The sequence below is a fragment of the Elaeis guineensis genome, chromosome 6 (assembly GCF_000442705.2).
Source record: "Elaeis guineensis isolate ETL-2024a chromosome 6, EG11, whole genome shotgun sequence".
Taxonomy (NCBI): domain Eukaryota; kingdom Viridiplantae; phylum Streptophyta; class Magnoliopsida; order Arecales; family Arecaceae; genus Elaeis; species Elaeis guineensis.
In genome coordinates, this window is record NC_025998.2 from 44,139,107 (window position 1) to 44,211,195 (window position 72,089).

The following is a 72,089-nucleotide window of genomic DNA, read 5'->3' on the forward strand; positions in this document are numbered from 1 at the left end:
TAAGCCAGTAGTTGATATTCCTCTACCACCTCATAGATCTAGCAGGATCTCCCGACCTCCTGAAAGGTACATGGGTATGCTTACGAAGGAAGTAAAGAAAATATTTCTTATAAGAGATAAGGATCATGATGATGATTCTAATATCTTTGATGAGATGATGTCTGACATTGATTTCGAGAAATGATTAGATGCAATGAAGTCAGAGATTGACTCGATGCACTCAAACCAAGTATGGACCTTAGTAGATCCACCCGAGTGTATAGTACCCATTGGATGTAAATAGATCTATAAAAAAAAATAGATGTCGATGGTAAGATAGAGACCTATAAAGCTAGGCTCATGGCAAAAAGTTATAGTCAGTACGAAGACATTGACTATCAAAAAATCTTTTCATTCATAGCCATACTAAAATCCATCCACACTCTGCTTGTTGTTGCAGCTTATTATGATTATGAAATCTGACAGATGGATGTGAAAACTACTTTCCTAAATGGATATCTTGAGAAAGAAATCTATATGAAACAACCTTTAGGTTTCACATCTGGTGATGGTGATCACTGAGTCTGCAAGAGCTGTAAAGGTCCATATACGAATTAAAGCAAGCTTCTCAGAGTTGGAATCTTCATTTGGATGATGTGATCAAATTGTTTGGTTTCATCAAGAATGAAGAGGAATCTTGTGTATATAAAAGGATCAATGGGAGTGCAATTACATTCTTTGTATTGTATGTGGATAATATTCTCCTCATTGAGAATGATATTCCCATACTGATCTCGATCAAAAGATGGTTGTACAAGAAACTCTCCATGAATGATCTAGAGGAAGCATCTTATAGTCTTGGAATAAAGGTCTATAGGGATAGATCTAAAAGGATGCTAGGTCTGTCACAAAAGCTGTACATAGAAAAAATACTGAAGAGGTTCAGCATGAAAAACTCTAAAAGAAGATTTTTATCTCTTAGATATAGTATTCATCTTTTCAAGATGATATGTTCGACCATATCTGAGGAAGTTTAGCACATGAGTAGGATTTCTTATACCTCGATCATAGGGAGCCTCATGTATGTCATGCTATGTACTCAACCTGATATTATCCTACTATAAGTATCATGAGCAGGTATCAGTCAAATCCAGATGAGGAGCATTGGATAGCTGTGAAGAACATCCTCAAGCACTTGAGAAGAACTAAAAATTTATTCTTGATCTTTGGAGGAGCTTCTGAGTTACGAGTCGGGGAAAATATTGATTCAGACTTCATGTCTATCCTGATGATAGAAAGTCTACATTAGGATATGTATTCGCATGCAATGGTGGTGCAGTTAGTTGGAAGAGTTTCAAGCAACCCATTATAGCAGATTCGACCATAGAAGTTGAATATGTCGCTGCTTCAGATGCTATAAAGGAAGACTTCTGGTTCAAGAAGTTCATCGCAGAGCTTAGGATAATAACATCGGATGCCATACCACTTTATTGCGACAATAATGGAGCCATAGTACTTACTAAGGAGCCGAGGTCTCCTCAGAAATCAAAGTATATCAAGTAGTGGTTTCATATCATACGCGACTACCTCGAAAAGAAATATATCGAGGTACGAAGAGTAAACTCTAGGATAACATGGTAGACCCACTGACAAAGCAATTAAGCCAGCCAAAGATGAAAGTCTACTTTGAGAAGATAGGACTTAGATTAGTGGCTAATTGATTTTAGTCCAAATGGGAGATTGTTAGATGTATGTCCTAGAAGCCAATATGGCTGACATATTGTAATAAATCTAGGATATAATTTTGTACTTAATACATTGATTTGATCAATAAAAAAATAAGTTTAATTTTTATTCAAGTATGATGTGTCCTTGAATCATCCATAGAATATTTCAATGCATATTCTCAAGGTGTTAAGAATTAGAGACTTGTATAAAATTTCTTAATGCTTTCGATCAAAGTATCATCATGAGAACGGTGATCGATCTAGATAGACTAGCATATAGATCGATTCCTTCAGGATAGATGAGTCTCTGATCTACAGTGTAGAGACACTGAACGACGAGTGCAGATAGTTATTAGAGAATAACTAGTACTGAGCTTGACCATACGAGAGATCACTTAAATATTTAATCAATCATCAGTGATTGTCTCGATGCTGTAGTTGTGTAAATGATCTTTTGATCTGCAATGGTGCGACTGCTCACAGTGAGACTGCTGAAGTTTGACTGACACATAAACATGATCTTATTGAGATCTTGTAGTGGATATTGATGACAGTTGGTCCACTATAGGAGTAGGATGTGCATCTAGATGGAATCTATTGATCTTGATAAAGAGGAGTAGTCCTATGAGATTTAAGAGGCTAAATTCGAGAGTCTGTGGCTATAGCAGTGTGATTGATAGAAAAGAGTTTCTATGAAGATCATATTTGAACTTGAGCTAGTTAAATCTATCATATGACTGATGATGAGGTTTGACGATTTATCTATTACTTGCCATCTAGTCGGGACTCATGATAGAGGGATTGTATTACATCTGAACTACACCTTAAGATTTTTTTTTGATTCTACTGGATTGCCATTACATACTGTTAGATGTCACTGGTGGATTGTGAGAGCTCACTAGGGTTGCTCAAGATCGACAATCCTTGATGAGTTAGAGTGGAATCATTTCGATTCATTAAAAAGAGTTTCAATGATACTATGATAGAGACTATTGTATATCTCACTACTAGATAGAATTAAATCTATGGGGTCATACAACAAAAAAATTAGATCTGTAATAAGCAATTGGACTTATGAATTCTCAATTGGATTTAGAGAAATCCTATTGAATTCGGGGTAATCTTGCTAGTACATAGTTGGACCTAATTTTCTCTTTGCATTTGAATTACTTATTTGATAAGATTAATTCAAGTTTAATTATCTACTAATAATCTAAATGAATTAGATTTATTAAGCTCTAATTATTGGGTGCCTAGAATTTTGGATTATATGAATTAAGGGATCAAATCCGTAATCAATTTTCTTGATTGTTTGCATAGAGCGCCACTTGATTTGATCAAGTTAGGCGTGTCCACATAAAAGTGGGCATGTGGGACCAGCATGGGGCATCCCCTAGGTCCCATGTGTTGGAGCAACTTCTCCAGGTTATGGATATTAGGAAACAGCAAGGATCAAATTGTGGAGGTCCTTGAAGGTTAGCAACCAAGCAAAACAAAAAATAGCCTTCAGAATTTTAGCAGTCTTGTAAATCCTATCAGTAGGATTTCTTTCTATGATTTGAACCCCTTCTCCATTAGATCTGAAATCCACCTTTTGAGATCTGGAAGTACTCTTGATGAAGCCTCCAAAAAATAAAAAGATGAGACCTGAAACTCTTCTTGGGTGGCCAAGAGGGGCACTCAAAACAGAGGCATGCACAAAGGGGGGATGCTGGTTTCTAGCACCTCCTTTCTTTCTTTTTTTGGGATGGTGGCAAAGAAACCCTAGATTTCTTAGTTCTTGGATATGGAGAAGATCAAAGAGAGAGAGGAAGGAAGAGAGAGAAAGTTAGAGAGAAAATAATTTTGTATTCCTTTCGATCCATCGAGTTCAAATATAATGTATGTTTATATACAGGGTCATTGTGATCCAACAGAAAAACTCTCTTAGCTAACTCAATACAAGATTGTGCTCACCCAAGTCCATGTATATCTATGACTTGATTCAATCTCATAATCTTGGACTCAATCCTAGTCCAAATATAAGTTAGCCCCTCAAAGTCCAAAATTTCTGAACCTCAAGACCCGAAAGACTGACAGTCTTTCATCCTAGGGCCCAAACTAGCTCAAGAAACCCCATGACCACTTCATAGGCTTTGGATCTTGTGTTGGAAAATGTATCCCAAAAAGCCAATCGTCAAGCTATTGACGGTTGAGCAACCAAGTATTGTAATTGATTTGTTAATAAATAAAATATATTTGGCATCTTCAACATAAGCTTTCATCTTCTAATGAACTCCGTTGTTATGATGAAGTCCTTAGGACTATTTAAATTCGATAAAGAGAGAATTTATCGATTAGTCCTTAAAACTGTTCGCGACCAAATGATAGGCTGTTAATAAGGACGACAGCTTCTATCGAGCATAGGTCGCTGTAGGCCATATGGGTTGGTTGTCCTCTTAACCAAGGAGTGTGGAGATACTGGTATGGCATACAGGTGAAATGTAAGGGTACATCGTCATTGAATATGACCAACTCCAGAGCATTCTGCTATCGAGAATGTCTCTGATGAGATATAGGTATAAGTGTCCCTTAGACTTGAGATCACCTCAATGACTTGCAAGCAACTCACTGTGCTTTGGTACTGGACTAACTGAATTTCTAATTTAGGGACGGAAGGCTTTTGGGCACAGTCAAGTACTTGCGAAGTCAGAGTGTGATCGAGATGGGATTGACCACTCCAAGAGTTGGAGAAGAATGAGTCGCTGTATTTCAATTTAGCAAAACCTTGGCCAGGGTAATCCATCAGATGGATTTGATATTTTGAAATACAATGTGGACAACCTGATCAAAGTTGACAGTTGAACTCTGGGGTGTCCTATGATCATTTTGGTCAAGGGGATGAATTATATGAAAACTATATCCGCATGGGTTCTAAGGATGTTGTTCTATACATTCGACCTATCCGGTCGTCGGGTACCATTGCTAGATGGTCACTTCGATTAGTACAGAAATTTATTCTTGCACTACCGGCTTAGGTTCAGACCTATGAGGTCATACACATTAGAGTTTATAATCCGATCAGATGGTTGATCAATGATTAAGAATCGTTCTAGGGTTAAATGATCAATACGATTGACATTTAACCCAGTGCAAGTATTGCAGGAGGATCGATTAGCAATTCGATTGCTAATTGGCTTAATTTGATTAAGCCAGTGGGCTGAGATTAAGTCTAATTAAATATGATTTAATTAAATTTATTTTTGGCTTGATTGGATCAAGTCCAATTAGTTTATTGGATAAGCCAAGTGCAAGGAAACACTAGTCCTAGTTCAACTAGGACTTGGGTCAATCTAATTTCTAATTTGATTAAAAAATTAAATCAGATTTAAATCTAATTTAATCTGATTAAATTAGGTTCTTAATTGGGTTAAGACCTATTTTAATTAGGTTGATCTAATTTTGGTTTGATTTGATTTGGAAAATCAAATTAAAACAAGTCATAAGATAGAATCCTAGTAAGACTAGGATTCCACCTTGCGCCACATAAGCCTTCCCCACGCCCTCTCTCTTATTCAACGCCAATCTCCACTTATTTTGTGTGACAAAAGCCCTCTCCCAGGTCTCTCCCACATTCACAAAAGGTTTCATCTCTTCTTTCTTACATGGAAGGTGGTTTGGATCAAATCAAAAAGGAATAAGTTTGGATTTCGAATTCTATGAGATAGAGTTTTAGAAATCCAAAACTCTTTCAATTTTGCACCAAATTTATCGAAATTTTTTTTGGAATTTTCATGGCTTTTAGGGTACATATTGTGCACCATTTTCTGATAATCCATGTATAAAAATATGGAGGAGGTGCTCAAGAGTTGGGCGCCCCTTAACTTGCCATGTTTGGATAAGCCTTGACTAGGTATTTGACCTAGATAAAGACTCTATTATATCTCTCTGTATAAAATGAGTTTCTTTGTGAAATTTTAGGAGAAGATAGAGATTTGAAATATCTTTGTTCCATCCAAAAATCAGAGAGAAATATCTTTAGGTCATAGAGATATAAAAGATTCAAGTTAGGGTGTCTAGAGAGAAAAACGTGAAGAAGAAGAGGGTCTTCTTCTAGGGTTTTTTGTTTTCATATCTTTTCTCCCTTCATCTTGAGTTTCCTGAGAGTGTCTCAGATCTGAAACTCCTTCTTTTACTTTTCATCTTTGAAAGAGTCTAAATCAAGAAGAATGAGATACCTGATCAACCATCAAAGAAGGATCAGCGCAGTACTAGCATACTGTGCTGATTTCCTGAAGCAGGACTTCTGATCGAGATTCGTGGGCTCGTGTGGATGACTCCTAGAGGCCGGATGCATGTGTGGCTTGCAACATCATCTTTAAGCCCAGATCAGTGAGGTTAGAGCGTCTAACTTGCAAGGTAATAGATCTGATCTATTATTTAATACATACATTAGATGTGGTATAGAAACATGTTGATATGATCAACATGTAGTTCATGCTATATTTATATATTTTAATTTCTGATTTAATGCTATGTAATAATCATGTAATAGGATCTTAGATCTAGGGATTCTCTGATTTTAAAAAATAAATTTTGATTTATTTTAGTCTTCTGCTGTATGATCTTGAAAAAGTTTCAAGATCTAACCCTGAAACCCTAGATCTGGTTCCTACATCTTGGCCTTAACCTTGGTCCCTTGAGCCTTGGGAGCACCACATAAAGTCCAACAATCTCTATCTTGATGCTCCAAGGCCTCAACCAACTCCGTCCTGTTCATCAAGTACATCAATGTCACATATTTTCGAAAGCTATCCCGTGGAAGTACCTTCGTCACTGTATCTACTGAATTCTCCTTGGTGTGGACCTTCACCAACTCCACCTCTTCTTCTTCCATAAGCTCTCTGATTCGATGATACCTGATATCAATGTGCTTCATCCTAGCATGGTAGACAGAGTTCTATACAAGTAACAGTATACTTTAACTGTCGCAGTGTACCCTGACGGCCTCCTGTGTGAGGTCCATCTCCAACGGCAAACTCTTCAGCCATAGGGCTTCCTTTACTGCCTTCGTAATACCAATGTACTTCACCTCAGTTGTAGATAAGATCGTGATGGGCTGCAAGCATGATCTCCACGAAACAAAACCTCCAAATAGGCTAAATATAAAATCTGTCGTCGATCGTCGAGTGTCCACGTCTCCATCGAAATCCACATCTATGAACCCTCCTATCAGCCTTCAAGCCTCTTTGGATGTGTTGGAGAGTTCCTCAGCACCTCCTCGCTATTCGTAGCAGATGCCGACTCCAACAGTACCCACCAAGTACCTGAAGATCTTCTTCAGTACTCACCAGTGCTCCCTGCTAGGTTGCGTCATGGATCTGCTGATCTGGCTCACTGCGTGGGCGATATCTGGCCTACAACATATCATGACATACATAAGGCTTCCCACACCAAAGGCATATGGCACTCTCTTCATCTCCTGAGCCTCCACCTCAATCTATGGTGATATCATCTTCGAGAGTCTAAAGTGCCCGACGAGTGGCAACTCCATCGGTTTCGCTTCTTTCATCCCGAACCTCTCCAAGACCTTCTTGATGTAACCTCCCTGAGATAAATGCAGCACCCTTTTGGCTCGATCTCTGAAGATTTTCATGCCTAAGATCTTCCTTGCAGGCCCCAAATCCATCATCTCAAACTCTCGAGATAAAGCTGCCTTCAGTTCCGGCACAACCTTCCTACTCTTGCATGCTATAAGTATGTCATCCACATACAAGAGTAGAAATACCCTAGACCTATCCTCCAAAGATTTAACATAAACACAAGAGTCATACTCATACCTGAAAAGCCCAATGCTCCTCACATAAAATCAAACCGCTTGTACCATTACCTCGATGACTGCTTTCGCCCGTACAGCAATTTCTGCAATAAACAGACCTTTCCTTCTGCTTTCTGGCTCTCAAAATCTAGGTGGCTGCTCCATGTAGATGCTCTCCTCCAGGTGCCCATGGAGGAACATCGTCTTGACATCTATCTGCTCCAGCTCCAAGTTCTGAGCTGCAACAATGCTCAGCAGCATCCTGATGGAAGTATGCCTAACGATAGGAGAGAAAACCTGGTTGAAGTCGATGCCTTCCTTCTGGGAGTATCCCTTAGCCACTAGCCTCATCTTGTACCTGATATCTTCCTACTCTGAAGGCTCCTCCTTGCATTGATAAACCCACTTGCAATCAATAAATTTCTTCCCTCGTGGCAACTGCACCAATCGCCATGTCTCGTTCTTGTGGAGAGGCATCTCCTCGGACATTGCTTAGACCCACTTCTCTCTGTCCTAGCTCTCCATAGCCTCTTCGTAGGTGTAGGAGTCCCCATTCACTGTCATCAGGGTATATGACACCATCTCTTTGAAGCCATATCATTCTGGTTGCCTGACGTTCCTTTTGGGCTTGTACAGTGCAACCCCGATATCCATCCTAGGTCCAGTTTGCTCCTGCTGAATCTCCTAACTTCTTTCAACCATTTGAGCTCTCTCCACCTGTGGAGACACCTTTGGAGAGTATTCCACTTAAATACCAAGTCCTCCCAATGCACCTGCAAGTCGCAAAATAGAATAGGATGTTAGTTATCCAGCGCTATACTGTTGGACCTCCTGTTGCTCTTGCTGCTCCTCCATGCCATCTCACCTTTGGAGAACTAAATTTTCATCAAAGGTGACATCCCTACTGATGATAACCTTCTTCTCTAAGAGATCTCATAGCCGGTATCCCTTAACTCCTCACGGATATTCCAAGAACACCATCTTCCATGACCTGACATCCAATTTGCTCCGCTCATTAGCATCAATGTGCACAAATGCCGTACACCCAAACACCCTTAAATGGCTTAGCCCAATCTTCCTTCCAAATCATTTTTCCTCTGGAATACCACCATCTAACTTAGTGTGAGGCGATCAATTCTAAATAACAGGTTACATCCATTGTATCAACCTAGAACACCTTAGGAAGCCCTGCCTGCAGCCTCATGCACCGTGCCTTTTTCATAAGAATTATGTTCATCCTCTCAACCACCCCATTTTATTGAGGAGTCTCTCTCATCGAGAAGTGCCTTTTGATGCCACACTCCTCACAAAAAAATTGAAATCCCTTACTGATGTACTTCTCACCATTATCGGACCATAGATACTTTAAGCTCCGACCTGTCTCATTCTCCACTTCAGCTTTTCATATCTTGAATTTAGTGAAGACTTTTGATTTTTTCTTCATGAAATAGACCTATACTTTTCTTGAGAAATCATCTATAAAGGTCAAGAAGTATCTTACCCCATTCCTGGCTGAAATCGGGGTCAGTCCCCACACATCAGTGTGAACTAGTTCTAGTGGGGCTGTACTGCAGGCTGAACTGCTGGCAAACTGCACTCTCCTCTGCTTTTTCATCTGGCATGGCTCACATACCTCTGAAATACCTCCATCCAGAACTGAAATCAGACCATGCTTGCTCAACTCCTTCATCCCATGATCTCCCATGTGGCCTAGGCGGTAGTGCCACAATCAATGAGTCCCCAGCTAATTCTGTACTGCTACTGCATCAGATTCCCAAGTCACCACAGATCCTTCCATCCTGTAGAGGTTGTTCTCCATCTTCCTACCTCTCATCACTACCATGACTCTATTTGAGATGTTCAACACCCCACTCCTGGTATGACTGCTAAAGCTATAGCTGCTCCGCTCCAGGTAACCAAGTGACACGAGATTCTTCTTTAGATCAGGGACGTGCTTCATATTAGTGAACGTCCGCACCATCCTATCAAATATCCTCACCCAAACGCTCCCAATACCAGCAACTCGACACGGGTGATCAACTCCAAATGTCACACTCCCTTCATCTATCTTGGTGTATGTAGCGAACCAAGATCGATTTGGGGTGTAGTGATGCGAACAGACTGAATCTAGGGTCCATACATCTGTGTTTTGCCTGTGACTATTTGATACTACCAAGAGGTCATCCTCCACCTCACTATCAGCCACCATACTCAGCACATTAGATCCTCCCTTATCTTCCTTCTTGTTCTTCCACTGCGAGCAATCTCGTTTGAAGTGCTCGATCTCGTTGCACTTGTAGCACCTGACTTCTTTCTTGCTCCTGCTCTTTTGAGACTCTGACCGTCTCCTTGACTTGCCTCTTTCCCTTTCTCTTCCAGATCTCTCTTCCACGGCCAAGCCCTTCGAGGGAGCACCTTCCTTGATCAATTTCTCTCACTGTTCATTGGACCGCAGCATTGAGATCATATCTTCATACTCCAAGGTCTCCTTGCCATAGAGCAGCGTCATCACCAATTGATCATAGGAAGGGGGCAGCGAGCATAGCAGTAGCAACGACTTATCTTCCTCCTCCATCTTCACCTTAATGTTTAGCAACTCATTGCACATCTGGTTGAATTTTTGGATGTGACCCAAGACATCTCCACCTTCCTGCATCAAAAGGCTGTATAGTCTCTTCTTCGACATTAGCTTGTTACATATGTTTTTTCCTATATATATGGTGTGCAACTTCAACCACAAATCTTTTGGGGTCCTCTCCTCTAACACCGAATAGAGTTCCGTATCCATCAAACATCCTCTAATCACAGAACAAGCCTTCTTCTCCAGGGACCTCCATTGATGATCCATCATCCCTTCAGGCTTCTTCTCCAATGCCTGATCCAGATCTGTTTGAACCAAAAGATCTTCTACTTGAACTTTCCACATAAAAAAATTTTTTTTCCCATCAAACTTCTCAAAATCAACCTTCATGTTGCTTCTGATGGCTGGATCCAAACCAAAAATACAACAAAACTCCAAGGGATTTGAGAAATACCTTGATAGGGTCCTTGTTGAAATTTCAGCCTTTGAAGATATTCAATTTCTGGAGTCTTCTTCTTTCTCCACACAATCTGTGCTCTGATACCAATTATTGGAGCAGCTTCTCTAGATTGTGGATGTCAGGAAATAGCAAGGATCAGGTCATGGAGGTCCTTGAAGGCTAGCAACCAAGCAAAACAAAAAATAGCCTTCAGGATTTCAGCAGCCTTGTAAATCCTGTCAGCAGGATTTTTTTCTACGATTTGAACCCCTTCTCCACCAGATCTGAAATCCACCTTTTAGAACCTGAAAGTACTCTTGATGAAGCCTCCAAAAAATAAAATGATGGGACCTAAAACTCTTCTTGGGTGGCCAAGAGGGGGCGCTCAAAATAGGGGCATGCACAAAGGGGGGCGCTGGTTTCTAGCGCCTCCTTTCTTTCTTTTTTTGGGATGGCAGCCAAGAAACCCTAGGTTTCTTGGTTCTTGGACATGGAGAAGATCAGAGAGAGAGAGAGAAAAAGGAAGAGAGAGAAATTTAAGAAAAAAATAATTTTATATTCCTTTCGATCCATCCAGTCCAAATACAATGTATGTTTATATACAGGGTCAATGTAACCCAATCCAAAAACTTCTTTGGCTAACTCAATACAAGATTGTACTCATCCAAGCCTATGTACACCCATGACTTGATCCAATCTCATAATCTTGGACTCAATCCTAATCCAAATATAAGTTAGCCCCTCAAGGTCCAAAATTTCTGGACCACAAGATCCGAAAGGCTGACAGTCTTTCGTCTTAGGGCCCAAACTGGTCCTAAAAACCTCATGACCACTTCATGAGCTTTGGACCTTGGCCTTAGCCTTGGTCTCTTGAGCCTTGGGAGCACCACATAAGGCCTAACATCATGTGGCATTTGAAAAAATGGGTGCAAGGGCTCCAATAGTTGGCACCTAAAAGATCTCCTAAAGGGGGTCAAATAACTAAGACAATAAGGATTCCTAATGCAAGTAGGTCTTGTATTAAGAGACTATTTGATTTTGAATAGGATTCAAACCTTTTGACTATTTAAAGGGACCTGCTTTAAGTCTCTTTGTATGAGATTTCCAGCAGCCATGCCTCCCATAAAGTCTCCCCACGCCTCCCTCTCTTCTCCCCTTAGGATCCAACGTCCAAAGGAGTTGGGCATCTTCCATCTCCATGCCCAAGAGGAGCTTGGGCGTCCCCTTTTCTTTGCTGGTTTTAAAATCTTGGTTGCTTCATAATCAAGAAAAGAAGAGCAAAAGAAGAAGAGAAGAAAAAGATCAAAAAAATGATCAAAGAGTTGATCGCGATCCAGACTTCATTTAGATTCGTAGGGTGATCGTTCTTAGAGAAGAAAGATCAACACCAAAGAGGACTGTTCCAGGCTAATCTTGAGTTGATACTTGTAGAGGCCGGATACTTGTCCAGCTAATTTCAGCATAATTCAGCATGTGTTCAATTTCAATATATGAAGTAGATCCTTATGTTCTGTATTTAATGCATGCATAATTCAGATTAAAAGATATTTTTATCTTCTATTCCGCTGTATTGTTTAGAAAATTTTTTTTTTGAAACATACATGCATGCCCCGACATGAAATTCTAATTTCTTTAGTTGAGCTCGGTTATGCTGAAGTGGACGACGAATAGCCTCTCAAGCTGTTCAAATGAATGAATAGACTCTAGTTAGAGTCTGGAATATCATACTTGTGCCGACTTCTTGACGGTGGCCAAAAAGTGAGGCAGAAGAAGGCGTCTGAAGTGTCCTGGAGCATTATGAGTGCCTTGTAGCCCTCCAGATGCTCGAAAGGGTCTGAAAAGCCATCTACGGCTCTATCTGGGGCATTTTGAACCAACTCAATATCAGTTTTTTCAATACAGCATAAGAGAAGAGGGCCGTCATCATTCTCCTGGCTCCCGCTCTATACCTCTCCAAGGTGGTGTTCAATCTCCTAAACTTTCTGTTCGAGATCATCCTTTCGGTGAGATTTTCCATGTCGTAGGGTGTAATCGGAGTTGAGTCTCTACCAGAGGAGATAGGAGACCACCAAATCGGTCCTCCCTCCTTGGGTTTCGATGGGAAGGAGACCGTCAGGCAGCAGGAGTAGATTGATGGATTTGTTGGAGGGTTGGTTCCAAGCTCCTAGGGCAAGGTCGGCAGCTATGTCGAGATGGAGCCGTCTAATGAATAGGCTTCTGAGGCTGCTGTTGCTTTGTCACCTATTGGATCTATTGCATGACGTTGGCTAATGCCTGAACCTATTAGACCAGGGCATCAAATCGCTATGGATCTACCATTATGGGAGGTTGTGTAGCAGTGGACAATTAGGCGGCGCCACCTTGGTTGTGGAGGGATGATTGGCGGCATAAGGTGGTAGAATTGTGTGTTGTTGTTCTTGTCCCATATCTCTTTCCTCTTCAAGTAAGCTTGGCTTTTCTTTTAATGCCAAATTGTTGCTGCAAGTCTCTAGTCCGAGGTGCACGATAGTGGTCAGACTCTTTTTGATCCAATGGTCGGTCTCAATCCGGAGAAGTCCTTGATAAACCCACAAAGAAAGTCCATATTTGTCGGAAATTCTCTAATGAGGGATCTTCCGATGGTTAGTTAGTTGGAGCTTCAAATAGTAGATAATAGAGTATGGGAGTGAGGGTACTTTCTTTTCTGAAGTAGAACTTATCTTGGAATCTCCGGTATCTCTCTTTATACAGAATGGGGGTAGTCAAGTATTACCTCAAGTTTGGCAGCAGAAGTGAAGAATTATTACCCACGCCCGTGAAGATCCTAGATAACCGGTTATGTGCATTAATTGTATGACATTAATTCACGTTCCCGTGATTTAAAGAAACCATTTGAGACTTTAAAAGATTCCATTGAATTGTCTTCTCTTCTAACAGTTGTTGGTGTTGGACCTCATTTCTTATAGTCGGTATGTATCCGATCCGAAGGTTAGAAAGAACCGATATCATAAAATCTCTACTTCGATTTTTTGATCTCCTTTTTCCGACGATGTCCAAGAGAGTTCCGTCTCTCTCGAGTCATTGGCAAGGTATCCGATTCGGACATAATGTCCGATCGGAGAGGTTCCTCCCATAACATTACCGGTAAAGAAGTAATGAACTGTCAACAGAAAGGTAAGCAGGATGGGGTTGGTTTCTGTGGCCGCTGCCGCCGACCCCTAACAGCCGAATCCAGCAGTATTACCCCACCAACCCAACTCCCCAAACCCGGTCGGTTCGTTTCTCGCCCGCTCTCTTCAACCCCTTCGCCTCCATCCCCACGAGAATTCCAACGCAAGAGATTTCTCCACGCTTCTTCTCCGTTGACAACGGCTCTCTCTACGAATAAATTTCCATCGCTTATACTTGTTATGTCTGATTCCTGTTCCTTTGTCTGTGCGCGTTGTTTGTTTTGGTGGGGAGTCGGGTGTGGTGTCAGTTCGTTGAACTCTCCCTTTCTCCTCCTTTCTTCTTGCTTTTCGATTCTTTCTTTTGGGTGGGTTGGTAGTTTACTCGAATTGAAGCAATCGTTTCTCTATGATCTCATCATCTAATCGTGGTGTAAGTTTGAAGAAATCGCTTTTATCTTCGACCTTAATGTCTGCACCTCAATTCTGAGGTGGTGGTGTATGGCGGCAATGAGTGGGCGGAGGGGCGGAGAGGGGTTTGTAAAGTGCGCGGTTTCGCTGCTGCTGCTTGCGTTTCTTGGTGCTTCGACGGCTCTGAGGCCTCTAAGGGAGAGGGCTTCTACTGCTACTGGATCTTGGAATGAGGAGGTTTATCTCTTGCTGCTCCTTTTTATTATGAAAAATTATATCTTGTTCTTTCTTGCCGTTTCTTCATTGTTTTTGCTGAATTTTTAAGTGTGTTTTGTGATGATGGATAAATTTTTCTTTTCTTTCCTTATTTTTTCTTTTTTTGGGAGTTGTTATTCTGAGATATGAGAACTCCAGTTGACTCGAAGAAGAAGCTTTGACGAGTTAGTTGAGGAGGATGCTATTAATGAATTAATTGGCTTTGCAAATTCGTGAGACTTTGATTGTGACTCATGAGCAGTTGTATGTTTATCGGTTCTTTCTTGCTGTTTGTTTAGCTTGTGTTAAAAAAATTCTTGGTTTTGCTGAATTTCAAGTAAAGCTGGGTCTTTTCCCCCGCATTGCAGGCTGCTATGTATTCAGACTTTGTAACTGGGGGAATCCTAGAACTTGCTTTGGGGACACTTGTAAGTTGGTGACCTTGCCATAAGAATACAGTGGACTTTTACATGGTTTAATGGGTTGAGTGATGCTACGCTCACAAAATTGTTTGGTTAGTTTAATTCATGGCACATTGATCATGAGCCATGGTCTGCCTATTGGGTCTTTCTTATCTTTCTTGCCTTTTCTTTTCTTTTTTTTTTTTTGCTGAATTTTAAATCTGTTTTGTTTTGGTGATCAAAAGTTGACCTTTTCCCTGTATTTTAAGTTAGTTTGGATTCCGAGTTTTATAACCAGGAAAACCCTAGAATTAGCTTCGGGGACATGTGTAGCTATCCGAGTTTGCTGTCAGACTATGACTGACTTTAATTGAACAAGGTTTAATGGATTGAGTGATGCTAGGATGCTACTAAAATCAATTGGTTTGGTAAATCTGTTACACTTTGACCATGAGCCACCGCCTATGTAATGGATCTTTTTGCCCATTCTTGCTTTTTGCTCTTTCCCTTTTCTTGATTTGTTGAATTTTAAGTGCCTTTTGTTTTGGTGATTAAAATGTTGGGCTTTGTTGCATTTTAAGTTGGTTCATGTTCACCATCCTATAATCAGGAAGACCTTGGGGGACACTTGTAGCTATGCAACATGGCCATCATACTATACTTGACTTTACCTGAAGAAGCTTTTATATAGGTTTATGATGCCTGGATGCTAGTTAATGAATTAATTGGTTTAAAGCCCATCGACATGAGCCCTTTCTTGCATATTAAGTCTTTGGCAGTTGGTGTTTTTCTTAGTTTGTTTCTCTTCTTTTTCTAGAATTTTTTCTGCTTGATTTCCTAAGTAAATATTCTCTTAATTTAGCTATTACAAAATCGTACATGAAACTTTAGCTTCATACGGCTCCTCTATGGCCACGGTATTTTTTGAGTCCTTATGTAAGGAATTACAAAAGAAATTTTTTCAACAAAGATGTGAATTAGGAAGGATTGGTCGACGAAATATGAACCGGAGACTGAATCTTGATATACCTCAGAACAATACATTTTTGTTACCACGAGATGTATTGGCTGCTGCGGATCATTTGATCGGAATGAAATTTGGAATGGGTACACTTGACGATATGAATCACTTGAAAAATAAACGTATTTGTTCTGTAGCAGACCTGTTATAGGATCAATTCGGATTGGCTCTTGTTCGTTTAGAAAATACGGTTCGAGGAACTATATGTGGAGCAATCAGGCATAAATTAATACCGACTCAAAATTTGGTAACCAATCCAATATCAGTCTCAGGGTCAGTCCCATCAAGTTGCAATTCCGATCCTTGCTTACTAGACAGGTGCACCCCCTTCTTTCTATCTATGTTGAGAGAACTCCATGATCCTTCCGCGTCGTAGCGCCTGATACTCGAGCATTGGCTCGAGGCATTTCCTCTACCCTGGAAGAAAGGGATCATAGCGGTGAAGGAGGACGACCGAAAGCATGTCTTTACTGGGAAAGCTGTCAAATCATTCACATTCTCGGAAAAACGACTAATATTCTTGGAAGCTCTTGTCAAAGTGAATCGCGCCTAGTGTATCCCAGCTATATATCTAGTTTTGGCCACATGGATATAAAGAAAAAAGATCAAATTAGAGTTCTGAAGAGATAGCACAGGCATTGTCTTTTCTTGGTCATTCAAAAAATTCGGAAGTATTATTGTATATCTGACATGCATTGCGGGGCCTTGCCATCTATTATCCTCATTCATCTATGACCAACTCTCTTTCCACTTTTTTTTATTACTTTTTATCTTTCCTTTTAGCTTCTCAGGTCATTAATCTGGCTTGCCACTGCAGTTTTATTTATTGTTGTGCAACTTAAATTTCTAGGAACCTATCTACGTCTAGATGTTTCTTGATGGACAATCTTTTGTTGATTATATACCTTACAGATATCACTCCTTTATTGACTACTTAACTAAGCAAGTACTCCTCTTTTCCCCTTCCTTTTCTCTTAATCCTTGCAACTGTTCATGTTAGACCATTTAGTCTTTTTCAATTTCCGATCCCTATCTATGTCCTCTCGATGCAGAGTTGAATGAATGCTTGTAGTTTCAGTTTTGAGAAGGTCTTCTCTAGGCTTCTAGGTTGCAATATTTAAATGCCACAAGTATTTCATTCATGGTAACATGAATCTAGAAACAAGTAAAAGGCATGGAATATTAAGAAAGAAGCAAGAAGTTATTAGACTGCACATATCACAAATTAATTAGGTATTAACTTTTTAACTTGTTATGATCACATGTAATTGCTGTGTAGCTATGTTTAGGTGGCTCTTGTTCAGGTTATACATCTGAAATTCTCTTATACACCTATTCAGGTGACACACACACACACATTCACATAATGCTTGAAATCAAATAAAATTTGGTCAAAAGTAAAGCTATAAGTTCCGTTGTTTGACCACTTAGTGGGAGTGATCTTGAGTCATCCGTCATTAACGACACTGATAGACACATGAACAGTCTAGATAATTCTGGAGCCTATCCATCTTTCGGTGTAATCTCCTTTTCGTTAGGAACTGATGGGGATTTTCAGATATGTTCGGTAATTTTTTTTGGGGGGAGGGTGGGGGGATATGGAGTTCTATTTGTGACCTAAGGTTTCCTAAATGATTAGCCTTCCAGAATTAGATAGGATCATCCATCATCTCAACGAACAATTGATGTTACTGTAATTGATAGGTAGTGATGCTGCTCAGGTTAAGCTCCAATTTGTGTCGCGTCAATCTGTTGTGGCCAATCTCTGTGTGCGCTTGAGTCCGGTGATGAGTGACTTGCAAAACAAGTTCACATTGACCGGAATTGTGTCCGACGGGGACCCTCTAATGTCTAAATCAGCAGGGAGTGGTGAACAGTAGATCAATGTAGAATTTGGCAGAGTCTTAGCCTATCATGTCTTACCCTTGCTGTCTTTTTATCTCCCCTTTATATAGGCAATTTGGGTGTAACCGTCGAACGTGCAGTTCCGCTTATTATGGCACGAAGGGATAGTTATCCTCCATTATCGGGCCGTTATCATGAAGTTAGTGGGCAGTTTATGCTGACTAATAGTCGTGGTGTGGAGTTGCTTTCCACGATTGTGGTATCATAACTGTAGATTAATATATCGACTGTATGTCGGTGCTTTCGATATACCGACTGACCATCGGTCGGTGATTCTGATATACTGACTGATCATCGGTTATGTAGTTGTTCGAGTTGTTATAGTTGGTTTGTAGCCATCAGGAAAGTCGATTGGGGGTCACCGACAGTTAGTCGGCTTACTGAATAATAGTCGGCTGTCCGTGCCCATGGCGCCAATAGAACGTCGGGTGATGAGCCTTGTAGATGAGTCAAGCCGGAACTTGTTAGGCGGTCTGGCTTTGACGGTCCATAACCAGTTGCCGACATACAATCGGGGTGTCGACCGTGAGTTGGGGAGCGACCGTGAATCGGGGGAAGCAGGTCCGATTGCCCTAACAGGTAGTAAAGAAATAATACATAAAGTGACTATTAGGGCTGCATTGCGAAAGTTATTACAAAATTTGACACTTGTTTAGTGGCTACATAAACATAGGTTTTTTCTGTTCCAAAGACGAGCCTGTATTTGTTCTATAATATACAAATCCCTCTTGATCCACTTTAAGGAATTCAAAAGCATTTCCAGGAATCAAGAGAGAGAATTTTAGAGGGCAAGCAGAACTACTATGATAAACTTTTTGAGATAATAAATTGTTCTTCATGGTAATATCACCAACTTAAGAAGCTCCAGAAACTTGAGTTATGCAGATCAGTATTAATTTAAGGACTATGATGGTGGAAACCTGCTGTTAGATTGGCATTTATGGTTATTTCTTAACATTTTGCTGTTATCTTTATCGAATGGTGCTTTCTTCGAGTTGTGTTTCCCATCCTCTCACAATTCCATATAGTGAGCGATGTACTATTATCAACAAATTCCTGTTACTTGTTGAACTTAAGATGGTAGTCAGTGTGATTTTGGAGTAAGCATAAATGCCTCTATTCATTTCTTATTTCTAGGCCATGAGGAGGAACTTATATGCAGTTACTTATTTCTGATTGATTTTTGTTCATTGACTGTTTCTTCATGCAGAGGCTTTTCCTTAGAAGAGATGACAGTGACATGAGTTCTTATTCTGCTTGGAATATTACAGGAACATATAGAGGTTTGGTTCCTTTCCTTTTTTCATTTCCTTATTAGGTTATCTAGTGTCTCAAACCTCCTTTGTTAGCTACTGCTCTGGAGTAGCTCTATATTTGTTTCAATATACATCTCAACTGTCCTTTCCAAGTTATTTTCCTATTTGTTTCACTGCAATTTTCATTTGTTAGCCATTATTAAACTTATTGGATGACTAGCAAATGTTACCAGTGAGAATATCAAGAAACAAGCCAAAATGTCAATTTTGTCTGTAGTATATATATGCCACTATCTCTTGCCTTTATTGTCAATTATGCTATTTTCGCTTGGTCTGCTAATATCTGACTTTAACATGTTTGAATATTTGAGATCATCAACTGTTTTGTTTATTTCTTGTGCGTTAAAAAAACACCAATTGATTAATTGATCAAAACCATAATGTGAGTAGGATCAGTCATTATCAAATGTGTGTAAGTAACTTGAGGAAGGACATGAACTCTCATAGAGGCCTTCACCAATGAATTTTCAGTCATTTGAAAACATCCCAAGTTGTTATTTTGTTGTTAGCATTTGATGAAAGGTTTCAGCGCTGTTTTTTCCCCCTCCTCTTTTAATATCCTCCAATATATCATGTTTTGGTACTTGAGGTTTTCATCAACTGTATTTGAATTTGAAGATCAAAACTGAATAGTGAGAATCACATTGAACCAAATCAATATGTTGCATGATGTGCCTATGGATTGACAAGTGCCCTTGAAGTCAAAAGTTGCTTGTGCTAGTATTTCTGATCAAGAAGCTGAACTACAAGGATCATGAATGAAATTTAATGAACAAAGCAACAAGGACTGTTGGTACCTCGATGTCTCATAGTGTAACAATGCAGCTCCAAAAGTATTTCTTTATGACTGTTGAAGCCAAAGATGGAGATACATATACTCAATTTGGCACCCAGACTCAGTTCAAAAAAATGAAAGATGAATGCTGGTTATTTATAACAGTTTTCTGCGAATACCTACTTGAAACTGTAAAACTACATGTCATGGGATGAAGTGGTGAATAATCACTGGTTAGTTGTTACCTAACAAGGTGATGTTTTTTTTGTGGATGTTTGTTTTAATGCTCATAGGAATAGTTTGCTTTGTTTAGAATTTATTGATTTAATATTTCTTTATGGAATACCTTTTTAAAGGCATCATCTGACTAGGGTGAGAAACTGCTATTCCATCCTAGAATTTTGTAAATGGTGGTAAATTTAGTGGATGTATCATGTGAAAATACTTGTTCAAAATAGAAGTCTTGTGTAACAAAATTTTAAATATCTGATTATAAATTAGTTTAGTACAATTTTTTTATATAAATTCCCAACAATAATTAAAGTTTTTATCTGGAATTTTGAGTCAGCGTACAGAAGGTGCATATCGCTGACCTGGTTGTATAATAACTTACATTGTAACGGATGTATTAATAAATTCATTGACTTTTTAGTTGGATTAAAGGTGCTAGTGCATTTGTCTTCTAAATTGTAATCTGAACTTATGTGACCAAAAAATGTATATTCTGCCTGGTAAAATGGTGCTCACTCATCATGTTCTTGTAGGACTCCATATTTCTTAGTTTCTGATTGTTTTGCTGTTTATATTTGAGCTACAGGAAGGTGGAGCTTTGTGGAGCCCATGAATGGCTCTTCTAGGTTTCTAGAATTTGGGAAATCTAATGGTGTATCTGTCTTGGAGTTAGTGAGCACTCCAACAAAGATAAGTGGTGTACACTATGTTCAGGTAAGACATGTTCTTTCTTTTGCCATCATTATCGTCATTGTTGTTGTAGTTATAATTGTTATTACTTGTGGCAGCACATGATTTATCTTGATTGGTATCTTCTTTTGTCTGTGTGGTTAAGAAAATAAACTCAGTTACCTTGTGCTTCATTCTCTTACCATTCTGATTATGGTATCGAATGATATTATGCTTGCCTTTCTTCTTTATACACTTAAATCTTGTTTTCCATGTGTAATTGTGGAACTAAATTATCTCATTTATCTCTCATATCACATTATCCAGCTTTACTCTGTCGCATGTCTCTTTAGTAGTTGTGACTCTAAATCTGAACTTCCTACTGATTAATTCTTACATCTTAGTCACCTCACCTTTTTGCATGAGGCATCATTCAACTAGTTTGGAAGTCAAGATAGAAATCCTCTCTTTTCTGGAGCATGAAAACTTTCATTATATGGCCAGATCTTGGTAGGGAAATGGGGCCTTCCGACCCCTTGGGGTAGGATACTTGGCATCAAAGAAAGGCTTGTTCTACACTTTAAAAATGGAGCTTCACAGTGATCCTCGAATGGTGATGAGAGGAAGGCTTTCGGCTCTTGAGATAGGCACTGTTGAGTTTGGTTTTTTCATAGGTTGCTTAGGCTTACATAAATTCCCTCTTCTTTCTTAGATTCAGAATTCTTTCGTGTTTACTTGCAACTCACTTTCTGGTTTTCCTTTTGGATAGGAGAAGTCGATAAAGAGTTGTTTTGTCTTGACTGACCTTTGGAAGATTACTTTTCAGGCTGGCCATTCTAGGAATAAATACTTCTCCTTTAAATATTCTGTTATACGCATTAGGGTGCCCATGCTTATTTAGGTAGGCTTAGATGCACCCTAGAGATGTTGTTTGCATTTCTTTTATTACTTGCAAATAGGTGAACTTTGTTCTATTTCATTGTTCAAGAACAATTGAAAAAGAAAGTCAGATGAGTATGATATTTGTTGGGAGAAATTTTGTCTGGTCCGAAGATAAGAAGAGATTGAGGGCCCAGCATGTCTTCAATTTAACTAGCCCACTGTTAGTGCTAGAAAGTCTTCATTGGCCACTGTTGGGGGTAATTTCGTCCTGGCCGAAGACATGAGACGGTCTTCGACCCATGCCTCAGCTTCCGCACCACTTTGGACATCATTATGCTTTAGCCGAACGAAGTCCATCTGACTGATTTCCGATCCATCCCTTGAACTTGGAAAGGTTGGTAGCAAGCTTCCATCTACTCCTTTCAAATCAAGCCCTTATGGAGACATTGGGGTGCGTGCCAAATCACATCAAACCATTAAACCCGAAGGGCTTAGGCCGGGGGCACTTATGATCTCTTGATAAACTGGCCGCGCACAGCCTACAAGTTCTGCTACGGCCTTGGCCCCTACATCGGCCGTTGACCCACTCTTGACCGACTAATCCTCGGCTACTGATCCCAACATCGACCTCCACTCCCAGCTCTGGCCATTGGTCCCCAAGAGGCCTCCTTATGGCCCGTCACATCACGCCATTAATAAATGGGAGTGATCATGAATAAAGCAAGCCCCTCTCATACTCTCAGCTCCTGCTTGTCAGTCCATACCATTAATAGGTGGGGCCCTCATGTGCCATGAGGTGACTAACCAAATTCAAGGAAGCCTAAAGGCTATGCATGGATTCCAAGGATACTCGATTAGAGGGTAGAAAATCTCTGACAACCCATGCTCTCCCATGGCTCCAGCCTCCCCTATAAAAAGAGATAAATAGAGGACCCTCAAGGTACGTAAACTTTCTTTCTTGAACGCTCCCCTTTCCCGTCTGTTGGTCAGATTTCTGATTTGAGCGTCGGAGGATCCTTGCTGGAGTCACCTCTGGTCGGGACTTGCAGGTCCTGCCGCCACCGTCCGACCGTCACCGACCTGCCGTTGCCATCCAACTCTAGCTGATCTAATCTCGAGATGAAAATCTGCACCAATAAATTGGCGCTAAAGGAATAACCAAGGATTGCCGTACCGGGTTGAACCGTCCGGTACGGGACGTGCCGAACCATCTCGATGGAGAATCGAGACGGTTCCGGCATGCAAAACGGCACATGCCGGTGCCGGAGAAAAAGAGAAAAAGAGAGAAATAAAGAAAGAGAGGGAGGAAGAAAAAGAGGGAGGAGAATCCGTCGGAGGGCAGCCGTGGCCGTCGGGTAGCGGAAAGCGCTCCTGCGGCTCCGTGCGGGGAACAGGGGCGATCCGCCCCTGTTTCTCTGGGCTTTTTTTAAAAAAAGCCTTTTCAAAGTGAAGTCGGCATGGGTTTTGCCGGCTTCACTTAAGTGAAGCCGGCATGGGTTTTGCCGACTTCACTTTGAAAAGAATTTTTTAAAAAAAACCCCGAGAAACGGGTGGATTGCCCCTGTTCCCCACGCGGAGCCGCGGGAGCGCTTTCCGCCGTCCAACGGCCACGGCTGCCCTCCGACGGCCCCTCCGGCGGATTTTCCTCCCTCTTTTTCTTCCTCCCTCCCTTTCTCTCTCTATTTCTCTCTCTTTCTCTCTTTTTCTTTCCCGGTTCATCCGTGTTTTTCTTCGTCGATTCGCTTCGGTTCGGAACGGAACAGAGACGTGCCGTACCGCCGGCCGGCCGGCCGATCTGGCCACTGGTACTGGTTCCGCCAACCTTGGGAAGAACTGTGCCCATTTTTTAGAAAGGGGTACGTTGTTCGAGACATGCCGTCCGATCGAGGCTCTAGTTGGAAATTATGCTTCGCACTAGCCATCGGAGGTAACTCCACTACCCTTTCTGTCGGCTCTCGGGGAGAACCAGCACCAATTTAGTGCTCTTACCACCCAGATGCGGGTGTCAATTGTGGCGGTCCGCATCGTCCGATGATCAAATCCAACATAGTAAAGAGGTGTCCACCTGCAAGTGGCCTTAAATCCTGTGGGGACCATCGAATCCTTGATGCCTTTCAGGAGGCACTCGAGATCCCTGAGACCACAAACAACACAGAAGTTAGAAAAAAAAAGGATAGAAGAGGCCGAAGAGGACCCAGCTGAACCAAGCTCTCTGCTCCTCCTGAGCGCCTGACGAGCCTCATCGGACCCCGCACGCCCAATTCGTCCCAAGGCCGACGCCACCTCTCCCGCTCCTCACCGCCTGCCTCAGCAAGGTTAGTGACATCGACACCATCTTCCTCGATAATGTCCCCATCTGTGCGATCCTCTCCTTCGACTCCATGAGACCCCATGGTGGGTTCATCATCCCCGATCCCATTGTCGAGGAGCTCGGCGACATTCTATGAGGAGCACCATAGCAGCAAACTGCTTCGGCCAACAGACCAGGCCTTCCGCTTCTCCCACGTGCTTGGCTGAAGTGAACCCCCCACTCCCATGCGCCGCCTGCGAACAAGTCCCTCTAAAGCAGCCACACTGAACCCCATCGGCCAATCCTTCCCAAGCGGCGTCGAGGCCACACGTGGGTGCATCTCAGTCGCATCGAGGTCGCCAGTGGGCGGATCACATCGAGCATTGTCGGATTCGAACTCGCCTTCGCCTGTGCCGAATCTCTGAGCTATCGATCCTTCTCGAGATCGGACGTCCGAAGCCACCAGGGGGCTCGTGAACAGCCGTGCTCTTTGTGCGCGCATCCGGCAATGCTAGGACTATCCTCAAACAACCCTAAGAACTCGAAGCTTTAAGCTTCTGCCAGTTGGCATCGAGCTTACCAAATTTGATTTCTCTGCTATCGACATTGAGGACTTGAGGACCTGGGCTCCCTCCTGTCAATGCTAGGCTCACTGGTCGAACCTCCTGCAAATCCGAGCTCTTCCTGTTGGAACCTCCTAATGGTCGACGTCGAGTTCATCGGATTCGAACCCGTGGGTGGTCCTGAGGTTCCCGCATGCACCTTCGAGGTGGATGAAGCCTCCCACCATGGAGACTTCGAAGTCTCTACTTGCATCTCAGTTGCGCCGGGGCCGCCGGCAAGTGGCTTTAAAGTCTTCCCTTGACCCTCGACGGCGCCAAAGCTGCCCACGAGTAGCCCCGAGGTCCCTGTGAGCACATCTTGCTCTGACGGTGCCTGAACTACCTCCACACTTGGGCCAGGGTGCAGACTATTAGCATGGCAGAGGTTGGAGTTTGTTGCTATTGAGGACGTCCTTATCCAGCCTCTCCTGATCAATCTGCAAGGGGCCACTGCAATCGAAGGGATAGTGACATCAATTGAACTACCTCCATTTTCAGTGATTGGAGATACGGTGCTCTTATCTGGCCTTGGAGATGAAGCACCTACCTTCATTTGGTGCTCTGGCTTCATCTTAGAAGTCAATGGTCTTGGTGGGTCCTCCGGACTCGAGGGACTTTCCTCAAGCTTCACAGGCCTGGGCTTTGTCTTTGGGGTAGCAGTAAGCAAGGAATTGGAGGTTAGAGTTAGAATCGGAGGAAGAACGGATAGTTGAGAGCTTGCACGATGGACCTGACCTCCTCGATTGGCCTCGCACCTTTGGCCTCCAATGCGGCAACATCCGAGGTCGGATCCAGATGCATGTCCAGCCACCTTTGATAACGACCCTGAAGCAAGTTTAGCCGGAGTTCTCCCGCGTGCCGAAGCCCCCTGGCGTTGAGGTGGCCTCTGCCTGTTTGCCATCCCCGCATTCTTCCAACTCTTCAGAGCTGTGGCCGCCATGGCCATGACCTGACTCATCGTGGAGAGGATTAGTGGTCGCGAGCTCCTTTTCGAGGTCGTTAGGGGTCACCCTTAGGAAAACATCGGCTACAGGTACAAAAAAAAAAATCGATGAGGATGACCTCTCCCACCATTTTATCGAGCTTAAGGCCAGGGGCTGGGCCTGTGATTTGATTCCATCTCAATGGGAATAAGGAAAGCCAGGGTCCTACTACACATAGCACTACAAAAGTTTGGTCCCACTCTTTCACTGTGGGGGATGGGATGTTTCCATGAAGTAAAAACAAAACTTGTAAACTCTGGTGGATAAACGCACAGCTCCATGAAAGTTAAGGCAAGCCGGCTTCGGGCTCAATTCCCTACCTCTGGAAAGGCTCTCGGTGGACTACGACAGGAAGTCGAAGTTCGGTTACACCGTCTACCCTTCCCCGCAGACATCCACTTCTATCGTCGAGCCTTACAACAGCGTCCTCTCCACCCACTCCCTCCTCAGGCACACCCACATTGCTGTCATTCCCTTAACAACGAGGCTATCTACGACATCTATCGTCGCTCTCTAGACATTAAGTGCCCTACCTACACTAATCCAAAGTCAGATCAAGATCGAGCCGAAGTCAGATCTGGACCAATCCAAAGTCAGATGGAGGACCGATCCGAAGTCATATCCAAATAAATCCGAAGTCAAAATCAAGCAAAATCCAAAAGCTCTCAAACGGAGCCCACAACTCTCATGGTAAAAGACTTTTAAGCTTTCATCCACTATTCTCTTTCTTTTCCTTCTCGTAGGATCATAGGACACTAAAATCAAGGTGGAGCTATCAAGTCCAAGGCCGAGCCGAGGAGAAAAATCAAGGCCGAGCAGAAAAAAATGAAGTTTGAGTTGAGGCAAAGGTCAAGGCCGAGCAGAGGAGAAAATTTAGGCCAAGTCGAGGAGGAAAATCAAATCCGAGCTAAGTAGAAAATCAAGGCCAACCTCAGAAGGCCAACCAAGGGAGCTGATCTGACAAAAACCTACCTGAGGAGGTTGATTTGACAAAGTCAATCTGGGAAGGCCAAGGTAACTAACTGAATTTCTTTGCAGGACCTGAAGGTAATGATAGATCGAATCAACGGTCTTTGATCGATCCGACTGAAGGAGCTTTTGATCGATTTTAAATAAAAGACTACTTGTGTTCGGTCTGACTGAAGGAGTCTTTGATCGGTTTTAAACAAAGACGACCTATGTTCAATCCAACTGAAGGAGTCTTTGATCGACTTTAAATAAAAGACGGCCTGTATTCGGTCTGATTGAAGGAGCCTTTAATCGGTCGTCTTTGTTTAAAGCCTTTGATCGGCTTTAAATAAAGATGGTCTGTGTTCGGCCCGACTGAAGGAGCCTTTGATCGGCTTTAAACAAAAGACGGTCTGTGTTCAGTCCGACTGAATGAGCCTTTAATCGGCTTTAAACAAAGACGGCCTGTGTTCGGTCTGACTGAAGGAGTCTTTGATTGGCTTTAAATAAAGACGGCCTGTGTTTGGCCTGATTAAAGGAGTCTTTGATCGGCATTAAATAAAAATGGCCTGTGTTCGGTCCGAGTGAAGGAGCCTGTGATCGGTTTTAAATCAATGACTTTTGATCGGCCTTAGTGAAGAATGGCTTTTGGTCGGCCCAAGCATGAAATGGTCTTTGATTGGCCCATAGAAGAAGCCTCTGATCAGTTTTAGAAATCAATGGCCTCTGATTAGCTAAAATTTTAAAGTAGGATCAAGGTCGAGGCTGAAGTAGGCTACACCTCATGAGGAAGAAAGCTCTTGGGATGTCTATTTCCTCTGTTGCTTACGTACTGCATGTGTCAGAAGGACAACGCATAGAATGCCGTGTTCTCTACGGACCCATACAACGTGCCTTTGTCAGCTTCGAGGCTATTTGTAAACAGTCCTTAAGCCTCTCGCGCATGTCCAGCTCCAGATGATGTCGAGACCGTCCATGCGCAGTTGACTATGTGCCGAACCTTTGGCCTCGAGCTGAGTCAAACCCTGCAAGGGACGACAGGCCACTCCAAGCTATGCTATCTGCTGTGCATGTGCTTCAATATTTGCCTTGAGCCACTAGAACCTGACAGCATTAATTTCCCCTCTCATCTCGTCCCCCCATGAGCAACAGGACAAAAAAAAAGAAAAGAGAGAGAAGAAGAAGAAAAGAAAAGGGGAAAAGGATGAGGAGGAGAAGAGACTGAGGGAGAATAGGTAGGAGGCCCAGCAATGATCCTCCCCCAGTGGCCCCGAGATGATCCGGCGCACCCAACCATGCCTCCGTTGTCTCCAAGGTCGGCATCAGCCTCCCCCGCACGTCGATGCTAGGATCGGGTGGCTACAGCCCCTGCGCGCCTTCGACCAAAAGTCGAGGCCAACCTTGTCGACCCGGGGGCAGCCCCCATTGCGGCCCGAAGCCTCCCCACGGCTGAGGCCGCCCACGGCACCGCCGAAGATGCCGTTCGACACCATCGAAGCTTCCCTGCATTGAAGCCTTGGTCTAGCCACTATCGGACGAGGTCGAGGCCGCCCCAGGTGGCCCGAAAGTCCTTACGCTCTTGTACGTGCAATTTCGGCTAAGGCAAGCCCGTGACTTGTTGCACGTGGCCCCATTGGCTCTGAAGAGCTCTTCCGTAGGCCGATCCACCTCAAACGACGCCGAGGCTGGCCGCCCCAAGTCCGAGGCCTTCGAAGCCATCGGATCGGCTGCCTGAAGTCTCTCCGGCACATATCCTCCCATTTAAGGCCTCCCTGTGCGCGCTCGGCATCGATCGGCACTGAATCTCGCTAGAGCCGTAGATCCAAGGCACCCCTGTGCGCCTCTTTCGAGGCCGAGGCTGCTTGCAACAGCCCTGAAAGCTATTGCACGGGCCTCAGCCGGTGCTGAGGCCAAAATAGGCTGGCCTGAAGCCTCCCCACACACTCTCGGTGTGACCGAAGCCACCCACAGGTAGACCCTGTGCTCCCTGTGTGCATACGACAGGCTCTGCCAGCATCTAAGCTTCTTGCAAAGCCATGCTTCCGTCTTTGCCGAAGCCTCCCTCACCGAGGCCTCCCACGTGTCCGACCTTAAACAACACCAAAGTCACCTCGACATCAGATCTCACCTCTGCATCTAGTTTCACTGCTTTACCTACCCCAATAACAAAGCAAAAGAATAGGGGAAGCTGGCACATCTACCGACAAGCCGCCATCTACATGTGAAGAGAAAAAGGGTTGCACTTGCTTCTCAATGTAGAAGATGAGATCTTTCAAGAGCTCCATGCCATCACATCGAATAACTCGGGGAGATTTGAATTGGCACAGCTATCTAGGGTCTCAAACCTTTCGAGGATTGTACAACAAAACTTCTGGTACCATCCTTTTCAAAGAAACTTGCCATGAGTCTTCAGTTGTGCCTCCTAACAACGGTTCGGTGTCATGCACGAGATGCGTACATCTCGGCCAGATGCTGCATATAAATCCGCACTCCCTGATACGACGTCACTTTTTGAAATGCCGCTTGTAAAATCAGTCGTGGTTGCCCCACATATCTGTCAAAAGTCGCACGCACGTCTCAGTTGAAAAGCTTCAAATCCCTATATTTTCGGTCCGTCCTACCTGCTGTACTCCCTTCGCCTGAGCCAAGGCTCGGACTTGGGAGTAGGGCGTATGTGTTGGAAAAAATTTCATCTGGACTGAAGATAAGAGATCGAGGGCCCAGCATGTCTTCAATCTAACCAGCCCACTGTTAGTGCTAGAAAATCTTCATCGGCCACTATGGGGGGTAATTTCATAGTGGTCGAAGATGTGAGACGATGGTCTTCAACCCATGCCTCGGCTTTCGCACCACTTCGGACATCATTATGCTTTAGCCGAATGAAGTCCATTCGGCTGATTTTCGATCCATCCCCTAAACTTGGAAAGGTTGGCAGCAAGCTTCCATATGCTCTTTTCAAATCAGGCCCTTATGGAGACATCGGGTGCGCTCCAAATCACATCAAACCATTAAACCTGAAGGGCTTAGGCCGGGGGCAATTATGAGCTCCTGATAAATTGGTCGCGCATGGCCTACAAGTTCCGCTACAGCCTTGGCCCCTACATCGGCTGCCGACCCACTCTTGGTCGACCAATCCTTGGCTACTGATCCCAGCATGGGCCTCCATTCTTAGCTCTGGCCATTGACCCCCAAGAGGCCTCTTTATGATCCCGTCACATCATCTCATTAATAAATGGGAGTGATCATGAATAAAGCCCCTCCCACACTCTCCGCTCCTACTTGTCAGCCCATGCCATCAATAGGTGGGGCCCTCATATGCCATGAGGTGACTACTCACCAAATTCAAGGAAGCCTAAAGGCCATGCACGGATTCCAAGGATACTCGATTAGAGGGCAGAAAATCTCTGACAACCCATGCTCTCCCATGGCTCCAGCCTCCCTTATAAAAAAAGGTAAATAGGGGATCCCCAAGATATGCAACCTTTTTCTCTCTTGAACGCTCCCCTTTTCCGCCTGTTGGCTGGATTTCTGACTTGAGCGTTGGAGGATTCTCGCTGGAGCCACCTCCGGCCAAAATTTTTCTTGCAGGTCCTGCCGCCGCCGCCATCCAGCTGTCGCGGACCTACAGTTGCAGTCCAACTCCAGCTGATCCGATCTCGAGACGAAAATCTGCACCAACAATATCTATTAAAATACTGAATATAGTAATGCCACCGATTATACCAACTTACATATGTCTCTTGTTATCAATTGGCATGAATGAAAGAAATTGAAATTCCTGGACTTGTCTAATGATAATGCGAAAGCAGTGAAACATTATCAATCGGTATTAATGAAAGAAATTGAAATTCCTGTACTTGTTCGATGATAAATGCGAATGGGAAAACAAAAGAAATAAGGATACCTGCTGGGGATTAGATCTTGCTACCTGTCCCCCCTTTCATGGAAAATGGAGAGGTGAATTAATGTAAGTAATCAGCACGGTGATGTCGATGGATAGACTTGATTCTGTCATGTTATGTTTGCATCCAATGGTTATCAGGCCATCATTAAGCTGAAAAAAATGGAGATGCAGAAGTGACATTTGACTGTCTTCCAGTTGATAATATGAGAGCAATGTGCTGGGAATGCTGGTACATAGATTTGGTGTCTGGTGTTTTATACCCTGTTTGCATGTTTGCTGTCAGTAGCCATATGCAGTAGTGAAGGGTTTAAGGTAGACTCTTTCTGCAAGTGTTGCTCATATGCATAGTAGAGGGTAATAAGAGGCATAAGCTATTGCTGAAGGTAATTCTAGTGAACTTGACATGTATTTGTTACCTAAGATGGGAAAGAACTACTGGGGCATCTACTTTGATCAGATTCCAGTCTGTAACTAGCGCTTTTCTTTATATGAATGAGGATGTAGATCTGAAAATATTTGAAGGTTGAACTGTTTGCTAGCAAAATTGGTGCATGTCTGTTATATATATGGTTGAAAACAACTATAAATGCTTCTTCTTTAATTGATTTTGATTTTGTGATTTGTGATTTTCTTTATTTGAGTGAGGCTGTTGATCAGAAGATTGTTGAATGTTGAAGGATGTGCTTGTGAAGTCGGTGCATACTTGTTTTGTATAAGGTTGAAAATAACTGTTAGTGCTTCTAGGTTATCTGGATGCCGATTTGTGATTAATGAACTTTTTTTGGTCTTGGATGAGCATGATATATTACAACTGGATCCACAAATTCAGCTTTATTACTCGTTTATGTTTTGATAAAATAAAATATGCCTTTCCATGACCTTTGTGATTACAGGGAGCAGTAACTTTTCATGATGTATTGGAAAATGAGCATGATAATGGAGTTGCTCGTATGAGAGTGGAAGGTGTGTATATATCACCCTTCAGGCAACTTCGAATGGTAGCCAACAGGTAAACTTGTTATGTTTAGCTGCACTTTTTTATTCTGTTATTTTCTTATTGGGTATGGGGACTTGGAAGTATTTGGAACCAGGATTCCTTTACATGGTTTGATAATTGAACAAAGTGACAAATTTTGTATCCAGGAAACAAGCTGGCTGACCAAAATCTTCACATGGATGTATGCTGTAATTTGGAGACTATTAACTTTTTTGATATAATTCTTTGTTAACATTGTTTTTTCTTGTCCTTTTTTTCTCATTGTTTGTGTGTTTGGTGGGGAGGGGGGGAGGGACTGGGTTAATGAAATTTGCTATTCAATACTCAGTTCAGTGATTTTTTTTTTTTTGAGGAAAAAATGACTTCAAACCATTTACTCAAGCTGCTTGTGAAGTTTTCCTGTTGCTGGTTGTCAGTCCTTCGCTTCTGGCTCTTGGGAGGTGCTTGTCTAGTTTCCTTTTCTACAGTACCAGATCCAGTGATGGCTTCTGGTGTCCTATAGGTTGACCTGGTTCCCTTGATTTTGGATGTAAACATGAGCTGCCAATCTTCCCCTCATAGTTTGTGATGGGATAATATTGTGTAGTTATCATAAGAGGTTTTCCAATTGATCCCCTTTGATTTTCCTTCTTTTTTTTTTTTTCACATATTTTAATTTGTGTAATACCATATATAAGAGACATGCCACCTAAAAATATTCTAGCATATTCTGGAACTTGTTTTTTGATCCATCTTTTGTCGTCGTTCCTTCCTCTTTATTAAGATTGATGAATTTTGCAAGTTGATGATAATTTTGCTAAGGGAACTCCATTTCCATCGAGAAACTTTCTGAACCGTGTCCTTTGTTCCATTTGAATAGGCTTGGCATTTTATGTACCTAAAATCCACTTTGCTGTATTCAAAATGGAAATGTTCAGAGAAAAAATTAATGTATCATAATCATAGAGTCAAGACACGTGTGATTATTTCATTCTAAAGTTATTCGTTTGGTGACCATTTGCTTGCTTATTGTGGCACCAGCTTTCATATGTTAGGTCTTGGACTTGCACTTTTGGTAATTTTATGATACCTTTTTTTGCATCACTAGATATAGTTCGACGATTGATATTGGATCAATTTGGGGGCAGCAGATGAAAGAACTACCAGTACCTTAATCATTTTTTATTTTTGCAACTAAATCTTTTCTCCATTATTTGTATGTATGCTTAACAGAAGTTATTTTCTATGTTTCGCTGGAAATTCTGATTGATAAAAATGTCTATGTTTTAAGACCTTTTTACAAACATTTTCTTATTTTGTTTATATTTTTTGTGTACTTTGGCTTATGTAGGAGCCTACAAGCAGGCAAAGTTTATCTGTTTTGATGTAATCAATTTGTTGTTTTGACTTTGTTTAAGACTGGAACTAATGCTACTCAATTTTATACATGTTGCAGTGGAGCAGATGGTGAGCTACGTCAAGAGGAGGATTACTTTTTGTCAAATCCATATCATTTGGTAACCAGTAAACGATTTCAAAACATTAAGGCTTTCATTGCCATCAGATTTTTATTTAAGTTAATGATCTGGGTGTTAGTTCATATATAGTTGGAGGCGTTTGCTTTGATCACACTTTGTATGACTTTCCCTTCTCTATTAATTTTTGTTTTGTAGAGTGGTCGAGCTATATTTGGTTTGTTACACTTGATTAGTCGTGAAGAAGCTAATTTATAGCTTTTTACATAGACTGTGATTTAGAATAAAATGCATGATCTAAACATTGCGGAAGATCTTTCTATCCTTGGTTCTTTAGCGGACCATGCAGAATGTGGATTCTGGATGAAAATCATGTAGTTTACCAAGTATGTTGCTCATGGTATTTCGTACGGGTCTAAACCGATCGGTACGGTCCGTATCGAATCGAACTGGTGGGGAACCAGTTCGGTTCAATCCTTTTTTTTGAAAAACCACATGAACCGCTCGAAACCGAATGGTTCGGTATGGTTCATGCCCGAACCGCTCGAAATCGAGTTCTCAAACCGCTCGAAACCGAGTGGTATTGCTCGGTTCATGAGCGAATCGAGCCATACTGACATGGGCACATGGAGGGGGGAGTGGCGGAGGGGGGGTGTTGTTTGTGCCTTTGTGGTGGGGCTGGGCTACCAATAATTTGGTAGCCTTAGTCGGAGAGTTGAGAAGCCCGAGAGAATTTAGAGAAGTCTTTGGCGTTCTGCTCACAGGCTTCGACAATAGGTGCGAATGAAGTCAAAAAAAAAAGAGAAAAAATTTAGAAAAAAATTCACAATTTCTTTAACGGGACGATAAATTTCGATTAGAAGTAAGGTAATCCTTCATTTTGTCACTAAATATTTTATTTTTTATTTTTTTTGGCCAATAACAGCTAAGAAGTAGAAAAATAAGAAAAAATCATGCTAAAATTTATGATTTTGGTATGATTTCATTATATGTTGTAGATCATTAGACGACCTGCATGATGACACTAAAATCATTAATTTTTGTTAATTATTTTTTTAAATATATATATATTTAAAAAAATTATTAAAAAAATTAAATTCAAAAAAATATAAAATCAAAAAATTGTTTAGGATGATTCAAGCTATTTTCGGTATAATTATTAAGCTATTGTATTTTGTTAAACATTTAAACTTGCAGAAATGAGTGAGGAGCCAGAGCATGACATTGGTTGAGAGCATCTCATGATGCTCCCAGCTCGGCACCATTGGAGATGCAAATGGTGCAGCACAGAGTTCAAAGGAGGGGTGATTAGGTTGAAGATATATTTGGCTGGTGGTTATTGGGATGTGGCAATGTGTCGAAAATGTCCATAGGAGGTTCAACAGCTTATGAAGAAGTACTTCGCTGATTCTAAAGCAGTAAAGGAGAGGAAAAAGCAAAAGAGGGCAGAGATGGACCGTCAAGCTGGAGAGCTATTTTCTATAATTTCAGAGAGTCAGAGGAGGCCTCTGCTCCAGATGACGAGGAGGCATAGATTGAGGTGGCCATTCAGATAAGTCTGGATGATTAGTATAGGCTGGAGGAGATGGACAGATATAGAGAATAATTTGCGACTGCTGGAGGAGAGTTTGAGTTCAAAAGGACCACCTCTGTCAGGAAGCTAGTTATTAGAGGCAGGCATAGTATTTCATCGATGTTGGGGGCTTTTGACAGGAGGAGGTTAGACAGAGATACTCCAGCAGGAGCCATCATTCATGATTTGGATCCACATGCTTTTTTTAGTAAGGATTCAAAATAGCAGAGGATTGATATTATGCTCAAGAAGGATAAGAAGAAGGATATATGGCCAGTTATTGGATCATGATTTTATTTTAGCCACATTCCAGCGAATACAGCAGGCAATACTTACTATCGGTCTATCATTTCAGTCATATAGGCTGTCGACCCCGGTGTAGATCCTCCAGCACTCAGGGATATCTATGGTCAGCTTCTTAACAGTAATAAAGAAGATTTGAAAAGATGGATTTTTTCTTATAAAAGTAAATGGCCCATATATGGACTGATGGTGATGTGTGATGGTTGAATCGGTTCTACTAGATCGAGTATCATAAATTTTTTGACATATTGTGATGGAAAAATATTTTTTCATAAATCAATTGATACTTCAGATAGGGTGCACGATGTCGCATACATCCTTGAACTGATGGAGGAGGTGATTGATTCAGTTGGAGAGCAGAATGTTGTGCAGGTCATCACAGATAATGGGCTGCAACATAAGGCCGTCGGTGAGTTGCTGATGGAGCGGCAATCACATATTTACTGAACACCATGTGCTGCACATTGTATTGACCTCATATTGATGGATATTGAGAAGCTTCGTAGAGTGCAGCAGGTAGTGAATACAGCCCAATCTATTACTAAATTTATCTACAATCATACATGGATATTATCATTGATGCGGAAATATACTGGGAGGAGATCTTGAGATCGGGTGTCATATGCTTTGCTACAAACTATATAGCACTTGATAGCCTTTTACAAAAGAAAGTAGCATTGCGTCAGATGTTTGTCAGTGCCAAGTGGTAGGAGAGTAGATATACGAGGACCGGTACTGAGAGAAGTCATGTGGAGAATTTGATGATTAGTTAGTCATTCTGCAACAAGCTGATAAGATAGTGAAGGTTATCAAGCCATTATATGAGATGCTTCACACTGTGGATAGCGAGAGATACCTCCAGATGGGCTTCTTGTATCACATGATGAAGAGGATAAAAAAACAGATCAGTGAGATAGATCTCAAACGTGTCCAGGAATATATCATCATTGAGCGCCGTTGGGACTATCAAATGGATAGGAATTTACATCTAGCCGATAAGCATGAATTCAAAAATCATTTGAAATTTTTTCTTTTCTTGTACTAGTATAAGTTTACTTAATCATTTGTGAAATTTATTTTCAGCTTACTATTTGAATCCGAGGTCCCAGTACAGCATATCCGAGATAGATGTGGATAATGAGCTTCTCACTGCTCTTTGTAATGTGATATATAAGGTGGTGTCCGATCTCAAAATCGCAACTATATATTTACAAAAGGTTCGTTAGGTCAATTAAGGTGAGAGCATTTAACTTAATAATATATTTGTTAATAAAATAAATATATTTTTTTACAGACGAAATAGTTTAGAGAGGAGACAGACAGTTTTGGAGTCTCATCTGCTGTTCTAACCAAAAAGAAGAATTCAGATAAATTATATATCAACAGTGAGGATTTTCTTGACATTGCATGCCTACTAATATCATAAAATTTAATATGTAATTTTGTTTAATGTTGTGGCAGCTGAATAGTGGATTCATTTTGGACAGTTCGCATAAAATTTGAAAAGTGTGGTCATCCGCATTCTTTTCCAAACGGTCTCCTCTAGTGGGTGTGAGCGTAGTTGGTCGACTTTCATCCTTATCCACAGCAAACAGAGAAACCGTGTAACACTGAAGCACCTCAACGATCTTATTTATGTGTATTATAATTTGAGATTGAGGCTAAAATATATGCAGGATGAAGTACAACTGAAGTATATGGATCCGACGATAGATGATTATGCCATTGATGATGAGGATCCGATGATTGGATGGCTTGCAGGCCAGCAGCAGGAGTCGAAACTTGATGAGCTAGGATCCCCTCCATGACCAGTCAGTGTGATAGCTAGAGAGATCACGGTGGATCCAAGGTAGTGGACAGATGCAAATATTCTACATAGGGTTCAGCTGATCAGCCATAGCTTGAGGGATCATAGGAGAGTCATTCATCATGTCACTCCATATCCGAGACATCCAGCCAGATGTTTGAGCGAGAAATGATGAGATGAGGCTGGTCATCTCAAGCAAGAAGAAGACATCCATCTTTTCGGATACAACAAAGTCAGCCACAGAGGGGCATCGAGGGAGCTTGAAAAGACAAAAAAGGAAAGTTGGTTACAGCACCCTCAAGAGTGCAGGAGTCAGCTGACTTAGATTCGGAGATCAGAGGCAGTGACAGTGATGATAGTAGTCATGGATCTGATGATCAGAAAAGGACCGGAGGATACGAGACTGCTATTTATGAGATGCAGCTGCAGGATGGTATTCCATTCACCGATGAGTCCCAATTTATGTGCTATACAAGATAGAGACCACAGTGTACGAGCTGATAGACCCCATGAGGCAACGATTTCATAGAGACGACGGTCTCTCAGAGGTCGTCTAGCGTATGATACAACTGCAGATGATCTTGCACGTGGAATAGGATCTATGGATGTATCTGGATCATCCTCGTATTATGGATCCTATCATCTGCAGGCAGCTTATGATCCATATGGATATGGTATATCTGAGACATCGACTTTCAGTGGTTACTATCCTATGCAGTTCGAAGCACCTTATGGATTGAATTTTACTACTGACATATTTGGATGGGCTCTTCCACAGTCATACCATCATCCAGAGGATATCTCTCAGAGCCAGAGTTTGAGCAAGAGATCTGAGATGTCTTACAATTCAGAGAGGATACCTTATGGGATAAATATTCAGGATTACAGTACTATTTGGTTAGAAGGATGGACTGATGTTCCTTTGGAGTATGTGGATGATTCGGATCTTTACGAGCGATATAGACACTCGATGAGATATTAGATTAGCACTTGAGGTTAGCATATTATTCTTTGTAATTTGCACTTTAGATATATTTAATGCATTAGTTTAGTCTTTTATAATTCTTTTATTTTTTTTGGATGGTGGAGTTGTTATATAACATAAATAAACATTAATTTGGATATCAAGTAATTTAAATTATTAAAAAAATTTATTTGGAATCAAATTCCACTGAAAAATAAAAAAAAAATTATGGCGTACCGACACATGATATGGTATGGTATGCGGTACCGTACCATACTGTACAGGAACGGGTATAAGCCTCGGTACTGGTTCCTGAAACCTTGATGCTGCTTTTCAATGTTTTCTTTAAATATTCTTCTTACAATTTTGACTTCCTGCATGCTGGTTTGTGTAGATATTAATGGAGATTGTGAATTTTATATTTTTGTTGTTACATGTTTATCTATTAGGTCATGGTGTTGAAATCTAGTCTTGCAGGTATTACTGTATTAGTACGAGGTTTGATGCAGTCATACGTGTTTTTTTTTTTTTTCCTTTTTTCTTTTTTGAGGTTGGGTGGGGGGGGGGGGGTGTGGAGGGTGTTGAACCTACTGTTGTGCTATTGACGGAAGTTCCTAAAGTGCTTCTGTTTGTTTTGGTACCAAATATAGTTTCGTACTGTATCAAGTTGTTCATTAGATGATATGCAGTAGTAAACAGTGTGGTGCACAAGTAAATCCTGCTGGTGTATTTGCACATCATGAAGCATTATTCTTATTTTCTCAGCAGCAAAATTAAAAGATATGTCAGCTACTACCCATCTATCAGGAGAAATGCTAAAATCTGTGCATATAAGCATTCAGATGTGTTTACAATATAATTTTGGCCAATCACTTGGTATTCATTTCATCCATAAACATGAACATTGTGGGGATGAGTATCCAGGTGATCCACTGCTAAATAAGGGATACTTTGTGCAGCCAATTGGACATTTGCCAAGTTACCATGATGATAATATGTTTGGAATTGACTACTTCATTTAAATGTCAACATAAACATGTAGATACTTTTGATTTGATTGTATCCATTAGTCTATCCTCTGTAACAGAAAAATACTTTCTGCGAAATGGTATGCAGTCATTAAATCAATATAAAAATTTGTCTTGTCAAGCTGCTAATCCATCGATCTGATAATTGGAGTCATTTTAGCACACTTATCAAATAGCACTTTGGATCTTCTAATGAATGCACGTTCTAGATGATATGTAGCCAATAAATGATTTACTGATGTATGGCTGAGATCTAACAATGTCCATGAACGATTTTATGAGCATATCTCTATTTTGCTTCCTGCACACAATACATGATTATCTCTTATTGACGGTAACTCTGAGAAAAATTATGTACAATAATTTATCTAATTTAACACCAACTACAGTTATGGTTAACAAGTTTGTGTATGCTAATAAAATTATATAGCAAATGCAATAATATAGTTAGCACTAAACATGCAAATTTAATTTGCAGAACTGTGCAGGAATAATGCTATTTTACATTGATACTTATATTAGTAACAATTCTACATACAATTATTGACTTGAAAATATCAAGTTGATATTTAGCTATGAAACTGAAACTAGTAGAATACTAACATGTTATTACATAACGACTGTGCAAGTATAAAATTATAAATCTTTAAGGCATATTAGCCTTGATGTGCATGCATATCCTTATCACATTTGCCATCACTAAAATTTAAAATCTGTTTCTGGTTATAGTTCCTCTTCATATATGTTTCAAGATGTAATATTTGTGGTTTGGGTTGTAATAGAGCATGGTATGTGTTTTCAAGGTGATGTTAATGAGATATATCATCATATATGTATCATGAGTAAATGACTTAAACATGTAGCTTTGTTGAGAACATTTATGTTAATCATCATTATTGTGCTATCATGAAAATTCGAAGTGTTAAAAGCAAGGTTGAATCGGTACCGGAGATGGTACTGTTGTTGGCCGATATGGTACGGTACTGGTTCGGTACCGTATCAACACTTGGTATGGCATGGCATGCCAGTTTGGCTAGCACATCAATTCTTTTTATTTTGTTTTCTATTTTTTTGAATTCTAAGATATCTAATCAATTTTTAATTATTCTTGAATGATTTTAAGCCTAAATCGATGGTTCTTGATGTTATTTGATGTTTGTATCACTCCGATACATCCGCGATTAAGCGTGTGATGCGGATCTGAATCTAACACAATGTTAAATCCGAGGAAAACAATCTTATAAGGATCAGATATTATTGAATCCTAAAATATTCAAATCAATTAAAAAATATAAAAAATAAATAATCAACATATATCGAGATTTAGAATCATATGGAGCATCGATATCATTTATAAATATCTGGATCATTTATATAATCTGATGGAACATTGGCTTATCTCTTTAACCATGTAGTACCATAATCTTCTGTGCTTATCCCATAAGGTATTGTTCTTGATTGTATCTTGTCCTATATCTCTCACTGAAGCTCTGGCTCTGAGAGGGATCCTCGGACGGATAGTATGGCCATGGAGGGGTCCATCCGAATATGCCGATAGTAAAATCCGATCCGAAAGATACTCTGGGCTGTATAGAGTAGTAGCCACAGGAAGACGATGCCTCAAATACACCATATTCATATCCATATGGATCATAAGCTGTATGTGGCTGTGGATAAGAGGATCTAGAATATGATAAACCTGATACGTTCATGGATCCAACTCTATGTGTGAGGTCATCTGCAACTGCATGATATTCTGAATGACCTCGAGGAGCCCATTATCTATATGAAATCATATCCTCGCAGGCTCTACCAGCTTGTGCATCGTGGTCTCTATCCTGTATGCCATGCATAAATTGGGACTTACCAGTGAATCCAAGATCATCTTGCAGCTGTGTCTCATAAATAGTGATCTTCTATCCTTCGCTTCCTTCATGACTATCGGATCCATGACTATCAGAACTACCATCATCGCTTTGTCTGATCTCTGAATCTGAGTAAATTGGGTCAACAAATTGCTCCACTTCCATTGGAGCTGCAACTGTCTTTTCTTTCCCTGTCTTTATGTTGAGGAGCTGCCTGCCCTCTCATCGTACCTTATGAGGAAGTCTGTTGTGGCTGATTAGTTGGAATTCTAGATGGAATATTACTAGTTGCCTATTGCTCAGCATCCATCCAACCTTGCTAGCTACGAAATTGGCTGGTCGTGGAGGCAATCCTGGCTCATCAAGCTTTGGCTCTTACTACTGACTCACAGTCCATCGGATCATCAAATCCTCCTCATCATCAACAAAATCATTCGTAGTTGGATCCGAGTGCTTCCACTCAACTTTCTTTTAAATATATTTTAGTCTTAACCTTAGATTATAGTGAACATATATGAGATTATTGAGGTACTTCTGTATCATACGGTTTCTTTGCTTGCTGTGGATAAGGGTGAAGGTTGACTAAATGTGCTTACAGCCACTGAAGGAGACCATCTGGAGGAGGATCTGGATGGCAAGTCATTTTAGAGGAGTTGCCCATTTAGCTATAAAAGCATTAAGATTAAACAAAATTAAAAATTAAATTGTATCATATTAGACTTATTAGTAGCTATATAATGTTACATAAGAGTTATTTTTCATATATAATCTATTTGGATTTAATCTTTTTTTTGCTTGCGACCACCATATTTGATCCAAAGCTATTGGTGCTCTTCCTAAATATGTTCATTTGTAAAAAATATGTTTGTTACAATGTGTTACTAGTTGGTGATACAATTAAATTAACAAAAACCACTTAACCTAACTTCTTGTATGTACATAGCCGTGATTTCTAGATCATGCTGCATCTTGCATATCACGTTTTGTAGGGACATCAGAAGCTTGTTATCTATGCCTATCCCAAATATCATATATTGGAACCTTAGGTTCATATAATAAGTTGCATATAAATTTCAGAATTAATTAAGCATATTTATACAAATACAAGAGTAATCAAATTTTCAGAGCATTCTTGATTTGCTGCTCACCTGCTAGATACAAGTCCCTATCGATCTGATAGTCCCACGATGCTCAATAATTTGGATGTAGTCATGGGCATATTTTCGATCTGTCGATCTAATTTGATCCTTTGCGCTTTCCATCATGTGATTCAAAATGTCCATCTAGGGGTACCTTTCGCTGTCCACAGTTCAAAGCACCTTATATAAAAACTTGATAGCCTTCATTATATTCTCAGCCCGTTGTCAAAATATCTATCTTCTCATTAAGTTCTCCATATTGCTTTTCTTAGTGCCTGTCCTGGCATAGCTACTCTCTTGCCATTTGGGACTGACAAATATTTGACGTAGATGTGCTTTTTTGTCAATAATGCTATCAAATGCTATATAATTCGTAGCGAACCATATGACATCTGGTCTCAATATGTCTCCCTCTATATATTACCGCATCAATGATATGATTCATATGCGATTGTAAATGAATCTAGGAATCATGTGCACTGAGTCGACTATCTTCTGCATCATCTTAAGCTTTCCAATATTCATCAACATCAGGTCGATACAAAGTGCAGTACATGGTGTCCATAATATATGTGGCCGCTACTGCATCAGAATCTCTCCTACAGTCCTATACTGTGGCCCATTATTGGTGATAGCTTGTACGATATTCTGCTCTCTGACCTGATCGATCATCTTCTCTATCAATCTAAGGATATGCGTGGCATCATGCACATGATCTAAAGCATCAATGGACTTTTGAGAGTATTTTTTCATCATAATATGTCAGAAAGTTGATGCTCCATCAGATCGTATCAGTCCAACTATCATCATCACCGTAAGTACATACATCGGCCATTTATTTTGATATGGTGTAATCTATTTCTATAGTTCCTCCTTATTGTCATCAAGAAGCTCACCTTAGATGTTCTTGGATCCTGGAGGATCTACATCTGGACCGACAACCTGTATAGATGCAATGGCAGAGATATAATATGTGTTGCCTACCGTATGCGTTGGGATGTGGTTGAAAGTAAAATTAGGACGCAGTAGCTCGCCACATATCTTTGTCTTTTTTTAACATGCTATCAACCCTCTGTTGGTTGGAATCTCTGCTAGGGAAGACTATGGATCTAAGTCATAGATAGTGGCTCTAGCTAGAATATCTTTAGAGGACTTCCTCCTATTGCTAAAAGCTCCCAATATAGAAGCAATATGATTAGTGCCTCTACCGATGGACTCTAACTGAGAGGTCCTCCTAAACTCTGACTCTCTTGCGGTACTTGCAGAGCCCAATCTCGACTCATAAATTGATGGGTCTTATGTCTGGCCAACTCCTCAAGCTGCCACTGATCTTCCAAGCTCATATCAATGGCAGCCTGAACTATGCCTCACCATCTGGGGCGGATGCTTTCTGACTCCCTAGAGTGATAGGAAGGTGCCTGCATTGCTTGACAATCTATCTCCACCTTCTTCAAAGTTCTCTCCTTCATTGCTTTGAAATCAGTGAAATGCTTCATCAATTGATGGATCTTTTACAGGATTTTTGGCACATAGCTATATTGGGATAACTACTAGCCAAGTGTTGCTTCAACTTAATTATCCCTCCTTCTTTGAATTCTGCATTGCACCAATTACATCTTCAATGGTGCCGATCTGAGAACATCTATCCATGGTCTCAACTAATATCACACTTTGGCTCCTTGATGGATCCATTCCTGAAGGTTGAACAATCACAACAATTCAATAATTATATATAAATAGTAAAATTTGATTCTCCTTTTTTTATTTTTTTAATTAATTTTATGTTTTTAATTTTTTTAAATTAATAATATTAGAAAATTTAAAAATTATGAAAAATTAATTTGGCCTTAGATCCATGTAGAATCCTACCACAAATGCTACATATATTTTTCTAAGATAGAGGGCATACATGAAATGTTATTTATTTTTTAATTTCATTCAAATGTAGGCCTAGGCTATTATGCATATGTTGCATCAAAATTTTGATAAATGAACATGAAATTTATATCGAAAGTATTTTGCAAGCCCTTAAACAATATTTTGATTTAACAGTTAATTTTTGAATTCTATTTTTTTAATAATTTTTATTTCAAAAATATATTTTTAATTTAAAAAATTATATACTTAATGAAAATTAATGATTTCAATGTCATTGTGTAGATCATCTATAGATCTACAACATATAATGAAATCATACCAAAATAAAAAATTTTGGCATGATTTCTCCTTATTTTTTCAATTTTCATGGATTTTAAAGTCTCAAAAAAAAGAAGAGAGGAAGAGGTGAAATGGAAGTGGGAGATAAGCTCACATACCTCTATTTGATGAGTTCTCCTCATTTTGCTTGTTATTTCTATTATGAAAATGGGATGAAACCGAAGGAAAAGAAGTCTCTAACTTTTCTCTCTCAGAAGTCTCGTTTTAAAATATCCCACAACCAAACACTGTAGACACAGTAACAAAAAAAGAAAAAGGTTGGTCGGTTCAGCTTCGAATCATGCTGAACTGCCCAATTCGAACCAGTTCGGGTCGATTTGGGCCCTATTTTGGATTTCAAGGCCGAACCGATCCGATTCCATGCAGGTTTGGCTCGATACGACCAAACTGGGCGGTTCGGTCTGGTTCGGCAAACAAAGGTTAAAACTAAAGCTTATCTTGTGTATGGTTTCATATTTACCAGCTCCTGGCAGAGCTGTGTTCTCATACTTGGCAAAGGCAAGTATAACATATGATGATTGGTAATTTTTGGAACTGGTGATTGCACTACAGCAATGCTGCTATCCTTATGATCCAGTGAAGAAGTTGACATGTTGTCTGCATCCAATCATTTGTCATTTGTTGTATATCAGCAATCTTTTCAGTTTCTTGCACAAGTTGGTGCTAATGTCCTTGTTGCTTTAATTTCTACATGCATGCTTCGCACCCTAACTGAATCTCACCATCCACCAATAAACCAACTTGTCTAGGTGCTAATTGCAAATAGGCCCAACATTTAATAATCTGTAGCATGTATTGGTAACCATAATCATGAAGCCCTGTCCAACTACTCGGGACTGGCTCTTCAATGATCAACTGTGATGCAATCTTCCATATTTTATCATCTTTAATTTTGTCCATTGGATTGTGTATGAGGTACTAGAGACAATAGAATCTAATTTAGGTCAGCTCTGGGCTATAAAGGGAGATATGTGGGTGTACTAGTTTCACTATATGCCATTCTTCATGGGCTTAGGGTTGAACGTAAAACCTCTGGAACACGAAAATGTTCTCATTGGCTAAAGTGATCAGGAAAAGTGCTGAAAAGTTCTGATTTTGTTAACAAAACCCACATGTTAATAAACAAAATTCATGTTTTACATGAAGGTCCAATCTAGGGTTTTCCTGCATCAGTTCTCTTTTCACTCTTAAATTTTTATAACAGGTGACATCTAATCTGCTACATTAGAACAGACTACAAAAGGAAAGTATCAGTGTTATCAAAGATTATTTCACGTACTCTTGGCAATTGTTAAATATTTCTTCACTTTTTAGGGAAATTGTTCTTTTCTTTTTCGTTACATAAATGGCATAACATGGAACTATCCTTTCCTGCTTTTAGGGGACTTGGACACTTCATATAGCCATTTGCATATTTGCATTCTATTTAGGTGAAATATCTTTGCATGGATATCAATTGTTTAATCCCATTCATGCATGCTCTTATTTACTCCTTTGCATTTTGACCTATCAGCTTTTCAAGATGCCTATTTACCAGGGCATTAGCTCTTTTAAGTTATTTTCCTACATATAAGTAATTAGATTTCAATGGCATCTTTTGTCTAACAGCTTGGAATGTTCTCCTCTCAAGTGTTTCAAGAATCACCTCGAGATAGAATTCCAAGGAAAAAATGTAAGTTTATCTACTCTTAAACAGCTTCTATTCTAAAGTTTAATATTGATCTGGTCTTGTCTCTGTACTCCTATCAGCATTCACTTATGACATGGAGAAACATTGTAACATAGAGATCGCTGCTCAGGTTTCATGTGTCTCATCTAGCCAAAATGGTACCTGACTCCTTTTATTTCATTTTCTTCCCATTGATTTTTGATATTATTTCATAAATTTCATTTTCAAATAATTAATTTATCATTTTAATATATTATCATGCTGGTATTATTTGTTTTCTGGAACCATCATTGTCACTCTGTTTCTTCTCAATTATCTTGGAAAGATTAACAGAGGTCAATCTGTTTTCCTTCATAAAATTTAACTTGATGCCAAAATCACAAACTAGTAGATTTAATTAATTCTTCTTGGATATACTTCTATCTGATCATTCTTTGAAAGAAAATGTTATTATCACATATATATAATTTTTTTGTTGTATCTCATATATCATTTATGATACAATAGCATACTGAGCTCATGTCTTTCCTCTAATTTTATCAATGCTTGGGGTGGCATCATCATTTTAAAAAATGTTGAATTGTTTAAAAGTTAGTTTGTGATTTGACTGATGTTTGATGTTCAAATTCCATCGAGTCAAATTCAAGAATAAATTAGATATGTAAGTACCACTCGAATATATGAAATAATACCATTGCAGTAAAATAATTTCTAATTCATTCCCTACATCTAAATATAAATGGAAATTATATAGGATCATCATTTATTCATCATTATTAAATTCTTTTAAATTAGAGCTCCTGGCAATTCTATATTGGTATTTCCTAGATTGAGACATCCAGGAACCATATATGACAAATTTTGTGTATGTCCAAGAAAACACCATCAATGCTAGTCCCAAGTCCCTGATGAAAAATGTTGCAGGGCTGACATTAGGTTGACAGCTGGTTGAAAAAAGCATGTCAATCTAAAATTTAAGGGCATCCCTTGCTTTATTTTAAGCAACATTAGAGACAGCCCTAAAAAAACATACTGGGAAAAAGTGTATCTGTGAAGTCTACAAAATAGTTGGGATGAGGCTTGATGGCTAGGGCCATGTAAATGGTTTAAAAGAAAATGTGGAGTTTCCCAACTTTTTTGGAAGCTCACCATTCAGGTATGCTGCTCAAAGTGTTTCCTATGTTATATACCAGTTCCACTATGTATGCCATAAGGTTTGGTAAAATGTTAATTTATTCAAATAGTATGAGCCTGTCTATATAAATGAATCAATTAAATCAGCGAATGTTTAAGTGGCTTTGCACTAAGCTTGTCTCTTGGGCATCTTGATGATAGCCTAGGTCCATTAGCTTTTGTTTCAAGTTTTCAACTCTACATTGTACCAGTAGGCTGTGATATGATATATATTTTAGAATCAACCAAGATAACATGGGATGTGCAAGTAATACCTCAAGGAAGGTGCTCCTAAGGAGATGGACTTTATTTTGTGGTGAAGGATTCAGAAAGAGTATAAAGTACAGTTTCCCATGTTTGCACTAGTTATACTGGCATAGTACATTACGTACATGATTTGCCATTCTGAGCCATGTTGATCATGTGCTGGCCATGTACGGAAGGCTTGATGGAACCAATGGGTCTGTGCAGTCCCATATCTGTCCATGCTTTTGTGGTTGTGCCCTGTTGGCACAGAACATACCATTGTACTGTGCCACTACCTTATCCGCATGGTACATATTGTACAATGGATTGGCATGGTATGAAAAATTAATCCATGAATTTGACAACGGATTTGGAAGTGCTTATCTTAATAGAGTAAAGCTTCTCTTTTATGGTCTGGTCACTTGAGGGAGAGGTCAGATTATCTTCTTGATCTCCATACCCCCCCCTTCCCCTTATGGTGATTGTGTTTGATGTTTTGTAAAAGAGCAACAGAGTACAGAAAGATAGGAAGCATTTTTCTTTCCTTTCCTTTTCCCAAAGTGCTAGGATAAAGTTGACGTTAAGATATCTGAGCCTAGACATTTTGGCTAGTCATCTTGTCTTGGATGTATTGGAGAACTGTCCCTTTTTTTTGGTAGAAGAGGCCCATAAGCAGTGGGCTACAGAACAAAACACACATATGCACACAAGAAGAAAGAAAAAAAGTGAAGGTGGGATTTGAACCTAGGTCTCTAGTACAGCCATGAAGAGACTTTACGGATTTGGTAAGCTCCCACCTTCATTAGAGAGGCATCCTTTGCCATTATGGTGATGGAGAAAATGTGAACTGAAACTATCTTGATAAGGCTAATGCTCTACCATTTGGGATGTATCTCTACATACGCTTTCTATTTTATTTCTTCCCCCCCCCCCAGTTCTATACCTCTTTTTTTGTCTTCAAATTGAATTTTGAAAACCATTAAGAAGTATGTGTTGTGGAGGAGAACTTCATTTTTAGATATATGGACATTCTGGGATGCTGAGTCCTTTGCATAACCAACACCTGATGTATGAACAGTTGATACATCAATCTCCCTCACAAACCTATGCTTTATTATTTATATGAAACATGTTGGTGGTAGTTCATTTTTTCCTTTTTAATTTATTTGATGATTTAGTTCCATCATCTATAATACCATGCTCGACAGTTTGATTGGCTTTATTTGCTGGGAACCTTTCTGGTTAGCAGATGGAGATCGTGAGCGTTATCATTTGGAGGGATTAATGGAGAGTCCAGCTGTGGATGACGATGGAGAGTGCTTCTCACCAATACTATTGAATGCCACATCACTGAACATTGAGGTTTACTACAACAAAGCAGTTAATTATACACTGATGGTCACATTTGTATCCTTCATTAACAAGAAACTCATGTCTTAGTTCTGTTTTTTTACTGCACTTTTCTCTTTGAAAGCCTTGACATTTGACACACTAGATATCTTTTCTCCAAGTGCTGCTGCTGATAAGACAGATGGAGCATAGCAATACGCAATCTGTAAGATCTTTTTATGGTTTCCTATTAGAAAACCCATTTCTATCTAGAATTCGGTGGTGCAAAGCATGTATGCTTTGCATATTGCAAATATACAGGATAGGTCTTTTTAATTTTTTTTTCTTGTCTGTTGTTTTTATATTCAATTTTAACACTTAAACTTCTACTTAGGTATTTTAATGTTTTGACAGGGTGCTGCTAAAGTGTCTATTCTTATGATTGGGCAACAAGCTATTATGGATGCATATTTGTGTCTTTTACATTTGACTGCTGGGATCTTAGTTGGTGAGTGTCATGTACTTGGTAACAATTGAAGTATTTGAGTAATACAGCTCTGAAGGAATGAGTAAACATATAGTTAGAACCTATATTAGAAGGTTCTCTCGACAAGTTCAAGTTATGAAGTCCTTGTATTTTTTTTTAAGTGTAATTTTCCATTTGATACCCTTAATGACATTTACTTCAAATATAGAGATGTTTACAGTGGATGTATCACTTGACTGTAGCTTTTGATAAGTCAAGCATAAATCGTAATGCAACCATCAGCACAATTATCACATCGTGTCCCAACCACTTTCAATCAGCTATAGTAATTCTTTTCCATTTCCTGAAGAGCTACATCTGCTTTCCTATTCTACTTCAAAACTTTTATTGTCATGCTTCATTTTCCATGCTCTGTCTTGTCTCTTCAACATGACCCTGTCCAATCTGATCCTTACTGGATATGCTAAAATTGTCTCAGTGGATTCACCAACACTCTGCTGTTAATCATTGCATCCCTCACCTTTTCTTTTCCTTTTTTTTGCCAATGAGCTAATCCTCACCTTAGCCTTCCTTACTAGTTTCACCACATAATCACTAAAAAATCTCCATGTCCTCCACTCTTATCTTATTCTTGAACCATCTTTGTTGCTGGACATTTCACACAACATACTGTTGCTAACAAGTTCTATTTCACTTGGGTTTCTGTTAGAAAATATGAGTGTGTACAAAATCCTTGGTACCTGGACTTAAAAATAAATAAATTAAAGAAAACCGTGTATTGTTCTATTAAACTTTACTGCATGGTAGCCAGATCTGTTGTTGGGCTTATCTGGGTGATTGGTTACAACCTAGATAAGCTTTCCCTTCTATCCAAGTGATCTGTCAGTAAGAATATGTCTAGTTCTTCTTACCAGCACTAACTTTTCCTACTAACGACAATGATATCAAACTTGGTGAGTAACTGCCACATTATTGGTTGTGGCAAACCCATAGTGTGGCACTGTTGCTACTCCTGATCAGCCTACATGCTTACCTAGTAGTTTAGGGATATCAACACAGAAATATAGCACATACCGCATGGCATGGAATTGTAACTGCAGCTTCTAAAATTACACGAGTAGTGCTCTGCTTGTTCTCTAATATCACATTATTAACAAGGAATGTTAGTTTAGTTGTTTATCATGATTTAATTGGTATCGATGTATTTTATGTTTAAATGCAAGAGAAACTGTGCAGATGTGGAGATTCCAAGGTACAGCAGATACCAAGGTCCACAATCTTGGTACTGAGTATAGTACTGGTACATTACAGATTTGGTAGAGTGCAGGCCAATGTGGTACGATACGTACTCCATATTGAAACAGCCCTCGAGCCATTTTTCTCACTTCATCTCAGTATGCCTCAATGTGGGTCGATATGGGTCAATACAGGGCCTGTACTGACTCAAACACGATTTTTATAGTGGTTCTGACCCAATATGGTATGGTACGCCCTATACCGGGCAGTTTAGGGTGGTATGGCAGTCTATGGTAGATATATACGTGTGTGTGATTTACACATGCACATATATCTGTACATTTTTGCATGCATGACGTCTTCTGGATCTCTTTTCTTTTAGGTTAGAGTCAAGGTGTCATAAAACCTTGTAGGAGGATCTCTCTTGTATGTTTATGATAAATTTCAAGACAAGGCCACTTAGATACTTTACTTTGATGAAGGAAAATATAAGAGGACAAGGAAACAATCCACAGCCAACTTAGAATTTCTATAAATGTCAAAGGAAAGAGACTGATTCCATGAACATGTGGATAGTCTTGAGGTTTTTCTTTTTTCTTTTTTAAAAAAAATCTGAATTTTAGATCAACTTGATGAGAACATAAATCTTGCTTACTGATAAGTCCACAGGACACTGAACTCAGATTTTTATTGTGACTTAAGTATCACTTACTGTTTTCCTTTTTTCTGAAAAATATATCATACATGTAACCAGCAATAGGGCATAGATGTGTGAAGCACCACATGATTGTGTGAATACAAATTTCTCACGCAACAACTTAACATGCTTCCCTGTAACTTTTGAATTAAAAAAAAAGAGGTTTTGTTTGCTGACATGAGGATTACCATGGAGTTGCATTTGACTGTTTTATGACCTCTAGGTTATTCCTTTTTTATTTTTTCTTTTTAACATATAATATATTATCTTATTCAGTGATTTTATCTGAACTTATGGCTAACATTATAATATCTTATCTTATTCAACGATCTTATCTAAACTTATGGCTAACCTTATCCGCTTTTATATGTTCAAAGACTAACTTGGCTGGTTTGTGCTTACAGAGTCCTTGTTTAATGCTTTTGCAACTGCTGCCTTCTTCAAATTTGTCGTTTTTTCCATTTTTGAGATGAGGTATCTTCTTGCTATATGGAAGGCTAGTAGACCTATGAATAATGGAGAAGGTTGGGAAACAATGAGGCGAGAGCTGTCTGTACTCTACAGCCGTTTCTGTAAGCATTCAGTCTGCTTTTATAGTTTATATAATCTCAATTATATTTTATTTTGCCAACTTAATGGACACCCAAGATGACTCAACCTTTAACTTTTTGATTCTCTTTAGTCATGTAGAAAGCTGTTTGCTACAATGCCACCCTTCATCTTGAAATATTTTGCATGTGTCTAGGTATTTCAATCAACATGCAGTCTCTTTCTTTGTACAATGTACATAAGTAATTTCATAATATTGTCAATGAAAAATTCTTGCCATTTTTTCTCTTACATTGAAAAGACTTGTATTCAATTCTTATTGGGAATTAAAAGCAATACACTGAAGAAACAAGAGGTTATATTGGAAGGAAAATCAGTGTGGAATCTTCTTCTTCTTCTTCTTCTTTTCGAGAAATGAATGCATTAAACCTGAAGTAAGACTTAATAACAAATTAATTTTCTATTTCTTTTAGGTTTTCCGAAAAATGAGTTCTCATTTTAGTAGATCACATTAAAAAAACAAAACCAGGCTTTTTTCTTATTGAAAAATTAATAATAATTCTTTTTTGCAAAAGTGGAGGTAAACTATTTATGCTTCGATTTATTTCGAATTTGTTTTGCAGTCTCTATCTGCATTTGGTTTAACGAGGGCTTTAAGGAGATATAGTTTTTTATCTATATTGGATAATATTTGCTATGTTTTACCATCAGAGATAATAATTTATCAGAGGGTATGGTTAGTTAATTAATACAATAGTCTTCATTTGCCTTTTCCAAGTCGTGCCTCTAAAATCTAATATTCTTAAATATGTACGCGATATGTTTTTTAACCATTATGGGATCTCATGGTGATACAAATATGAACAAACAGGAGTATTTCGTATCTGGATAGTTTACAATATTTTGTGCCAGACAAGTAGAAGAATGTTTTCAGTTATGAAATTAATATATCACAATAAAATTGGATGCACATCCCCAACTTAAACTTCATTTATTCTGATTTATCATGAAATGTGATTAAATAACATGAAAGATTGGACTGTATCCTAATATCCTTTTCTCCCTTTTCTTTGCATTTAATTGGTAATTGTTTAATTCTCTATGGATGGTTTGGTCTTCATGCCTTGTTAATTTACGGTATGACTTTTCCTTACATGATGTGAACTTGATTCAACTAATCATAATTTCTCCAGCATTCATATATTTCTTTATATGACAAGATGTGGGTCCGGTTGTGGTTTATTACATGCCTAACCAAGTTATTGTGCTTCGCAGATGGCATTCTTTTAGGAGGCATTCTTGTCATGTATGAGTTGCACAATTTCTTGCATCCTATTCTTTTCATTATGTATTCCTTTTGGATACCCCAAATAATTACTAATGTAATTCGGGATACAAGAAAACCCCTGCACCCTTATTATATATTAGGCATGACTCTCACTCGGATGGCAATTCCATTATACATATTTGGCTGTCCAAGCAACTTTATGCGTATTGAGGTGGACACAAATTGGTGCATTTCTTTGGGAGTATTCTTGGGATTGCAAGCATCAATTCTCCTCCTTCAGCATTACCTTGGTTCTCGATGGTTTATTCCTCGTCAGGTTTGAGTTTTCTTCTCATTTTGTTACTTTTCATTTTCTACTGCACATGCTTATGCCCAAAGATATATAACTATTTATCAATAGTGTGGCAGTACAATAGAACTAGGTAGTGCTTAAGACTTGATGGCTGATATTGCTATGGCACATGATAGGACTGAGCTTGAGAAGGAAACTTTTTCCTTAAAAGAAATGCACAGCTTGAAAGTGATGCAGAACAGAGGGAGAAGAAGAGGAGCAGAGAGAAGAGGAGGAAGAGAAGAGAGGAAGGCAGAGAAAGAAGGATATCTCTATAATTTGTAATCTCAATAATTCAAGCGATGTTCTCAATAACATAATCATGGGAAAAACCTAATAAGAGTCCACATAAAAATAAAATACCAAAGTCCACATAAAATTATAATGCTAGAGTCCAAAAAATTCTAGTTCTAGAATCCACATAAAAATAAAATTTTGTAATTTCTGTATTTCCGCTTAACATAAGTATGCCTAGATTCCTTATTAATGGACAGTCCTCTATCATACTCTCCCGGTTGGAAAGAACTTGACTCTGAGGAGAGGGAGAAGGCATGATAGAGGGAGAAGGCAGGGTTCCTGTAGATGTGGAAGAAGAGGCGAAAGACTGGTCTATGCAAGCAGCAACCGTCTGGAGGTGTCTTTGACATGGCATAGCAGAGGAGCAGCTAAGATGCTAGGCAGTGGTGGTGGATCAAGGTTTGCTCTAACACCAAATTGATGCAGGATACAGAGAATGAGAATGAGAATGAGAAGAAGAAGAAGAGGAGAGGATGGTAGAGAAAGAATGATATCTCTCAACAATTCAAGTTGTGTTCTTCATATATAATCATGGGTTTATATAGACAAGCCAAAACATAAGAGTTCTCGTAACAATAAAATACTAGAGTCCACATAAAATTCTAATGTTAAAGACCACAAAATTCTAGTTCTAGAGTGCATATGAAAATAAAATTCTCTAATTTCTATATTTGCACCTAACTGCACCTAGATTCTTTATTAATGGACAATCCCCTGTCAGAAAGGTTGTCATACATGATTGATATGTCCAGTGATGGAAATTTATAAACTATATTTTCTAATTTCTGTAGCTTCAATGGCACACTTGCATCATCATTTCTTCATATCTGGGAAGTACGAAGTTCTAATACAATTACTTTTTTTCTTGTAATTACCTTTTAAAATCTTGTTGTCAACTTTTGGCAGATTCTACCTGAGAAATATAGCTACTACAGGAGGCTTGAGAGTGATGCAACTCGAACTACTGATTGTGTCATTTGCATGACTGCAATCGACCTTACACAGCGGTCAAATGACTACATGGTACTTAGGAACCTGTGCCAATTTCATGGACAGACAAAAAACTAACTTTTCCTTTCTTTTTTTCTTGGAGAAAGTTGGACTCAGTAGGCTTGCTTATCCTGCAGGTGACACCATGTGATCATTTCTTCCATTCCGGCTGCTTGCAAAGATGGATGGATATAAAGATGGAATGCCCAACTTGCAGGCGTTCTCTGCCCCCAGCATAGTATGGACCCTTTTCTGTATTTATAGATGCAATCAAACATATCATCCGACTTAGGAACAAATCACATGGTAATAATTGCATGTCAGAATCTAGTTTCATCGTCTTTTGTTCTTTCTCACTTGGTAGATCTTTCTGCTGTAGGTCAGTATGGATATTTGGGGGAAAGTCTTTGAGTACTTCACCTCATTGCTGGAGAACCAATTAATATAGAGGAAAAGAAAAGTAGATAGCTGCATGGTTAGACACATTTTGCGGGGATCATGTGGCTCAATATTATGCAATCCTGTATCATTTTAGCTTGTTCTTTGCTGGTGCAGTCTTATTCTAGTGCGCCGCTGTACATTATGTTCCTATGTATCATTTACAATGGCCGTCTGAAAATAATTTGGAAAGCAGAAGCTCAAGAACCTGATTCAGTACACATTGCATCAAACTCAAGTATACTGACATCAAAAAGGTGCTAGATGCTATATAAATCTACATATTCTAAGGATCTATGTAAAGTTATTAGTTTGACTTCGATCGGAGGCTGGCAACATGCAGCAATTTTTCATGGAGATGTTTCTATATTTTGTATTGTACGATTGCATTGGTGAGCATTTTTTTCTATCTGCTGCTTTGAAGTTGAAACTATTGTAAAAGGCATGTTAACTGTTAGTTCTTTCGAATTTTACCCCGTTTACATGTGGATCATGTCGGGTTATTGATTATATGAAAGCATCTCGGAATAATTTTGTTGGGGGTGTGAATTGGATCCTTTGGTAGAGGAACCGGGTGTTTGATGCCAATGCTCAAAAATACCTGCGAATAGTTATGCCTTTAGAATGGAGGATATCGCCTTATTTTGAAGCGAAACGAGAAAGGTGGAAGGAAGTATAATATATCTGCTTTCATCCTAAATATTTATGGCCAGGCGCTTGGAGGTGATTTTCTCTTGCATGTACGGTCCAAGGACGATTCTGTGAGGAGGAAATTATAGAATGGGGAGAACCAAGCTGACGGTTGACTGGAAAAAGGTTATGGAGAGGTGTCACAATGATTTTGGGGACTTTGAAATATATTGGACTTCTATCATGCATAGAAATATAGAAACCACAATTTCAATAGAGTTTTTATCTTGGACTTCTTGCTCGTGAAGTCTAGCAATGTTGGAATTCTGTTTTTATAGGAGTCTAGCATGGTTTAAGGCAAAAATCTAGTCGAGGCTATTATAGGGATTGAAAAGCTGGGAAACTAACTGCTTGATATGGTGTAAGGTTAGGTTAGATTAGAATTAGGATAAAATAGAAGGCTAAAGACGTCCATGTATATGATAGTCCATTATTTTAGAAAAGGTGCGGATCATTTTTTAATCATGTGTCCATCGTAGTGTGTAATTTAATGCATTTTAATGAGGAAGATGGTCGGGCGTGATGCTTTTGGATCATTTCATCATCTGATGAACTATGAGTTTTTGTTCTTTTGCAGGCAGATGTGTCCTAATGCTAACACTCATGCTTAGCAACTATATATATATATATATATATATATATAGAGAGAGAGAGAGAGAGAGGGGGGGGGGGGGGGGGGGGGGTTAGAACATTTCATCATCTGATGAACTATAAGCTTTTGTTCTTTTGCAGACAGGTGTGCCCTAATGCTAACACTCATGCTTAGCAACTATATATATAGAGAGAGAGAGAGAGGGGGGAGGGGGGAGGGGGGGGGGGGGGGGTTAGAACTAGGTCGATCGAATCTGAACTCAGATTCGGTTAGGTCAAAATTCTATAATAACGGTCCTATATCAATAATTCAAATCGTTGAATGTGATATACTATCTTAAAATTACTTGCATACAAAAAATCATATAATCTGAAATCCTTAGTTTATACATCAAGAAATCAAAAATTGGATAGTCTAAATAAAATTGAACTAGATATATTTTTTAATCACTTGATATACAGGTTAGGAATTTTTAAATTATATGATTTGTGGTGTGCTAGTAGTTTTGAGAAAGTAGATTATATTCAACGGCTTGAATCATTGATGTAGGATCTTCATTGTCCAGTTTTGATCCGATCGAATCTGAGCCCAAATCTGATCGATCTTATCCAAGTCTGTCTCTATACACATACACATATATATATATATGTGTGTGTGTGTGCGTGCATGCATGCTTGTATTCATTATACTCCTTAAAAACAAATAGTGTTAGAACTTGGTTGTTTAGCTTGGGTCGTCCTTCGTGAATTGTCTAAAATGAATCTTAGGGTTGAAATTGGATTTGATATGGATCGGATGATAGTATATTTATATCTATACTTGTTTTACAAATCAGATACTGAAAGTATAGATATAAATATGGATATAAGTTGGATAATTAAACTTTATAACTATAGAATTAAGGATATTACTAAACAGATAGTGAGTCAAATTAATAGCATGTTAATGTGATCATATATATCTCTTAAAATTTCATACATGCTATATAAAATTAAATAAGATTATAAATAGAATCAGATATTCGAATATGAAAAAGATAGTTGTTTATCCATATTCATTTTGCTTTGACGGATATGGATATGAATACGGATATTAAATGGATGTTTAAATATCTATTCATATTCGGATAGATTTGGATATGAGGTGGATTCAGATGGATATTATTCGATTTATTTTTATCTCTAAAAATAATCTACAAAATTCAATAAAAGCATTCAGCCTTTCTCACCATGCAATAAAGAAGAATAACTAAGATATTATTGGCTATGCAACATGTATGAATCTGACGTCAGTTCTTAGAGATCCTATTTTATATCAATTTTTAGTAGGTTCTTGTGACAACTACAGCTATTATTACTATTTAGGTCATAGGCCATCAGACTTAAGCCTGTAGGTGGTTAGTCGTGGGTGTTTGTTATGCCCACATGACCATATTCCGAGAGTTTAGGAGATTCCAATAGATAACCTATGTGTCCTGATGAGTCGGTGGATTGGCACCGGCCCATGATCAAGGTGTCGTCCTGATCAGATCCGTGTCAGTATGGACTGTGCAATTTTATCTTTAGTGATCAACGGAATCTCAATCCGAAGGTCGGTATCAGTCGTTGGCTTCATTCCTACTAATGATGAGATGTCGACTCAGAGGTTGCAAGAATCCTGACCTGAGGGTCGGCTAGGGGTTGACTCGGAGGTCGGTGAGTGTCCGAGTAGATGTAGTCATTTCGTGTTAGCTTCCTTTGGCGGATTTGATGGTGCCTATCCTTGTTAGTTTGGGATTTTTGAGGGTGAATCCTGAAATCCATGGCTGAAGTGGCATGACCCTACAACATATCCAATTATAACCTTTGATATTTCAAAAAGGGAAGAAAAAAGATGAAAATCAAAAGTGGCACTTGATGATCAATAGAAAATTCTCTCTCTCTCTCTCTCTCTCTCTCTCTCTCTCTCTCTCTCTCTAATACTTTGCTTTTCTTTCTTCTTTCCTTGTCCTTGATCCCCCAAACCCAATGTTGAAGATCTTGGGGGACAGTCTTCAAGGGTCGGGTTCTTCAAGGGTGGTGGTGGAATCATGTTCTTTGATCTTGATTTTTTTTGTGATGGATTAGTTTTAGATCAGTTAATGATGGTTTGTTAGATGGGGACTGGTGCTGGTACCTGGCCACACTATGGTCGTGATCCCCCATTTCCCATTAATATATTTAAGGAAAAGACTTGGATGACAATGATTGGATGATTCGTGGTGGTGAAAGATTGTTATGAGAATTGAGACATTTTTATCAATATCACAATTTATGTGTTTTAGGCTATTTGGCTAGGCTTAAAGATATAGAATAAAAATGTACTTAGATGACTAAAACTTGAAAAAGAAGAAGAAAAAAGTGACATATTGATAAAAGCATCATTATTAAGAGAAAGATGTAAATATTAATAACAACAAGCAATTGTACCACTATCACCGTCACCACCACCAATAACAAACAGCATCATCATTTTTCTTGACATTGATTATGACTTGAATTAGTCATGAATATTATACAATAATCAAAATTTTGATTTGTTCAATTAACCAAGAACAATTTGTAGAATCATTAGCCCAAGAAGAAAATATATCCCGAATAAATTGAAATATTTCAACAGCTCGAAGAGTCTTTTTTTTTTTTTTTTGTGGTGGTTGCTATCCTAAGAAGACTTGATTTTTTTAACTTTTATGTCTTTTTGTTGTATTAAATATTTTTTCTTTTTAGTTTAAGTGTGTAGATAGTCTTGCACCGGCTATTATAGCCTTTTCTATGTATTAGTCAATTAAGTTATGGTGTACAAGGAGGAGAAATTTCATGAATATGGATTAATCTTTATCTAAGATGATAATACTAGAAAGATAGCAATAGTACAGAGGAATCCCTAAATAAAAAGCATGATGGAATACTTCCTATCATTCATGTCATGATTGGGTATCATATTCCTTGAAAAAAATAAAAAAAAGACTATTGAAAAATTCTAAAAAAACAATTATGAGAATTTACCTTATGGGTTCTATTGTGAAGCTCATAATTAGGTCTTGCAATACCAATCATGTGGCTAACATTATCAACTTTTGTCAGTCAAGCTTTTTTTTCTTTTTCCAAGAAACTTGGAGTGAAAACACTTTCTTGACCAATGGAACATTAGATTGAAGCAATAAATATATGGAGTACTAGATATTCTATAGGAATCTGACAGGTTTGAGACTTCACCATATACAGGGCACGTGCATTTTACTAGTACACACACACACATTAGCACCAAGCTTTTTTTTTTCTTTTCTTTTTTTCCAAGAAACTTTGAGTGAAAACTCTTTCTTGACTGATAGAACATTGGATCAAAGTGATAAATGCATGGAGTACCAGATATTCTATAGGAACCTGATAGGTTAGATAATTTACCAGGGCACGTGCATTTTTCTAATGTGTGTGTGCACGCATGTATATATGTGTGTGTGTATATATATATATATATATGCACACACACACACATTAGCATCAAGGTACATGCACTATATGTTTGAGAAAATGATAAAAATCTTAAACATAATACATATAAAATATAAAATAATACTATAAATAATTTAAATTTTTATTTGCTTATATTTTTTGTACTTTTCCATATTTGTGTACTCCCAAAAATGTCATAATTAATATTTCCTTCATCCAATGTTTCTTTTTAATTTATTTACTCTCAAAAATATTTTATTATGATATTTTCTCTATTTGTTCACAACATAATCTTATTTTTTATTCATTTATTCCCACAAAATGTCGATGAGAGAATAATAAAGAGAAGTAACTTTTTAATATAGTCTTACCAAAATGAAAAATATTTTATTATATTTTTTATTTATTTATTGTTTCTATGATTCTTATTCATGTTTGATTTCCAATTTTTTCTTATTTATTTTATAATAATTTTTCCTTACATGTTTGTAACCAATTTTATATTTTTTATTATTATATTCGAATCCAAGATTTTCTATTCTTTAGTTTTTTATTTCTATGATTATAACTACACAAAACTTTTTGTTTATCTGACATTAGAATTTAATTTTATTTCTTTACTTATATATAGCTAGGATTGTATAGATAATTTTAGCAAACAAAAAGATTATTTTTGAATAAAAATAATATATAAAATTTGAGAAAAAATATTTTAGAGATAATCATTGTGGAAGAAATTAATAGTCCATTAAATTATACAATCTGATGATGATCGAATTGTCCACAGTGTGTATGAGAGTATGACTAATTTTTTTTGATTCTCTACCATGATATAGAGAGGTAAAGTCTCGAGTTTTGCTATAATATTTTTTTATAATATTTTATAAAAAAATTATGAGATATCGAGATCATTCAAAAGACCAAGATATTTGGGGCATTTTTTTCTTAATAGGTGACTAATAGGTTACCTATAGACTACCAGCCTCCCCATTTTTTTATTTTTTTTTGAAAAATAATAATATTTTTTTACTTTCTATCTTGACATGACAGAGTGTCAAATGGAAAGCTAGCTCAACCCTCTCTCTTTCTAACATCATTTTTATTATTTTTCCAACATAAAAAATATTTTTTGAAAAATTCTCCATCAACTTTTCGAAGTAATCGAGGTTCGATAGAGGATATGATGACTCTAGTACTATCGATATACTTGCCATACAAAACATCTGACAACATTAGAGGCAGAAGATGTGATCACCTTCAGGCCTCCCATCCATCATTCACACCATTTGACCCAACCGCCCATAGGTTGACCATCTTCGTGCCCTCCACCCATCCATCACCTCCCTTTGATCTGATCACTCATGACACAACAGCCTCAATGCTAATTAAGATTGTGACCACACCTTTCCTCATCTCTTGACCACCTTCATACTTTACTCTACTATCTCTATCTACTAATTTTTATTGAAAAATATATTCTAAAGTCAATCATCTAGATTGTAGATGATTGCGCTCCATACATATATAAATTATAAATTGATAAATATTATCTGACAGATTCATTATAAAAAATATATTTTCCTAAACAGAACTCATATGTTATGATGAAGTCCTCAGAGCTAGTTTTAAAACGATAAAAGAGGATTTATCATGTGGTTCTTAAATCCTGCTTGTGATCAAATCATACAATTATTACAAGGATGATAATTTTATCGAGTATAAATCGTTGTGTGCTATATTAATTGGTTGTCCTCTCAACCAAGACGTGTGGTGACACGGGTATGGCATACGGATGATATGTAGGAGTACATTTTACTGAGCATGACCACTTTCAGAGCATTCTGATGTCAAAGGTTGCTCTAATGGATATGGGTATAAGTGTCCCTCTGACCTCAGGCTGCCTCGGTGACTTGCAAGCAACTCACTGTGCTTTGGTGTCAGATTATCCAAATTTCTAATTTGATGATTGAAGATTTTTGGGTACAGTCAAGTACTTTGAAGTCTGAGTACGAGTCAAGATGGGATTGACTGCTCCGAATAAAATTAGAGATGATGTATCACTGTGTTTCAATTCAGCAAAATTTTGACCAAAATAGTCCTAATGAGGAGTCATAGGATTTTTGAGGTTGAGACACAATGTGGACCACTCATCCTGAACTGACAGTTTAACCCTAAGTCTGTTAGATGTGTGTCCTAGAAGTCCATCTTGGGTGACACATACTTTTCTCTCGGATATGTTTTGTACTTGATGGGCAATTTTTATAATCAATCATGTCTTATGTGGCCATGATTTATCCTAAAAATTAATAAAGATGATTTTGTATATTCTCAAGGTATTAAGAATTTGAGACATACATCATTAGTGGTTAATTTCTAAATACTTCCGATCAAAGGATCGTCACGGAGGACAGTGATCAATCCATTCAAGATCGATGCATGGATCACCTTCCTTTAGGACAGTGAGTCTCGAATCTGTAGTGTAGAGATACTGGGGTGAGAGTGCAAATAGTTGTTAGAGTATAACTTATACTGAGCATGATCAATATGAGAAATCACTTGGATGTCTACTCACTCGTCAGTGATCTTCTCGATGCTGCAGTGGTGTAATTGGTCCTTTGACCTGCGGTATGTTGGTTATTCGTAGTGAGGCTACTTAGTTTGATTGCACGTTTTCTTGGTTCTTAGCCATTTGAGTCCTTGCTATGTATGTTGGCTATTATAGGTTCAAGTTTGCTGTTTGGAGTAAGATGCATCTAGATGAAATCTATCGACCTTGGTAGAAAAGGAGAAGTCCTATGCGATTTGTAAGACTGAGTTCAGCAAATTTCTGGCCAAAGTAAGAGTGAATACTGGAAAAGAGTTTCTATGGGATTCATAGATAAACTCGAGTCGAGTCAATCTAGCATATAACTGACAATGGGGTTTGACGAGTTCTTCATGACCTCCGTCAAATTGGGACTCACGATAGAGGAATTGTATCACACGATAACTGCACCTAGAGGTTCATTTTTTTATTGTGTTGGATTGCCACTACATACTGCTAGGTGTCACTGGTAGATTGTGAGAACTCACTAAGATCATTTTCGGATCAATGATCTTTGTTGAGGTGAGTTAGAATCATTTTGGCCCATTGAAAAGAGTTTCGATGATATTGTGATAGAGATCACGGTATGTCTCATTACCAAACAGAATAGAACCTGAGAGGTTACACACAAAAGGAGCATGACCTGATCAATATTTTGGATCATATTTGAATTATCAATCGGATTGATATTTTAAATTTTAGAATCTGCTAATTTATAAGTGTTACAGTTTTGACAGCTACTAATTGTTAGCACAGAGACTTAATTGTAAATATTATAAATTTTTTTGAGACTGATTAAATTATACATTAAATTTTAATTAATTTAAATTAAATTAAATTAAATTAAATTTAATTTAATTTAATACTAATTGGATTCAATTATCTAAATCAGATTTGAATTTTAAGCTTGATTGGATCAGGCTCGACAGCCTTTCGAATTTAACTCAATTCGGACTCGATTTGAACTCGATTAAGATCCAACTTGAATCAGGAGAACCATGACTCAGAGAGCCCAAGTTCTCTGAGACTCTCTTTCTAGATTTCATGCCAAGAAAGAAGTGGGGCGATGGTTTTTCTTGCGACTTTGTTTTCTGCATGCATGAAAGGGGAGGGGCACCAATAGTTGGCACCCCACCTTATCTGAATTCTTTATCGTCCAATTTTTTTTTTATTTTAATATGATTTCAAATAGGATATAAATCTATCTAATTAGGGCATGAAAGAATTTTTTTGTGTGACAAAAAAAATTAGACAAAGGAGGGCGTGCGCTAGTTGTGCACGTGAGACATCTCTCTTTCTTTCTTCCCTTATCTCAATGCATCTCATCCCTTCTCTTTGATTTAAATGCCCAAGATCAAATAGGATTTGATCTATTAAGGTGTTAAGAAGGGCTTGGGCATGAGATATGTGTGGTTGGTGTGACAAAAATAAAAAGAGGAGAGGTGGCATGCGTGACATTGAAGAGGGTCTTCTTTCTTACTGTGTGGGTGGTCTTCAACGTTTCCTCTCCTTGCTTCCTTCATCTTCCATGCCTAAGATCTAATAGAGATCATATCTAAGAGTAAAAAAGAGAGAGAAGAAGAGAAGAAGAAGAGTCCTTTTCTTCATGATGATTTGGTTCAGATCCCGTCAGATCTGTGTGAAAGAGTTCGTGCAGCGATCTTCTTCTTTAATATCTAGAAGAAGAGATCTAGATCTAAGGCGGAGGAGCAAGATCTGCAAGGTGCTAGCACATCGATAATCTTGATGCTCTGATTAGATGTCTTCATGTGGATACCAGTAGAGGTCGGGCACGTGTGCGGCTATGATCCGAATCCCAGACATTCGCAGGATCCGAAGGTAAAGAGATTCGATCTCTATTTGATTTTTCTAACCATTTATTTATTTTTTAGATTTCAGATCATGGTTACATGTTCGTATCAAGATTCTTGCTATGATTTTCAGATTAGATCTGATACATGATTGAATTAAAAATATTCTAATTTATTTACTTTCACTACTTTATGTTTAGAAAATTTTTTTAAACTATACATACGAAATCGTAGTGATTTTTTAACAGCGGTATTAGAGCATAGATTTTGATATGAACATGAGAACCTCTTAGATATGAAATTTGATTTATAAAAATTAGATCTGAAGATTAGTTTGATGATCTACTCGTTCTAAAATAAGCTAGCCCTGGCATAACTTTGTTATGTTGAACGGTTATTTTAGAATGATGTAGAATAACGATTAAGGTTAGATCTAAATTTTCTACATGCTGTAATATGATTATAGGATTATTTTGGATCTAAAATTATTTCAGATCTGAAATAAATCATGAATTATTTAGATCTAAAATTAGTTTTAGATCTAAATATATTAATTAAGATTTAATTTAGATCTAGTATGATTGCTGAAATTTTTCTTACATGCATAGATTCAAAGTTATTGTTCATATGTTTGACATGTAAGAGATAATTAAATCTGATTTTTAATTGATTACATATATGATATGTTAGATTAAATTCTTAGTAGCTTAGTAATTGAATTGAGATAATCATCATGACCGTCCGGTCATAAGATGATGAAGGGATTAAAGTGCCTCTCTTGTCCATTCGATGGGTTCTCTCTTATGATGTGTAGGGGTGCTGACTGTGATATTTTTCATGAAGATGAATAGCGAACAAAAAATTTGTATATGATATATATTTTAGATTTAAATCAGATTATGCATATATTTTTATATATTTTAGATCATTAAAATATTATATTTGATATATTATTTTGACATACGATCTAAAATATAATTTCTGCAAAATTTTAGATCCAAAATCCTAGGCTATGTTTGCATGAAAGCATGAAACTATAACTGGTATACCTCTGGAGTTGACTTGATTCTTAATTGGATCGACTCGAGTGCTTGGTGAGTTGACTCATTTTTGTTGGAGTCTGTTGCCTAACTATGCAACCCAAGAGGAGGGGGGGTGAATTGGGTTTTTAAAAAATTTAAACTTAACTTACAACTATGAAGATTATTTAACAGTGAGCAAGATAAGTATAGAGAGTGTAATTTATGCAAGGGTAATAGTTGGATGCTAGAATCCAAGAGAATGGAGAAGTTTGAAAGGAGAGCAATTAAGCACAACACAAACAAGAAGATTTATAGTGGTTTGGTGCCAACCTTGCACCTACATCCACTCCCCAAGCTCCTACTTGAGAATTTTAATCCACTAAATTGTATTCAACCTGAATACACTCGTCGGAACCTCCGACTCTAGCTATCCCAAGCTAGACCACTTATTTTTTGGGTACAAGCTAACCCAATACAATCCGATTCAAGGTTCGGATCAACCTTCTCACGTTTTGAAACTTTTCCAAAATAAAAATAATAACTCAAAAAGAGTATTACAGTTAATTGCACAGAAATACAGATGAAGCTCTTTTAATGAGCGAATAAAGCTTTAAATACACTTTACACAATTAGAAGGGAGCTCTTTCAGATTTTCTCAAGGTGGTTGGAGACTTGAATGAGCTCTTGAGAAGTTGGTGGACTTGAAATAAAAGCTTCTTGAACTCTTTTTGGTGGGCTCTTACTTAGGGTTGAAATGAATGCTTGAAGAACCTTTTTCAAATCTCTCTCTTTTTTTTGATTCCCTCCTTTAAGTCCCTTTATATAACTTCAAATAATGGTGGAGAGTAATCTGGGCTGAAATAGAGCCATTAGAGCACATTAAATGTGCATTAAATGTAATTGAAATGGATTAAAAACTAGCCATTGCAGAATTTTTCTGTCACAGGGGTCGACTCATGCTCATGGGTCGACTGATGGGGTCGACCTCTGTGGAACAGAACAGAAAATGACTGTTCTGTAATTTTGGCCTGCGAAGCAGCAGAGGTCGACTTATGCTAAGGGGTCGACCCATGGGGTCGACTCACAGAGTGTGCCAGCCAACATTTTCGCGTGCCGTTCAGCCCTTTATGCCATGAGTCGACTCATGGGGTCGACTCAAAAATAGAAATCTGATTTTCTTACAAAATATGCTTCCAAAAATGTTAAAATTTTCTCCAATAGATTGCACGTTTTTTGTTCTTGCTCTTGAGGCTTCTGAATCAGATCTTAATAAAATTATGATTTTGCCCCTGAAATGCAATAAATTTTTTTTTCCAAGCCAAAATCATTAATAATCTCCTCAAATGCTTTGTAATCATCAAAATCAATTCAAGGAGCAACAATCTTCCCCTTTTTAATGATGATAAAATACTTGAGCAAAAGTATATATAAGGCATTGAACATGAATTTCAGATTTATGAAGATGCATTACTTGAATATTATAGCCAAGTATTGGAACGAGATGCATCATAAGCAGTTTAAAGATGAATTTAAAATTTGCTTATAAGTGTATTTGCCTGGAAAGAAAAAGCTAATTTTGATTCTTTGACATATGACACATGTACCTATTTGTTTAACAATTTACTTAATATTCAATCTTTATTGCTCTTAGAATTATTGCTTGATGTTCAATCTTTATTGCTCTTAGAATTATTGCTTGATGTTCAATCTTTATTGCTCTTATTGCTCAATCTTGATTTTGATTCTCTACTCCCCCTTTTTGACAGCATCAACTAAGATTCTCTACTTCCCTTTTTAAAGGACATATATTCTTTATTCCTTCCTTTTGATGGAATCAATTTCTTTAGCTTCCTTCTTTGATTGCTTGTTTCTTTATTACTTATTATTTTACTCCCCCTCAATATAGCAATCGTAAAAGATATATCAATTTACTCATTTAATAGATATTGCTATTCAAGTATTTTATGATTTAAAAGTAACTCCATTTGATTACATTCAAAGATATTCATTGAAAGTCAAAGTACATATATATATATCCAAAAGGTGACTGAGTACATAGATGTTTCAATATATAAGTGTCAACTTAGAGTACAAAAGACATGGATAGAAACTATCCAAGAGTCAATCAGTCAACATTACATTGCATGACCTACAAGATAGATCCAAAAAAAAAACTAAAGATAGGACAGATTACACTAGATCTAATAGATATCATGACTGGATGAATCGGAGTCTAATGAATCAGAGATGGGGTGAGGAGATGAAGGATCATGTCCATGAGCTCGACCTCGACCGCATCTGCCTCTGCCACGGGTAGAGGTGCCAGCACGAGTGGAGGGGTGAGAAGATCCTGAAGGCTGAGAAGCAAAGGACTGAGCTACAAGTGAGAGTCTGATGGTGTCCAGAAGGTTTAAAGCTCTCGAAATAGATTGTAGCAGTGCAGTGAACTGAGTGGAAGCATGCTCATTAGAGCCCCTGATCTTTCTCCTCAGAAAGTCAAAACCACTCTCTAAGACTCCTCACAGTCTGGCTGCCTCCGCAGATAGGTCTGAGACCTCAGTGATGTCCTCATACGGCTGTGGATGGGCTAGAGCTAACACTTGCCCCTGTAAGTCAAGTACTCTGTCAGTCAGTCTCAATACACAACCCTCAAGCTGCTCGATGCGTACTGACTGATCAGTAATCATCTGGAACACAGTGGAGATATGGGGGATCACTGTCTGATCAGATACACCGTGAGATGTCGATCTCTGAGCAAAAGCTGAAGTGCCCATCTGTCAAGATAGTATGGAAGCTACACGCTGAGATATCATCTCTATCTGATCATCAGCCAATCTGATCTCAGAAGGATGTGCTCTGCTGTCTGGCTGCTGAACTGAAATGTGCCTCCTCGTAGACTCTGACGACCCAGCCTCATGGTCAGAAATAAACTGAATATCTGGAGATATAGCCCTGTGATCACGGAGGGGTGAGGATGGTCCTTCCTCCTCTGCTCTGTCCTCAGCTCTCTCATCCACACCTTTTGTCCAACCACCATCAGTTTTGAAAAATTTCATGTGGTGCAAAGTATGGCGGTTGATAGTATCGGAGAGAGATAGCCTAGCTACAGCTTCCCCATCAAAGCTAACTCCGAACCTCCTAAATACTAAAGTGAGAGCCATACCAAAAGGCAAATGTGCCTTAGACCTATTTAAGGTCTCTCTCATAGCCTCAAATATCAATGCCGGGAGGTTCAGGGGGGTTTGAGTAATAACATGATACATAATGCAGATGTCCCGACCAGAGAGGAGATCATGTCTACCACTTCTAGAGAAAAATAACTTAGTTACCATGTGGTGTAACAGCCTCATCTCAATGGAAAGAATCTTTGCCTCTAATTTGTTTAGGCTTCCAGTGAAGGTTCTCCTTAGAATAACATTTATTTCTTCCTCTTTAACTGGGAGTTCCATGTTTGTGTATCCCTCACAAGGTAAATAAAGAATTTCTTCCAAAAGCATAGGATCTAGGCTAATTTCTACACCCTTTACTGTGGATTTTACTGTTTCATTGCTGTATCCCAAATTTAGATAAAATTCTCTAACAAGATCTACATAAGTATTTTTTTTTAGGGAGCAGTAGAATTCTCAACCTTGGTCCTTAATTTTTGATCCGATAGAGAACCCTTCCTTTTCAAAAAATCTAAAATCAATATTTTTGCCGGGCTCTACCTTCCTATCGGAGAGGGGTACCTTACTAGGGCTGATTGGAGACTTGGTTGAAGCTGGAGCTGATGCAGGAGCAGGGTTTGAAGCAGAAGTGGTCTCGGTTGCTTGTCTCTTCCGACGCACACTTTCCTCCAACCCGCGAACTGATTTCCTCCTCGATGGAAGCTTCATCTTCGGAGCCATTTGCGCAAGCAAAAGAAGCAAGGAATTTAGGAGAGCAAATGTGAGGGAGAGATGAAGGTTTTTAGTGGAAGGATAAGGATTTTGAAGAAGTGGAGTGCCGATTTAGAGAAGACGGGTAGAGTCTAGGGTAAGCTCGATTCGCTCCAAATGAAGAAGGAGAAAAGGAGAAGCTTAGTTCCAAGAGGGCGATTTAGAGGGTAAGAGATGGTGGGAGAAGAGTTTTTTGGGAAAAAACTTGGGTTTGAGGAAGAAGAGAGGGAGTCTTTTGGCTTGGTGGAAGGAAGAAGACGGAGAGTTGGGTCGGCTCAAGAGAGGATTTTCAACAAGAAGAAAGTGCCCGAAGGATTTAGTCAATATTACAAGTTTACCCTAGGATCGACTGGGGGTCGACTCATGGCACAAAGAAATTCAGAAAAATGATGAAATAATTTTGAAAATTTTTTTGAAACATTAGGAGAAGGATGTTTATCCAAAAATTGATTATGAGAATGATAATTTTGGGCTTTTGAGCTCAAAAGAAAAGATGAGAATTAAGCTAAAAAGATTTTTGATGGTGATACCTTGAAATCAGAGAGATACTTAAGCAGATGGATCAAGGATTCCTAGTTCTCTCCTAATTTCACAAAATCTATCTTCACTTAAGGCCTTGGTAAAGATGTCAGCTAATTATTTTTCAGTACAAACATAGTCAAGAATTATGTCTTTATTTTGGACATGTTCTCTTATGAAATGATGTCTGATTTTAATATGTTTTGACCTAGAATGTTGAATTGGATTTTTAGTGAGATTTATGGCACTAGTATTATCACATCTTATGGGAGTTTCATTGAGTTTGATACCAAAGTCTTCGAGTTGTTGCTTAATCCACAAGATTTGAGCACAACAACTTTTGGCTGCAATGTATTCGGCCTCGACCGTAGACAGTGCTACCGAATTTTGTTTCTTGCTAAACCAAGAGATTAGATTAACTTCAAAAAATTGGCAAGTTTCACTAGTACTTTTTCTATCTAATTTACATCCAGCAAAATCGACATCTGAATATCCTATTAAGTCAATTAGTGAGTCCTTAGAATACCATAATCCTAGAGTTTGGGTACCATTTAAATATCTAAGGATTCTTTTAACTGCATTCAAGTGTGATTCTTTTGGGTTTGATTGAAAACGAACATACAGGCAAACACTAAACATAATATCAGGTCTACTAGTAGTTAAATATAATAGAGAACCAATCATGCCTCTATAAAATTTTAAGTCTACACCTTTACCTTCTTCGTCCTTGTCAAGCTTACATGTTGGGCTCATGGGTGTGCCAATTGGTTTGTAGTTCTCCATTCCAAATCTTTTGAGTAATTCTCTTGTGTACTTACTTTGGATGATGGAGATTCTTTCCTTTGTTTGTTTGATTTGGAGTCCGAGGAAGAATGTAAGTTCTCCCATCATGCTCATCTCGAACTCCCCCTGTATGAGCTTTGCAAAATCTTGACAAAGAGTTTCATTAGTAGATCCAAAAATAATATCATCAACATATATTTGTATAACTAATATATCATCTTGATTTCTTTTAATGAAAAGAGTTGTGTCTATATTTTCTCTTGAAAAACCATTATTAAGTAGAAATTTGCTTAGCCTTTCATACCAAGCCCTGGGTGCTTGTTTCAAACCATATAGAGCTTTATTTAATCTAAAAATATGATTAGGAAAAGCATGATTTTCAAAACCTGGAGGTTGTTCTACATAAACTTCTTCAGCAATATATCCATTTAAAAAGGCACTTTTGACATCCATTTGGAATAATTTAAATTTCATAAAGCAAGCATATGCAAGTAGAAGTCTAATTGCTTTTAATCTAGCAACAGGTGCAAAGGTCTCATCAAAATTAATTTCTTCTTCTTGTTTATAACCTTTTGCAATCAATCTTGCTTTATTTCTTATTACATTTTCATGTTCATCCAATTTATTCCTATATACCCATTTTGTGCCAATTATTGAATAGTTTTTCCATCTTGATACTAAGGTCCATGCATTATTTCTTTCAAATTGATTAAGTTCTTCTTGCATTGCATTAATCCAATTATAATTTTTTTCAGCTTCGTCTATAGGTTTAGGTTCAAGATGAGAGACAAAAGCAAAATGATTGAGTACATCTTTAAGTGAGGAATGAATTCTTACACCACGTGTAGGATCACCAATGATTAGTTCCTTGGGATCATTGTGATCATACCTCCATTCTTTGGGTAGATTGTTTGTACCTTGAGGTTGTTTTTGTCTTCTTTACCTTCCTCATCTTGTTTGTCTTCATGTTCTTCATCATCTTGAATTGTTGAATCTTTTATATTGATCTCCTTTATCCCTTCTATAAGAGGATCTGTATCATCAAAACCTTCATTCTTCCTTGAAGAAAAATCATTAGTTTCATCAAAGACAACATGAATTGACTCCTCTACTACTAAGGTTCTTTTGTTGAAAACTCTAAAGGCTTTACTAGAAGAGGAGTAACTAAGAAAAATTGCTTCATCAGATTTTGCATCAAATTTTTCTAATCTTTCTTTACCATTATTTAACATAAAATATCGGCAATCAAAAATATGAAAATATGCAATGTTTGATTTTCTTCTTTTTCAAAGCTCATAGGGAGTTTTCTTTAAAATTTATCTAATTAAAGCATGATTCAATATGTAACATGCCGTGTTAATTACTTTCGTCCAAAAGTATCTTGGAAGGTTGCTTTCACATAGCATGGTACGGGCCATTTCTTCAAGAGTTCTATTTTTTCTTTCTGCTACTCCATTTTGTTGGGGTGTCCTAGGTGCCAAAAAGTTGTGGCCTATTCTTTTTTCATCACAAAACTTTTCAAAATCTTAGTTTTCAAATTCGGTTCCATGATCACTTTGAATATTTTAGATTGAAAAATCTTTCTCATTTGTGACTTTTCGATAAAATTTAGAGAAAACTTGAAAAGTTTCATCCTTATGTGCCAAAAATAAAACCCATGTAAAATGAGAGAAATCATCAATAATTACAAAATCATATCATTTTCTTCCTAGACTAGTAGTTCTAGTAGGTCCAAATAAATCCATGTGCAATAATTCTAATGGCCTAGTAGTTGAAACAGTATTTTTAGATTTGAATGAAACTCTTGTTTGTTTACCTAGTTGGCATGCATCACAAATTCTATCCTTTTCAAAGTTTAATTTGGGTAAACCAATAACTAATTCTTTCTTAATGAGTTTTGAAAGTGAATGCATGCTAATATGTGCAAGCCTACGATGCCAAAGCCAACTAGTCTCATTAATCTTGGCATTCAAAGATACTAGGCATTGCATGTTTATTTTGGATAGATCATTCAAATCTACCATATAAATATTGTCATGTCTATGCCCAACAAATTTAATACCTTCATTAACAGGACTAGTTACAATGCAAACAGAAGATTCAAAAATAACTTTGTATCCTTTATCACAAAATTGATTGATACTTAATAAATTATGTTTTAAACCATTTACTAATAAAATATTTTTAATATACTTGGAGGGAGTGATACCAATGTTACATATACTGATGATCTTTCCTTTGCCATTGTCTCCAAAGGTGACCATCCCTCCATTTTTAGCATTAAGTGTGATGAATTGGGATTCATCACCAGTCATGTGTCTTGAGCATCCGCTATCAAGATACCATTTTTGGTTTGCTCCTT

The 72,089-nt window shown here is 38.6% G+C and overlaps 1 protein-coding gene across 7 annotated transcripts; it reads left to right on the forward strand.

Moving 5' to 3' along the window:
• Window positions 1–13,648: 13,648 nt before the first annotated feature.
• On the forward strand, window positions 13,649–54,870 carry LOC105035218 (transmembrane E3 ubiquitin-protein ligase FLY1). 7 transcript variants are annotated; one of them, XM_073259507.1, is made up of 15 exons: window positions 13,649–14,317; window positions 18,873–18,945; window positions 20,571–20,698; window positions 31,156–31,271; window positions 32,695–32,755; window positions 45,218–45,281; window positions 45,359–45,436; window positions 47,944–48,104; window positions 48,193–48,252; window positions 48,441–48,534; window positions 50,851–51,018; window positions 52,271–52,599; window positions 53,818–53,934; window positions 54,039–54,139; window positions 54,286–54,870. In XM_073259507.1, the coding sequence occupies exons 1-15, from the start codon at window positions 14,171–14,173 to the stop codon at window positions 54,347–54,349; spliced, it is 1,761 nt and encodes a 586-aa protein (XP_073115608.1). In that variant the 5' UTR covers window positions 13,649–14,170; the 3' UTR covers window positions 54,350–54,870. The 7 variants fall into 7 exon arrangements, with proteins under 7 accessions (XP_073115608.1, XP_073115612.1, XP_073115611.1 ...); XM_073259510.1 differs by having other exon boundaries at window positions 13,652–14,317; window positions 54,281–54,870; XM_073259509.1 differs by having other exon boundaries at window positions 13,654–14,317; window positions 54,039–54,207.
• Window positions 54,871–72,089: the final 17,219 nt, after the last annotated feature.

Coding starts and splice junctions, on each gene's coding strand:
- LOC105035218 (XM_073259507.1), top strand. CDS start 14,171: ATGGCGGCAATGAGTGGGCGGAGGGGCGGAGAGGGGTTTGTAAAGTGC. Junction 48,253..48,440: donor AGCATAGCAATACGCAATCT/GTAAGATCTTTT, acceptor ATGTTTTGACAG/GGTGCTGCTAAAGTGTCTAT. Junction 52,600..53,817: donor GATGGTTTATTCCTCGTCAG/GTTTGAGTTTTC, acceptor AACTTTTGGCAG/ATTCTACCTGAGAAATATAG.